The 72089-nt window shown below is 38.1% G+C and overlaps 1 protein-coding gene across 2 annotated transcripts; it reads left to right on the top strand.

Annotated features, from left to right (window-relative positions):
• The first annotated feature begins 26994 nt into the window (after nucleotides 1-26994).
• Nucleotides 26995-51031, top strand: CLDN18 (claudin 18). 2 transcript variants are annotated; one of them, XM_063306122.1, is made up of 5 exons: nucleotides 26995-27282; nucleotides 44142-44306; nucleotides 46748-46859; nucleotides 48454-48564; nucleotides 50220-51031. In XM_063306122.1, exons 1-5 carry the CDS (start codon nucleotides 27063-27065, stop codon nucleotides 50359-50361), a joined length of 750 nt encoding a protein of 249 aa, XP_063162192.1. In that variant the 5' UTR covers nucleotides 26995-27062; the 3' UTR covers nucleotides 50362-51031. The 2 variants fall into 2 exon arrangements, with proteins under 2 accessions (XP_063162192.1, XP_063162191.1); XM_063306121.1 differs by lacking the exon at nucleotides 26995-27282 and adding an exon at nucleotides 39881-40140.
• Nucleotides 51032-72089: the final 21058 nt, after the last annotated feature.

Genomic DNA, 72089 nt, shown 5'->3' with positions numbered 1-72089 from the left:
AAAAGGGAACTGAAAGCAAGCATGTGCATGGGTGGGTCAAGAAAGGAGTCAAGCCAAGAAGACAGCAGAGATGCAGGAAAGAGAAACCAGAGAAACCACCCCAGCACCTCAGCAGCTGTCTTCAGAAAACTTCAATTCTTGGAGTTGCAAGAGCTCTGAGAGGGGAGGACAACAGTCTAACCAGAATCTGTAAGCCCAAGCAAGCCCACTGTGTGCAGCAGCCCAGATACAGAGCTCCAGAAACCAGCTCCAGTAACAGAGGACTGTGAATGCTGGGGTTGGGGGTGAGACCCATGTGCAAGTCTATAGAGGAGTGAAAAGGGTTTTCACATGCAAATGGACTGAGATTGGCTACAAGAGCTGAAGACCTGGGGAGAAAGGAAAGATTTAAAGAGCTAAGAAATAGTTAAGATAGGAAAACATAGTGCTATGGAACATAGACATAGAGATAGAAATTTTCCCTAAACTACTTTTCTTCAGACCCTCCAAGCCCTTTCCAGCCTCCAGAGCCTTTTCTGATGATACCCCCAATTGTGTACACATAACTATGTGTGATTGCAAAAAAAACAAAAAACCTCATCCCCTAAAATGGGATCATTCTACATACCTGTGCAATACATTAAGGATAGTAAAAAGATCCCTACCAAGCAATAAATATCAGAATCAATAATCCTCTCCACCCTTGAAAGGAATGGCATGCATTTTTTGATCTATGGGGACCCAAGTGTTTTCCAAAGTGTTCCATGGCAAGGTCTGCTCAGATGTCACCTAGGCATCTCTAGAGTCATCAGATACCCGGCTGGTATAGTGAGCTGGCCAAAGGAGGACATGGAGGCTGCCAATGTGAAAGCCTGGAAGCTCCTCACAATGTATGGAAGTTTCCACCCCAAGTCTAACAACCAGAGACTGTACCCCAGAGCAGGTGGGGTCTGGTGAGTGTCAAAGCCACTGTCCTGGATGAAACCCAGAGCATCCAGGACTGCATCAGTAAGATGACACCTAAAGATGAGCTGCTGAGAGAATGCCTGAGGCAGCAGCAGACATGGAAGGAAGATCAAGCAGAAGAAGTGCCATGGCAAGACAAGACCCTGTGTGGGATGTACCATCAACAAATAGCTGAGATGGCTGACATTGGGAAATCGTACCAGTGCTTGGAAAGGGCTGGACTGAAAGACAGCACTAATCATAGCAGCACAAGAACAGGCACTAAGCACCAGATCCATTGAAGCAGTCGTCTACCACACTAGACAGGACCCAAGGTGTAGACTGTACAGAGAGGCCTCAGAGAGAGTCCAACACAGGGTATAAGATGCATATATATGTTGGCCACAAAGTGTGGTAAAGTATACAAGCCCAAAGCTCAATCCAATAAGACTCTGGACATGAGAAAACCTGTCTCCTTTTTATTTGGTACCAAGTGAAATGGGATTCCTCTCCCAAAAGAGGAACCCTGAACTTCTCAAAAACCAAGCATTTTATACTTTTTCAAGAAGGAGTGGTTACAAGCAAAAAACAATAATTGGATAATTTTTGCTGCAGTGGTCTCAGGTATCTCTCAGGTATGCATACATTTGTGTTTTTACCTAATATAGTTATATTTTCTACTTCCTAAGAATTTTCCCCTCCTTAAGGTGGGGAATTTCATCACAGGGGGTGTGATTTTTACCATGCTAAATACCTGTTCGGTTACTCTAGGGAAAGATGTCTCTTATATGTGCATGCTTACATTCTTTCCCAAAACTTACTGGCTCTGTTTCATTTCAGCCTTGTTATCTTTTCTCAGTACTATGCTCTATTCAGCATTATCTTAAACTGTCATACATAAATCAGCATTCCTGTACCACTGTACCATCTTCTTTGGCAGACATCAAACAGGCTTCACAATTGCAACACTGGCTTTTCCAATCACCTTCATATAGGGATATATGGAAATACCTAAGGCAGGTGCTGTTCTAATTCACATGAAGATAAAAGAGGGAGGAAGGGAACCACATTCAGTGTCATGTTCACTGTTTCAATGTGCACTGTACATCGTAACGTTTCACATGCCATGGTGCTGACGCGCGTTTCTGTTTGGGAGGGAGCTGCTGTGAAATCTTGTGCCAAGCTCTGTATCTATGTTCATTTCAATGGAATGTGTTTGGGTTATGTGCTTTGTTCAAGGACTTTTCCCGTGGACCATCAGAAGCCGTTAGGAGCACCTGGGATTGTGAGTTTGGGAAGATTCTATGAGGGGAGGCATCTCATTTGTACCGAAGGTTTTTAGTTTGCATTTGGTGCGCTTTTTTCATTCTCAGCTTTCTTTGTGATCCTGCATACTATTCTTTAATAAATCAGATATCTTTGTGATCCTGCTCATGAGTCTGATGGTGTTCTAGAATAGGCAATCATTACATTCAGACTTGCAAGATTCTACAACTACAACCATTCTAATAAAAATAGTTTTAGGCCTACGTGGGATCTGTTTTTTGATCTGGTCTACCTTGTAGGGTGGACATCGATCTGGAAGTGTAGTTTTGGTCCTTCAGGGATGATGGTTGTTTTATGGATGTTGTTTTTATGGAATTCTTGTTCTCTTAACTGTGTGAATCTGACCAGAGATGTTTGGAGCTGGGCAGCCTATAAGTTTAATAAATAAATAAAAAGGAAAAAGGAGGTATTTATTTTAAGTGCCTCCCCATTGACCTTCTCTGCTAAAAATCTCTTGTCAAACTCCTGTTTGCTCTCCTTGTACAGTGATACTGGTTTCTTTTAGTTGGTCTTTTCAGAATACCATTTATTATTCATTTCTTAAACATTTTTTATTTCTAAGCCATCCACTTTGGAAGAAAAAAATCAAGATACACAATTGTAATATAGCATTCACCAATTTGGTACTGCCTAGTTTTGCTGAACTATAACTCCCACATTCATGAGCTATGGATGATTTAATACATGGTTCTGCTCATCTGAAGGGCAACAACTTGGGAAGAGAATTTTAAAAGAATAAGCAGACTCTAATATAAATTACTCAAAAACATACTTTTCAGGACCAAAAATGGTTCAGAATTCAATTACCAATCGGCTTTCACACTTCTAGTCAGAGTTTCATTAATAGGTAAAGATTTCCAGAACATGTAAATAATGTAAATGTAATATAAATAAGCAACTGCCACACACAAGTGAGTGTAAGGAATGGAAGGCCAGATTATTGTTACCTAGAAAGATACATGAAACAAGGTGATGGACTTTAGCCCAAAGAAGCTAAGTTCAGGAATCAACCTTAACAGCTCAAAGACTACCAGCTGTTGATAACGGCTACCATTTAAAAGCTGTAATATTTAATTCTAGGCTTATCATGTCAAGTCTTTAGGAAGCTTCAGCCAAGTTTGTGCCTGCCTTGGGGCGTCTGACATTTTCTAAATATTCAGATACAAGTCTCAGCTAAAAACAGGCCCCGCCCACATTAATATATATTTTACATAGAAAAGGTGTGCATGTAGAAATATATTTTTGAAAGAAAATCAATATAGGTAAGTGTACTTAGACATCACATTCATTGTTAAAAATGTGCTTGGATATAATCTTTTTGCGTATTTTTTTTTCAGAAATGGTAGATTACTTTGCATTATAGTGGATAAATCCATGTGATAGCAATTTGTCTACTCTTATTATGCAGTGACTCTTTCATATATACAACTCATTACTAGTTTCTGTGAACTTACTTTGACTTTTACACAAAGAAATGCTCGAGCAGAATACTACAGTCATATATACAATGGGATCTTGTTCATCTCATACCCTCTGCCAAAGTCATTCAAACCTTTAAGTGCTAGAATATTTTCCCTTTTAAACCTGGATAATTTCATTCACATGAACTTTGCTGCCTAACTTTTCTCCTACCCAAGATCTAACCAAGATTTTCTGGCTTGCATTTGCTGGTTATGTATGAACAGCAATAATACATTTCTGCAGATTGGCCTATGAGGGCAAATCATTCCATTATATTTCCTAAGACCAGTACGGTTTGTCTGTGCAGCTTTCAGCTTTGTATTGAGGTCCATGTTGTCCTCATTTTTCACATGACAAGAGATTAAAGATAATACTCGTACTAATAATATAAAAATGCTCTTCTGGGAATGGCTTGCTAGGTAGTATTGTACCGTGTAAAGACTTTGTCAAATAGCTAAGGTAATTTACACTCATTAGGAGGAGAATATAGTAGATTAAAGGTAGCAAGGGTGAATAGGCACCCATTTTTGTAAAACTTCCTTCACCTTTTATTCACCTGCTAAGCCATTATTTTATGATAAAAAAGGAGAAAGAGAGAGATGTGTGAACTTCAAGAAAGAACAAGTAAGGAGCTATTTTCTCTCAAGAGAAATAGAGTGTGTAGATTAAAGCTGGAAAGACAGCTCTCATTTAAATCAACCCTTTCTTCAAAGCATATTTATTCACAGATTAATTAGAGTTGCAAATGAAAATTACCTGGTTGGTGGGAACAATATTGAGGGCCTTTAAAATGTAGGAGTGAAGATTAAAAGGAAGCTCATTCACCCCTTCTTTATCATTCAAACAGCAGATCAAAAGCACCAGTGTCAAATTAACTATCTGGGTGGTATTGCTCTTCCCATACTTATCTGGTTATTTATCTGAAGCTTGTGTTGTTATGTAGAGGCCACAAAGGTATTATACATAAGACATGTTAAGATTCTAAATTATGACAGAATGAAAAGCAATGTGACTTTTCTGCACATTTCAAAAAAATACAGGAGCTTAAACCATGTACAAACTGGGAGCAGGGCCGCAACTAAGGTCTGTGTCACCCGGGGCAAACATGGATTCCGAGCCCATTTTAGCACCCCCCTAGCATTCAATCTGGCGCCCCCCCCCAACGCAGCGCCCAGGGCACATGCCCCGCTTGCCCCCCCCCCCAGTTGTGGCCCTGACTGGATGTTCCCCCTCCTAAAATGTCACCTTTCTGCTGAATCAGGCCCTCTCCTCCCAAATGTGGGTACTGAATGCAGAGGCTTGAAAGGGAGATTTAAAGCATGTTCATTTGAGCTTGCTTCAAATGCTGTTTATGTCAAGATTTCAAAGAGTAGGAATGCTAATGTTAGAATAGAGATAAAACACTATTTCCAACCTTTTTAAAGTGGACATCATCATGTGGTACGCTCCTAGATGGCATATCCAGAATTCCAATATTACCTTTATATGGTTGAAATCTCCAGAGAGGGCCAACTCTCATAATATTTTGGTGTTTGCACTTGAGATTCTGCAAGACTTGGGCAAGAATGTCAAAATCAAGATTTGGTGAACTGCTGAGGTTTATATACAGACACACATGTATATGTGTGTGTGTATATATACACATACATATACATGTGTGTACACACACACACACACACACACACACACACTATACCAGGATTTTCTTGCAGCAGTAGTCCTATGGATTTAGCATAATCTTTGGACCAAATTCTTAAATAGCATAGGTAGTACAATTAACAGAAATGACAGATGAAATCCCATGATGATCTCACCTTTCCAGGTAACACAGGTGAAAAGAACAATTTTAGCACTGCCTGGATGAAATAAGTTTGTAATATTACACCTGATAATAAAGACAACATTTTTTGGTAACAGTTCTTGACAAATGAATGAATAACTTTATTGATTAGTCAAATGACCATATCAGAAAACAGTTCCTGATTAGTACGTGGCATTCATCTGAAAATGGCACAAACAAATGGAGTCTGTCATCACTTCGGTTATTGTTGTTGAGGTCTTTGCAGAACCAGTCCACATACCTGATTTCAGCCCCACTAGTTAGACCAGACAGCCTCATGTGGCGCAGAGTGGTAGGCAGCAGTATTGCAACCAAAACTCTCCTCACGACCTGAGTTTGATCCTAGCAGAAGCTGGATTCTCGGGTAGCCAGCTCAGGTTGACTCAATCTTCCATCCTTCCGAGGTCAGTAAAATGAGTACCCAGCTTGCTGGGGAAGGTGATGACTGGGGAAGGCAATGGCAAACCACCCTGCTATAGTCCGCCAAGAAAACGTTGCAAAAGCGGTGTCCCCCCAAAGGGTCAGACATGACTCGGTGCTTGCACAGGGGACCTTTCACATCACAGTTAGACCAGACCAGGAAATTAACTTCACAGGAAGGTTAAAATTACTTTTATTGAGACTGGCTATAATAACAGAATCTTGCAAGTCTGATTATTACCTTTTGACTAGGCAATGTTTTTGCATATTTCCATCAAGGCCGTCTTCCTTACTCTAAGAACCATAGTACAAAGCCTTTTCAGTAGTAGGGGGTAATACCAAAGTTCCATGTCAAATGGAAATCAGAGTAAAAGGGAGAAAGAGAAGGACAGGAAACCAAATTTCTCCCATCCCAAATTGGAGAAGATTCATGAACATTAAAAGTGATGCAAAGTATGTTTAATGGACACTCCCAATGTTTTTCTCTTCTGCACCACAGTTGATTGCAGTGATATTACAATGTCATTAAAATTCACTTGGCCCATAAACTAATGCTGTGGAAAATGCTGATATTTATAGCAGTTCCTATGAGAGACATATTTCAGCACAAAAGTGAGCTCTAATGCATGAACTTTATTTAGGTAAAACAACATCTGAAGTGTGGGGGGAGCAGAGGAGGAGAAATGGTAGCAATTGCAGATAGGTTTATTTCTTTCAACTAATGAGTATATGGATGCTAAATTTAAAAGACATTTTAAATAAATCTATTGGTCTTTGACAAAATCAATCCAAACCCCATAAACCAAGAAGTCACCCACTTGATATTAATGAGACTGAATTTGCATTGTCCCTTACACTAGACAAACCATTAATTTCATGTTTATGCTTTCTCTGAAGCCTGAATGCCTATAGATAGATGGCCACATCAACTCTCCTGCTGCTACATTAATATTTTGCTATAAATGATAAATTTGACCATTTTCTACAACACCCCTTCTTTCTTTAAGAAAGCTGAGAAAATGGATGCAATAATTCTTAAGCCCTTGAAAGATTTTTTAAAAAAAATAATGCTCTGTAGTCATCAATTATTAAAATCATCATAGTTTTAAACACAAGAAACATTTGATAGCATCTAGGAATTTGCTGATTAAAGTTGCAAAATAATAATACATAAAACAAAATTGAATGTTTTGCGGATGCTTTCAGTCATTCTGCATGGAAATTAGCAACTAAACAGATTTATGTTGCCGTATTTTGCCCTAGGTTAGATTCATATTTTTTTTCCAAAGATGTTTGCACACATTATATATTGTTTTAACTGTAGGTAGTCATGTAATTGGTGAAATGGCTTATCCAGAGTAGGTTATGCGTATGCATACTGGTGCCCCTCTAAGAGAAGTAATTTACTCTGGAAATATCTTATCAGCTTTATGAGCAAAGTATCTTCCCAGTGAACTTTGGAACTGGCACATTAGATGAACTATAAATAAAGAGATGGGTGGATGTATGAATGTATGATAAACATTAGTTCTGTACAATCTTCACTGCAAATCTACTGGGGGAATAAATGGGTCAATATGCAACCATTGTGTCAAGCAGAAGTGTGGCTCTTAGGAACTGCTCTATAATGGGTCAAAGATCATAAGTGCAATATTATAATTGAAATCAATTAACCATTTATTGATATCTATTGCCTAAAATAATATCATGTAGAAAAAATATAATCATATTGGAGAAAGATATAGCAACATGAGTAAGTAGAAAATGTTAGAAGTGGTTAAAAAAAGTATAAGACAGCAATCAATAAAACAATCTGAAAAGTTTAAGAATGGCTTTTGAATTGTCTTGAGAAAACAGCAATAAAAAATAAGTAAGAATCCTACATTTGCAACCATTGTCTCAAATTTCCATGTTAGATGATGTCACCATAACAACCAACATTTACAGTATATCTATCAATCCAATGTAGTTGGCCATAGTTTCTTTAAACTCCATCAGTGTTGGAGAAAAGGAAGGAAGGCAGGCAGGCAGGAAACAGAACACTGGAAAGTAGGGGAGTGGGGAGGGAGGGAAGGAGATCTAAAACTATATGGAGGGGGGAAAAGGTAAGTTTAGTTTCCCTCAAAAAGTTATGGGACCGTGTCATTATTTATGTCAGTTTGATCAAGAACTACATAGGAAGACATCTATTATTCCAATTTATATAACCCAGAGTCTTGCTAGGGGAAATCACAGTGTTCCTTTCATTACCCTATCATTGCTTCATAAACAAATTCAGTATCTGCATCTATCAGAAATAGCCTTGATATTTCATACTTGACAGTGTTACCTACTTCTGATTCCCATCCCCCTGCCCCCAATCTTCATCTTTGGCCCAGATCCCAAGGTCATGCACTGGCAGTCATTATGATTTAGCAAACATTTCAATCAGTCAGCACACAGGTAGATTCTTCCATAGTGACCCATCATGGCTGCTGGAGACCTCATACAATCCAACTGTTCCTTGGGCCTAGCAGAAGCAGGTCAATTGTCAGGCCCAGCCCAAGAACGATGAGACAGTGCACTCAAGCTCCAGTTTTGTATTTGCTCTTACTGTACAGACAGAATCTTGTCGGACTAAAGCTACTCTAACTGATCTAAGGGGAAATAACCTGGGAGAAAAAAAAATCTTCAGAGGCTTATAAATTAGGTTTTGTTGCTGTATTATTATTTTTTTTAAGAATGTGAATGATTTATTTTTTTGGCTAGGAAAAGACATTTTTGTGTTACATATTTACCAATGACCTGTGCAAGGACAGCACAACCCATGTTGCAGCTATATCCTCAGCCTGGGAAGTAACCCAACTGCCTTGGTGTCATGTTCCCCATTGCAAGGCATATGTGCATCACAACGGGGAACATGCACATTAGGAAAGAGGAAGGGATAAGCATAATCCCTTAATCACTCACATATCCCTCAAGCACCCATATCCATAAAGGAATCACCAACATAATAGAAACGCCCCTCAGACCGGACTTGGCACCCATCGAAAGATCGGGGGAACGCCTTCCCATTACCCCAGGGGACGCACCTGCACCGGATGAAGGCGGAGAAACAAAGGAGAATGCCGGAGATTGCTGGAATCGCCCATCAGCAGACGCATCACAGTCCCAAGCACCCATCCGGTCCTGGCTCGAGGGTCAACGGGGGGTGGAGTAGGACAAGGTCTGCCACCGGGGTATAAACAGGACACCCTGCCAACACATAAGGATTCCTGTCTTTTTCATTGCATGCATAGTAAAGGTAAAGGTTTCCCTTGATGTAAAGTCCAGTCGTGTCCGACTCTAGGGGGCGGTGCTCATCTCCGTTTCTAAGCCGTAGAGCCGGCGTTTGTCCGTAGACACTTCCGTGGTCATGTGGCCAGCATGACTCACGGAACGCCGTTACCTCCCCACCGAAGCAGTACCAATTAATCTACTCACATTTGCATGTTTTCGAACTGCTTGGTGTGCAGGAGCTGGGACTAGCAACGGGAGCTCACCCCGCCACGCGGTTTCGAACCGCTGACCTTCCGATCAGCAGCTCAGCGGTTTAACCCGCAGTGCCACCGCGTCTGTTCCAATAAAGCCGGAAATCCTTAGACCCTCTAAGTGAGTCCGTGTCTTTCTTGGAGCAAGGCTGCCCTTGACACTTGGGTACTCACAAGACCCCTGCTTTAACTTCTTCTCATAATTACAGTATTTAAATCAAACTTGGATTAGGCACTCCTTCAATCAGAGAAGTGTCTACAGGAGTAGGGCACATCCTATTCCAAATCATAAGATTTCTATAAAATTAAAATACATCACCATTCACGCAAGATAGAAAAAGCAGAATATTCTTCTAGTTACCTAGGCATGTGAACACTGCAACAAAGGAGGGACATTGGTCTGCATAACAGCTACAGGAGTTCATAACTTAATGATGTTGGAAATTGTTCACAGGGCCTTTCTTTAGCAGCACCATCTTCTTACCATGACCTCTGGTGCCTGCTCTTTTTCACTCCTTGCTTTAACTTCTTGAGACCCTCTTTTTCTCACTCACTATGTCACCAGTGATGGTGTGACAGAACAGTTCAAAGAGGACCCAACATGGTGGCAACCAAGGCTGTAGTTTGTTTGAATCTATTCATTCACATAAAACCGCTGTATTTAAAAAAAAATGAGAGAGAACTGTCAGGGAACAAAAGTAACTAAAAAACAGAGAAATGTTAACTTCAATGGCTTATGTATACAGCAGACAATGAGCAGCTTGTTCTTCAACAATGGTTCTGAAAAGCAGGTGTCATAGCAGCTGTGCAAGGTTAAATCACAGGAACCATTATGTGCAAAATGAGTATTTATCCTGAGTCTGCTTTAGCTCTTAAGGATGTGCTTTCTTTTGTGCCTGTGTTTGCTGGAAGGCCTCCATCAGTACAATAGAGAAATCGCTCATTCACACTTTCTCCCAACCTCCATTCCACCATCCAAATCCACCGTTATGGATATAATACAGACCTCTGGCATACAAGGTCCTTGTTGCTCTATACTTCTGAAACAAAAGCTATTGTGTTGTGCTCTGAAAGCCTCCCTGCCACAGAATAAAGCAGCCCAGCATTGTGAATCCAGAGAATGTATTTGTGAGCTACTCTCTAAAGTTGAAACATTCAAGAGAATAATAAGAACATACGTGTGCACACAACAGAATGATTCCAATTAAAATGTCCCTTTGTGTTTTTGTTTTTTGTAAGCATGCGTATCAGAAGATTTCTTCCAAATGCTTGTTTAAAAAGGCAAGTGACCTGTCCTTGCTTTCAGGCTGAGAGAGGAGTGTAAAAAAGAAATAGAGGAAGCATAGCTTGAAAGAAAGAATGGGGAAAAATAGGAATAGAAAAAAGTAAAGATCTCCTTTGTAATAAAACACAGGCAAAGGAGTTTACCTTTGTTCCTTTCCTTTTTATTTTTTGGGCAGAATTTTCTATTATATGTTTTGGAGCTCAACACAGTGGTCATAAAAAGCATGAACCTCTTTTAGAAAAGCCCACTTTTTCTGTAGCTTTTGACTGGAGGTGAAACCCTTCTATCTCAAGAGACTGGAAAAATGTTGAAATGGTGCACCAGTAAAGTTATTTTAAAAAAAAGCTCTCTGGAAAAGTAGGTAGCTCAGGGAAATAATAATAATAATAATAATAATAATAATGGACATTACAATACCTGGAGCAGCAGAGAAGAGAAAGAACTGGAGAAAATCACAAAATATAATTATGTACAAATAGAAGTAGAACAACTGTGGCAAAAGAAAGCAATGATAGTGTCAATAGTAATAGGCACTTTGGGTGCAATTCCAAAACATCTGGAGCACCACTTGAACACCATCGGCATTGACAAAATCACCAGCAGTCAATTGCAAAAGGCAGCTTTACTCGGAGCAGCTTACATCCTGCGACGATACCTTTAATATTATTAAACAACAACTGCCTATCCCAGGTCCTTGGGAAGGACTTGATCGATGGACAAAAGTGCCAAATCCAGTCTAAACATCTGGCTGACTGTGTGACCAATCATAATCTGATCAGTTGCATGGAAAAGATAACAAATGAAGATTGGAGGACAGCTGGAAAAATATATTCAATAATAAAAGACAAAGGAGCCATACCTGAAAATTATAGACCAAAGACTTGTTTTCCTACCATGTTCCAAATTCAGTGTATATTTATCACAAGGAAAATTCTCTCTACCCGTTGATCAAAAAAGAAATTGCAGAAATTCATGAGGAACTAAAGATTAATTACTTAATAAAACAATCCTAAAAAATTTAAAACAAAGAAAAGTAAATTCATATATTGCTTGGATTGATTATAAGAAAGCATTTGACTCTCTTCCCCATAGCTGGATCATGAAAAATATGGAAATTTTTGATATCAGTCAAATATCCACGATTCTGTAGAAACAATATTGAAAGCATGGAAGACAAAGTTAATGCTTAATGATGATGAATTAAATGAAGTCAAAATAAAAAAGGGGATCTTTCAGTGTGATTCACTATCACCATTACTCAGTTTGGTGATGATGCCATTGACAAGGATGCTTAATAAGGCAAAACTTGGATACATACATATTTTCAAAGCAAGATCAAAAACTCTTTCTCTTTTTTACATGGATGATCTAACGTTATATGCCAGATCAAAAGCTGAACGAGAATCATTGGTAAATGTTTTTCAGCTACAGTACTGATATTGCAGTGCAATTTGGAATTGGTAAATGTGCAATTGTTGAAGTAAAGAAAAGGAAAATCACTAACTCGCAAGAAGGTTCATAATAAAGTAAAAGTCTAGCACCTGAGCAAGTTTATAAATATTAGAAAACTTGGAAACATCATATTTTTGCACAGTCAAATAAAGAGAAAAATAAGCCTACGATATTGCAAGCAATTAAGGAAAATCCTAAACTCTTGCCTGAATTGTAGAAATACAATCAGATCTATCAACTCATGGACAGTGCCAATAAGTTGATATACTGCAGGGCTAGTCAGCTGGACTCAGCTGGACCTTGATAACCTTGACTGGCAAACTAGAAAACTGATGACTGTGAATAATGCCATATATCCTCATAGTGATATCAACACAGTACGTCTTCCAAGGCAGACTATTGGGCCAGAACTTTTACAGGTAAAACAGACTGTAAAAGAAGAAAAACAAGAGTTTAATCAAGACAAGTAAAGACACTTTATTGAAAGAATCTGAGAAAGATGGGCTATTTGCAGAAATTGCATCTAAAAATTACTATAGAAAACAACAGCTTCAAATGAGATTAGAAAATTGAAAAACCAAAGCACTTCATCAGGATTTTGGAAAGATACTGAGGGAAAATCTGACAACACCAGAAAATGGCAGGGGCTTAAGAACAGTACCTTAAACATGGAAATGGAGCAAGAACAAGCAACTTAAACAAATGTCATCAAAAATAGAAAAGAGGAATGTGGATGGTAAATGCTGATTTTGCTGAGATGAGGAGATAAGGGCATAAGGACCATATGATAATTGGATGCAGCAAAATCACATAGACTAATTTACAAAAAAAGAGGCATGATTTGAGTTGGGAAGATAGTACACTAGTATTTATATAAAATATATGGATCCCAAATCAATTAAGTATTACTAGAAACAGATAAGGTCATTGAAAATGTCAGCAAAAAGGTTACAGGATTTTAAAATGCAGACTGACTGATGCCTGAAATGTAACACACCAGACATTACTGACATTGAAAATAACTGTTTTGCTTATTGATGTAGCCATTTCAAGGGAGAGTAATGTTGAAGACAAGGAATTGGAAAATATTACAAAAGATTGAGATTTGAAATAGAGCTCACAAAAATTGGGAAGAAGTCAACAGTGACACCAATTATTACTGAGGCACTAGGTGCAAAACCACAAGGACTTAGACTTTGGATCACCTAAGTTTGGAAGAACTTATGACAGCCCAACTACAGAACACTGAGAAACTTACAGGGAAAGATATGAACAGATGAAAGAAAGAAAGAAAGAAAGAAAGAAAGAAAGAAAGAAAGAAAGAAAGAAAGAAAGAAAGAAAGAAAGCAGCAATCAGATTTTAACATTCCACCTGTTCGCTTCCCTAAGTTACCTCCATTACAAAATACTTCCCTTGTTCTTTCTGCTAGATTCTCAGTATGTGAGTATTCCATATTCTGTTCTGAGTACAGGCAGTGGAAAAGGGAACAAATGTGGATCAAATGGCAAGGTCAGTTCAGGCAGAAGAAGACAGAATTATCACAGACATTACCAAAATGAACCCAGCATTTCCAGGGACAAAAAAAATGAAGTGGCCAGGAGAAGAGTAACCTAGAGACACTAGCAAAGTGGTTTATCTAAGTCTAGATATTTTCCTAACATTGGTCTGCTGTGTATGGAGAACACTTATACTTCATTTGCCCTAGTAAAATCCCAGGTTTGTTGGTTTGTGTCTGGTTTACAAAGTTTATATGGCTACCATCTTACATAACTTTGGGCTCTGGGTGGCTAACTGCAATCCACAAGAAAACAATATAATAAAACCTCTAATAAACAAAGAACACAGAATAATCATAAAACAATAGCAGTCTCACAACAAAACCAGCTTTATTGGGATCATTGAACTTTTTGGTCCTGGGAGAAAAACTGGGTCTTCACAGCCATCCAAAAGGCCAAGATCCTCCTGGAGCTCAGGAGGGAGATTGTTCCATTGGACAAGCATCGTGACAGAGAAGGGACATCTCCTAGGTCTCACAAGATGACATTGTTTAATAGAGGAGACTTGGGGTGTGACCAGGAAATAAACTCCAGAGAAGACTACAACTACTTTTATTGGGGTCGGCTATAATATCAGAATCTTGCAAATCTGACTGTGCTGTACCTCCTCCACCTTCTTACAGTTTATCTCATTTCTTTGGAATTAAAAAGTGCTTCACTCTCATTGTTTACATAATGGTTCCTGCATATTAAGGCTGTCTTCCTCACTCTCTGCTAGGGTTACCAGATATCTAAACAGGCAAAGTAGAACACGGACAATTGGAAAGGAGGACAAATGGGAGGAAAAAGACACACTAACTAACTTCTTGGTATCCACAACAACAATCATAGCGAAGAACTGCAAAAAAAAAAAAAGAAAGAAAGAAAGAAAGAAGAAAAAGAAAAAGAAAAAAAAGTACTTAGTATACCTATCTTGGTGCTGTGAATCTCTGGCCTTGGATGAAAACCTGCCCTGGTCATTCTTGGTGAAATGTTAATGGAATTATATCTTCATTGTGAAACACATGCTAGTACTCTACTTCAGGTACTTTCTAATATAGAAGATTTTATTGTGAAATATTGCTTATTGCTCCATACCAGAGCTTTTCTGATATATGTAGAATACAGTCTATTTTCAAAATCATGCTGTTCCAAGCAAAACATAAAGCTACATTTAGGATTTCATATTCTGCAAAAGTCAAGGGTTCTATAAAGCCATCAAGAAAAGAAAGCATGGATGCCTTTTGTGAACATATGCCAGGCTATAGATGGATTTATGATGGGGTGCATGATATAAAGGTACCGCAGAGCATAGAACAAACAAGATAGTCCAAATAATTTAGAATAAATAATATTTAGCTCCCCCTTACTGTTGGCTGGAAGGTTTGGCTTGTTTAGAAGACTATTCCTGTAGGAAAAGAATTCTGCTTCAGCCCCATTGCTGGAGGACAGCTGTGTTGATCTGTGGGAGCAACAATTCAGGAGTCTCAGAACACCTTTTCCAACTAAATTTGTTATAATAATAATAATAATTTAAAAGGCATAAATTTTCATGAGCTACAACTCACTTCATCAGATGGCCATCCTATACATTTGATGAAGTGAACTGCAGCTCACAAAAGCTTATAATACTTTAAAAGGAATAGATCTTATGTTCACACATTTCTCAAAATTGTTCTTATTTCCTTTATTATTGTGCAAAAACATTTCCTTATGTATTCTTCCATTTATTGATTTTTTTTCTAACGTTTTATAATTAATCTTCAAGCAATTGTTAATACATCCAACTAGCTTTTGATTTCTATTATTTTTAAAATGATGTATTCTTAAACTATCTCAAGGAAATCATATTTGGCTTAAACTAATATCTATACTCAGGAACTTTATGACAATAACGATGTTGTTAGGAAATTGAAAATAAGAACCCTTTAGATTAAATTAAATTAGCAGCCATGTAATTTGATTAATTAAATAATAAACCAACAAACAAAGGTCCACTAAGCCTGGCATTTTGTTTTCTGTGGTCACCAACTGCATGTTTTTCAGGAAGGAGTGAGTAAGTATGCAAGTGACCTTTTTCTTCACTGTTGCCCCCACCCCCCTTGTAAGTAACATTATTTTAAAATTTTTCAACTGCTATGGAGCACAATGAGAGAGGTGGCAACTTTATAGCAACCCTAGAGAGGTTGGGATGAGATTCCTGGCCCACTTTCCCAAATGTTTGGGCGTTTTGTAGATGTTTTTATATGATGTGTATCTGTTATAGATTTTCTCTGTCCCTTGTAAATCATTTCTAACTTGAAGTTTCTAAGAGAAAAGTGGGAAGTGTAAAATTGCTTTACAGTTTTTGTCATGTACAAAACTTGTAAGGAAGTCCACATATTTTACGAACTTAAAGTAGAGAATCTCACTCAGGAATGAGATATGAAACATTGGATTATCTGTATTGGAAGACTTGAAGATATATAGGAAGAATATAACAACATAAGATTACTTTTGCTGCATCAATTCAAAGGGCAATGTTGCTCAGGATCCTGTTTCCACAATGACCAACCAGGTATCTAAGCTCACATACATGATATGAACGCAGTAGCATCATCCACTCATATTCCCTGCAAAAGGTATCACGTTCCACAATTTAATTATACCATGTGTTTATTTGTTCTGTTTTGAATCTCCTACATTCAGATTTACTGGATAACTCCAAATAAAAAAAAACAATAGTTGAAAACATATCATCAAGCACCTGAACAGTGCTTTACAAAGACTAATATGTATCTAAGCACCACCAACTTCTGCAACGCTTCACTTCTTATTCATCTATCACCTGTCAAGTGCCATTGTCATAGAGAAATGTCTTTCACCTCTTTATATTGCAAACAGCCAGTTAAAAAAACAAAACATTTAAGTTATGCTGCCTGAACAACTTTTAGCTTTACCCATCCTTTCTCCATGATTGAGATGAAGTGGTATCAACCCATCACTGAGTCAGCAGAAAACTATATTGACATGACATTTTCTGTCTCCATTGCTTGGCTGTCTTCTGCCTCTAATGTCCCCTGACTTTCCTGCAAGGGAAAATAACATACCTTACATACCTTTATACCTGTGGATGGTGTTGGAAGAAGGGAAAAAATGCTATTTTAACATTGGTACATGCATGGGCTGGGGATGAGATGAAGGCAGTGTCATGTGGGCATAGCAGAAAGAAATACAACTTAAGTAAATACAGTTTATAAACTAGAAGGTCAGGCAAGCTGATTGTTCAGCTTTGAAGACTGTAGATGTAGGTTGGTTACTACATTAAACAGATGAAGTGAAACATAAGATAGATGTGTTTGTCCAAGCCATTCTAAAGTATCCATGGTCAACATTTATAGATGGATGGAGTCTGACCCTGCCATAGCATGGGAAAAACACTAAGAGGAAGAAGGAGTCTGTTTTCTTTGGTTAAGGAAACCGTATGGCCATAACATGAATTCAGAGGAATGGCTAAAGGAACAAATATTTGTAGCTCAGGGTTGAACTGTGGAGTCACAGAATGGCTAAAGGATCAGAAGTTGGAAGTACAGAAAACAGCCAAATAAGGCTGTGTATATCATGACCTGGGGATGAGATGGAGATGGAATTTAATTCAGGGTGTCATGCCATTACAGTACAGTGGCATTGTAGAATAAAATACATGAAGGCATTTAGTTTTGATTTGAGACAATTCTGATATAAGATAAAATTTATATCACTAGTATAATAATATTAGGTGTAAGTCTAGATATCCTAGTTATATATTTTCTTTTTGGAAATTCTGAGTGTATATGAAGTTTTACTGTCTACCTCTATGCTTGCTTTAAACTAAGATAAAATCTCACACTCCTTCCTTCCCTTCTACCCTATTGGCCAATTACGCTGGATGGGTAGCTATCGCCAATTAAAATGCTATGTCGTAAAAACAGATGTAGTGGGGTGGGAAAAATATTTTAAGGGGCAGTAATGATTATGTGAATTTATGTAAATGAGTGGATAGATAGCTGTTTTGTACATTTTCCTTAATCAGAGCATTGCTGTTATTCTCATATTGCATTCTCTGGATAAATATACTTCATTTGGCTATATTGCATTGCCTGTTGAGTTGGATTTTCCCTTATGAATTTATTTAGTCATTTAGGCCTACAGTATTAATTCTCTTCTCTTCCTGAGTTGTGTATCAATAAACCATTTCATTTGTCTATAGTCCTTCCTTGTTCAAACATCTATCCCACTGGTAATATCCCTGCCTTCCTGGGGATTAGCAAGCTTTATTATCTCCATCAGCCGGCCAAATCAAAGGCACAGTTGCAAAACTAAGGAAGTGGCTGACCCCGCCAATGAAAACCTGGCACTGATAATGGAAGATCCTGATCAAAGCTTAATTGTTTAATACTTTCAGGAGTGAGGCATTATATTCTACTGCCACAAGCTGAGAACAAATTATCCAAAATTATCAAGGCCAACATATTTTTAAAAAAAATATTCCTGCTTTCATTTCCTTTCCCTTTCTGTGGTACTTCCTGAAATTGGTCATCTTATTCCACTGCATGACAAGATCAACCAGCAATGTCCTATTTCTCTACTGCTCAGCATACAGTAAGACAAAATGGATAGGCTGAGTACCAATTTATATGCCTAAGGCAGCCCCCCCCCCCCAAAGTAAATACAAAAACAATGAAATGAGTAGAAACCGTATGTGTCAATGCCTGGGCATCAGGTAATAGTCTGAGAGGAGAGAAAAAATTAACAGAAGCAGCAGCAAAGGATAATTTCTTTTTTGTGAGAACATAGTTAACAAAGTAGGTTAATGGGTAGAATCTTGAATGTCGCTATTCAGATTTAGATAATATACCATTTTCCAATAAACAAAGTGACCCATTCAGTTGGTTATGTTCCTTTTTCAATGGTGCTGTGGCAGCTTGGTTTCAGATGAGGGTACTGAGATTTTCTATCAATTAACTCCCCTGCCCTCAAACGTACTACCATAATGCATGCGGTTTCCAAACAAGAGGACCCCAACATGCCATTGAACTTGGAACATAGGATAGGCTGATACTCTTATGTTCTTTCTTTGAGCTTTTTTTCCTTGCTACGCTAGAGATTATTATTATCACAGCCCTCTAGATCAGTGTTTCTCAAACCTGACAACTTTAAGATGTGTGGATTTCAACTTCCAGAATTCCCTAGCCAGCATGGGTGGGGAATTCTGGAAGTTGGAGTCCATACATCTTAAAGTTGCCAAGTTTGAAAAGCATTGCTCTAGACAGAATGTTGAAGAAAATATTTCCAAATCAGGAAAAGGTTCAATGTCTTGACTAAAAGTACCCCCTCCCTGGAAGAAAGGGCAGGAAAAATTCAGGGAAAAAAAAAAAAGACTAAAGGGGAATATAATTAAGTTTGTGCTGCCATCTAGTGGTCAGCATGTAAACGTTTTTCTCAAATCAAAGATGCTAAAACAGGATTAACTCAGCAATAAATAAGAGTATAATTTTGAATGGCCATGGTGGCAGAGAGGTCATTCTAGACAAAGCATTTAAGGTCTTATGAAGGACTTTTTTACATGAGCATAATTTTTGGTGGCTAGAGCCTTGTGTAATTTTGAGAAGGGATCCAGTGAATGCAGCTGGGTTACTCATGTGCTTAAGGCTGGGTTTTAAATGGAAGTCTCTATTTTGGCTTGCTATTTAATTGTGTTAATATTATTTTAGGAAATTCAGCACATTTTCTTGTCTCAAAGAACCATATTGCTGTTCTTGGTAGCACAATAAAATACTGTAATGTTGCAGGGCCTAACAAAAACAGGGAGGGAATACAGATAAATAGGAACACAGGTTTTTTATCCTATTGCCTTATTTCCATTGCAAAACACACATTTCTGTTCTTTCCACTTACCCACCCTATTTATGTCACCATTTCATGTTGTACAACTATACAAGCCAGCAAGACAATTTGTTGAACTGACCACAAGCTGTTTCTTGCTTGAAACTCACGTCACTCTCGTGATTATAGAGCAGAGGAACCAAAGCAATTTTAGTACATTGGCAAATTCTTAACATCTAGGAAAGTTTGTCATTTGTAATCACAACTACTTGGTTTCCTGGTGACTTTAGTTGTGTCAAAATAGTGAATGGAAATCAAAGCTTGAAATGAAACAAATGAAAAGGCAACTTCAATACAGAAAGGCACTTTCCCAAAGCCATTGGTCTCATCACTCAAATCAATAGCAGCTTTGCACAACCACAGCAAAGTCCTGTTATGCTCCATCCTCTCTCTTTTGAACTTGGTTAGCATTCCTTCCAACTAGCTAGTGTGAGTATGCAAAAAACAAGCCAGCCAGCGGCACCAGGAAAGCAAACTCCAATCAACTGCTGCTCATTGGAGTCATTGGGGTGGACAGCTCCAGGACTTTTCTACAAAGTAGCAGGGAAATTCCCAGGAGCTTAGAGAAAGGATGTGATTGGAGTTCCCACTAATGGAAATCCACCAATCCCTACATTTCCAGAGGAAAACTATCTGCAGCACTGGAATGGGAACTGAGCTGATAATTAATTGGCTTGGGTTCCTAAGTCCCAAAGGCACATAAGGTGTGTCGTGGAAAATTCAGAAGTACAGAGCACAACACTGAGGAGAAGGAATCATATCAATTGCAACAATCATTGTGTGCCTGCTTTGCAAGAAAGAGGGACCCCAAACAATGGGAAATCAGAGATTGTTACAGATGTTAAGGGCTACAAGGCAGGAAATCTTAGGGATATGATTGGCCTGCTAGTTTTGGGGAAGCTAGGCAGGTCCTTGGCTCTGTACTTGAAGTTACTTCTATTGTTAGGCAAAACTTCCAGGAGGAGCAGAAAAGCTGGGGAAGTCCACTGTTAAGGAGACAGAATGTTGGTAATCAGGCTGATTGAAGATGAAAGGTTGAGGTTTTTCACCCTGTTACTATGTTGCTATTCCTTTATCAGGACTTGGGCTGTATTGTAAGCTGGTGGTGAGGCTTCTGTTCTTTGCTTTAGATGGGATTTACAAGGGCTTTGTCTAGGGGCAGGGAGGGGCAGTTTGGATCTGATAGGATTGACAGAGGAGGAACTGGTTTGACCCTGCTCATGTCTAAAAGACCGAGGAAAAGGGTGCAGCCTCCATTTTATTTGCTACATTTATTTTTTCCACCACAGGGACATTCCTAATTCGGATACACAGAGCCTTCACGTGCAGATGGGATCTCAGAAAGTTTCTTAACATAGATTTTGAAAAAGCCAACAAAGCTATCAAACTCTGGTGGCTCAAAACCCTTGACTCAAAGAAGGCACATGCTTTACAAAACCTGAATTATTTTCTGGCTCAGTTAAACATTTGATCTAGGGTAGAATTTATCACTTGGACACCCAGCCACACATTCCCCTACACTTGCCAAGGTCTCTTTTGGAATGCAGAAAGCATTTGCAGGCAAGGACAATGGCATCTTTAAATCTTTGTCTATCCATGACAACTTTTCTTAAACAGAAACACAAAAGTGTTAAAACCTGCAAGGACCTTGGAGGCTTCCAGGCTTCCATGGATGCTAGCCACGTTGACCACCCCAATTTGATTTCTGGGCTGCATTGCTCAGGGCACATGGAAGTGCTGCTGCCACAGGATTGTAATGCTTTGTTTATTAGTGCATAGTTTGCATCTAACTATTTATTTAAGGCATTGAGGGAATCCAACAAAAGGACACAAATATGATAAAGGGATTAGAGGACATGACTCAGAACATGAGATTAGGAGATCTTGTCATATGAAGTCTCAGAGGACAGACAGCAAAAGTTTTGTATAGCAAAGCATCCCATATGGCAACCTGTGAAAGAAATTAGTTGTAGAGTAATCAAGCAAACATTTAAAGCAGTATAAGAATGAATAATGGCCTGATAATGCAAAAGGAGGCCATGAGCAGAAAGAAATAAATATTTTGATATTGTCAGTTTGGTGTTTGTGTGTGTGTGTTTGTGTCTCTTTGGTGTGTTAATCTGAGAGCAGAGAACCATTAGGCCTAATACATTCTATGAGATTATGTTCCACTGAATGGCCAAAAGAGGCGATGGGACATAATTTATTCCGTACTGTAAGTAGAATCCTGGAGTAAGATTTTCTTGGTCAGGAGACAGTCTCATAACCAGCTTTGCCTCAGTTCTATCAGTTCAGTCACTTCAAACTACCATAGCTGTTTTGAATATGACTTTCAGCTGGCATGTAACAGATCTTTACAATCTTTAGGTCCTTGGAAAAATATGTTATTATACTAGTATCATGATCAATGCTGGCTATTTAAATTTTTCTTCTGTATCCTTAATTATTTCTTCCCATGTACAGGATTTTCCAGTTTTGACTTGACTCTTTTGTCAGTCATCCTATTTATATCAGCCTATGTTTTTCCAAATAGGAAATATCCTATTGTTTTGTCCATTTTTCACAATCTGACAGTTGGATGGGATAATAAAGTTGTAATGACCAATTTTATTATCTATTTTGCAACACTCATATGTAATCATTCAGTTTATTAAAAAGATGTGATGAAAATACTAACAATTATATTGGTGGTACCAGGCTCGCAACTAGGGTCTGTGTTACCCGGGGCAAACATGGATTTTGCACCCATTTTGGAGCCCCCCCAGCGCTCATTTTGATGCCCCCCAGTGCTCATTTTGGCACCCGGGGCACATGCCCCGCTTGCCCCCCCGCCCAGTTGCGGCCCTGGGTGGTACCACAGACCACATGTCTTGCAAGTTAAGAAATCTGAATTCAGGATTTGGTACTCTTCAGCTAAAGAAGATTAGATAGCATATAATCGGGGCGGGGGGGGGGGGGACTTTATTTGAGACCTACAGAATAGCTACCAATCAGAAGAGAATGAAGTGATGAGCATATAATCTGACCTGGTATGAGGCTGTTTTTCTGTAAATGATACCCCATTCCCCATCTACAGTAAATAAGGATACATTATTCATTCACCTTGGTACCAAGTAGCTGGTATATGAGCAATTGCTGCAGTCACATTTAGCAGAAAGAAGCAATATAGAATCACCCAGTTTGCCTCTGGGATTTGTATCTTTAAAGGTCTGCTGTGCTGCAAATACTACGAGTGCAAGTTAATCCCCATCAGTCTGCTCTACTTCAACGGAAGCTGAGAGATATGGACAGAAGCTCTGTGAGCCTCCCATTTGACTGTTAATGGTTGGAGAAGAATCTAGGACTCGACTCTTTTGCAAAGTGGCCTTTTTTTAGAGAGAGAAAAAGAGAGAAGTTTAATTGAAGCCTGTAGTGTTGCATAAATAGAAGATCTAAGTTTTAATTGAAAAATAATTATAACCACTTAATCATTTTAAATGAGGACCGTAATTGCAGTCAGTTCATAATAGCCAAATACAGACACTTAGATTCCTGCAATAAAGCAGGGATGGTACAGCTTGATTTGCTAATAGCACTTCCACTTCTCTTTCCTTTTGTCTCAAAGATTAATTTAGGCAAGGGCTATTAGTGCTGTTAATTGGTTCTGCAATTTAGACCTTGTGCCTGTGAATGAGTGACTGATGCTGTTCTATCACACAATAATGTGAACACTCTGTCAAAGTGTTCCTCCTTGTCCGGTTGGCTATTACTCCTCCAGAAACTCCCTGGTCCCCACACTTTATCCAAGGTGGATCAGAAAGAATGCAGTTCCTTCAGGCTGGGCAATTCCCTCAGCTTTAGAAGGCCACCAAGATCTCTTTGACGTTGCAGCTGATTTGTGGATAAAATCACAGAAATGTATCCTTGCCACTAAAGACATATCATCAGCACAGATAGAAACCTCTGTTTTGATAAGAAAAAGGAGAGATTACAAAGGCTATGATGAATAAATAACAGCAACAACAACAACAAAAATCAAGTAAATGAAATAAATACTATACCAAAAGAAATCCCTTGAGAGAGTTGGTTTAATCAATGCAGCATGTTGGGACTGAACTTAATGACTGAAAAATTCTGGACTTTATTTTATGGGACTGTGGTGGCAATCCAGATTCCAATAGTCCCTGTTTTGCAGTCCCTGGAAAGACCCCTAAGATTGTGATGCTGACTTTCAGTGGGAAATGGCTGCTTTTAAATAGTATGAGCGTTTACTTTTTTAAAACTAAAAATAGATAACTACTAAAACAAATGCAATAAGCTCCGGTAGGCACAACACATCTGTTTTACTTTTAAAAAGGTAACAAATCTGTCAAAAAAACCCCATAATTAAAATCTGGCCCCATTCTCTCTGGTGATATTAACATATCACTGTCATATCCTCTGTGGTTTATAGATGCCAAAACAACAGCATCTGTCTGATTACTTTTGTGCTTGGTTTTAATGGGGTTTAATCAACTGAGTGAAATGTAAGGGTTCTATCAGGTGAAGGAGTCTTTTAGTCAACTGCCCTCTGGAAGTTGTTTCTTCCGCTCTTTCCCTCAACCTTCTCTTTCAGTGGCAAGTAGTGACCCAGGCCCAGGATATCTTTGTTCGAGAAATCTCTGGGCTACACTATCATTGATATATGAGCCATACTGAGCATTCAGTAAAGCCTGAAAACCTTAAATAAATTATAAAATAGCATAAGTAAGTACTGACATGCTGTTGTGCTTTTTTGCTCTTTGATTAATCCTGTGCAACTATATTTTTTCCTCTGTGTATGCATTATGCACTGTTTTTCTCTTGTCATTTTTTTTCAACAATCATTCCCTTATATGCATTTTGTTTCCTCATCCACCATCCATCCACCCCTTCAGGATTTCACCAAATGCTATTTTTCATGCTTTCCACTAATGTAATGGTACACACTTCTGTGGCACTTTGTAAATAATTATTTTTTACTCTCTTTTTTACTCTTTTTTACTCTTTACTCTTCAAGACCAGCAGAGCTTCTGATATATACCTTGGCCACTGTCACCCAGCACTGTGGTGGGAACACAATGTTCTAAAGCAGCAGAGGAGCAGGGATGCCATTTTTGTTCTCCAGAAGATGTATGCTGTGTCCACAAGGCAGTCAAAGTCTCTGGTCTTTTCTGCACAGCAGCCTTAAGTTGCTGGGTCTCCATGTGTAAAATGGCTGAGAAAGAAAGCTTAAGAAATCCCTTTCTGGATTTCAACCCAGTTCCCTGCTTTGACCACAATGTTGGCCTGGTCTTTCATTTGGACCGTTAGTATCATGGCCCCTGGTGGATTTCCTTTTTTATTTACTCTTCTTGCAAAAGAAGGAAGGAAGGAAGGAAGGAAGGAAGGAAGGAAGGAAGGAAGGAAGGAAGGAAGGAAGGAAGGAAGGACGGACCAGTTTTATCACTTTTCCTATCTTACTTTTTCTTAGCTGGAAGGGGAAGGTACAAAAATTCATCAATTTCACCTGGTTAAAGAAAATAAAATAGCTACAGGTCCATTGCTTCACTGTTCTGCTGTTCCATCAATAAAGGAAGGAAGGAAGGAAGGAAGGAAGGAAGGAAGGAAGGAAGGAAGGAAGGAAGGAAAGCAAATTCTTTTTGTTTTTCATCAAGGAGCTTGTAGGAGAAAAAGTACCTTTTGCAGGTGAACTTGTAAAAAATGAAATGAAATGAAATGAAATGTAACAGTGGATGGAATCGACATACAGTAAGGCTTGAGCTGGCAGAAAGCAGGGAACATTACCAGCAGCAGTAGAGTGAGTGTGGGAAGAGGGTAATGTTGAGTGTTCCTGTTCTCAAGAAATCATCAGTGGCCAATAATCATATGGGGGCAAGCTGCTGGAGCACACCATGTCTCCACCACTATCTCTGCTATAAGTAACCAGAATTCACAGTATGGGGTTCTCAGGTGGGATGACCCTCTCAAAAACTTGTATGTATCCTGGCCAGTCTGGGATAGTTGGTAAGTATGCATGTGTATACACAAATGTTATAACTTTTGTTCAAGGAATAGAGGAACAAAATAGATGGAAGGAAAACTTTCATTATGTTTTTGCCTTAAGATTCTTAAGAAAGAATCTTAAATTACTTAGTTGGTTACCTAGGCTTGTTTGTTACTTAGGCCTAGATCAAAGACATGTGGTTTGCTTCTTCCAAGATCCTTGGATGGGACTGTGTCTTTCAGAGACTACTGCTGCATTTCAGTGTGACAGGAGAGCAAAAATATAAATACACAGAAAGCGATCAAGTTATTTATAGTAATTTGCATTCGATTACTATTAAATTAAGTTTAGTTTTTATTCTTGACCTGACAACTTGTCATGACTGCCTATGAGGAAATATAACCCTTAACCCCTCCAAAAGTTAAAGTCCCCCCCCACCCCCGGATCATAAAATGCCAACATTTACCACTGTGGTCATCAGCTAATACAACAGGTGTATTTTGGATGAAGTAATTTTCAGTATCAATGAAAGCAGGATGGAATTCAGTCACTGGCTGATTAATGTTGTAGTAACATCTTAATCAAAGCCCTGCATCAGAGGGAGGGTGGCTGGACATGAGAAACATGGCTTTTCTTGGCAGCAAATATTTTCCCTAGCTCCTTCCTACTCAGTTCTAGCTGAAAATGTTCTGATCCCTTGCTTTTTTGGATGCTATTTAAAACAGGACAAATATAACTTAAAAAAAAAAAAAAAGAATAATTGCCCTTTTTAATTCTGATTAAGGCTTAATCAAAATGATGTATGCCATATTACTTTTTAGCAATGCATATTTAAAATGAAGGTAATTTTGTTATTTATTTTATAAATCTACTTTTCACCATCTTGAGTATTTCAGTAGAAAACATTTTCAGTATTGACACCCTACTGGAGCATGGAGGATATGGCTAAAATCAAAGTCTGTATAGTGTCCTTTGTGACATCGCCTGAATGCTAGTCACTAGCATCAGCAGTAAACTACATTCAAACCAAAACGAGAGTAGTAGCTGCCTTTGTTTTTATGCTAAATAATTCTATTTTAACAGTACAACCAACTTTTCTTTCTAGAATGGTGCCTGCAAATCTCAACTAATGCCAACCCTTAGAATTAGTCATGAAAACTACCCTCAGAAAGTAAATAGAGAGCAAGGCATTGGCAGGAAGGGTAACAAATGGCCCTTGGTACCGATCGAGGCAAATAATCTAACTGAAGCAGATAAAGGGAACAGGGCGAGTCCATGTGGCACAGGGCAGACTTCCCATCCCATTAATGACGTGTGCAGCCACCTGTCAGTAAAAGCGCCTTTCTGTTTGACAAGTAGGCAGAGGAGATCCCAGGCCTGCTATTGTGCCTTGCAAGCCCATTTTCAAAGGAAGCCACTAGCATGTCTGTGACCATGTGCCAGTCCTTGGGCTTTATGGTATGCCTGGTAGGGGTTGCTGGAATTACTGTATCTGCTTGCATGAACCAGTGGAGCACACAGGATCTTATGAACAGTCCTGTCACATCCGTCAATACTTACCAGGGACTATGGCGTACCTGTGCTGTGGAGAGCTCAGGTTTTACAGAGTGCCGCCCATATCTGACCATCCTTGGACTGCCAGGTAGGAAATGCCGCTCAGTGTAGTTCCAAAGAGCTTCAGGAATGAAATGACAATGCGACAATGCTATTGCGTTGGATCCTACCAAGGCTCTCTCTTCTTCCCTATTTAGTCTGCTCTTGGGGCTGTGCCCTCAGAGGTCTGCATTGCCAAGCAGATCCACCTGGGCTAGTTATGCTGATTCTTTTCTTTACATTTAATAGCATCTGCTTTAAATTTCGAACAAATCAGTTATAATTAAAAAAAGAATATATTTTTTTTTCTGGTGCGTTAATTTGGGGCCAAAAAGTTGAATATATGAATGCAGAATTCACCAAGTAGTAACAGAAGCTAACATTTTTGCTATATTATTGTTCCCCAAAGTGAAAACAAAGTGGAGACATGAAAAATTAAAGATTTATAACCCTACTTCTCTTACACTAGCATTACTTAAAGTCTGTCATTAATGTTGGTTTATGTCTGTTATTTTATTGATTGGAGTCACTTTATAGGTATTCTCAGTTTTGTCCTTGAAGACCAGATCATGAAAGAACTTTTCTATGTACCTTATTCTCCTGTCTTTTAGTGAATAATTGGAAAACAGTCTGTAACTTAATGTCAAATAATAATAATAATAATATCTTCACTAAGGAGACTTGTTTCTGGAGATACTTTTTGTATTCTCCCAGACATACAAAACATACAATTTCTTTTTTTTTCTGAATGAAGTTTCTATATTTGTGCTTCCTAAATCAGTTGTATTATTTAAAGCTATATAATTATATAAACCCTGATAAACAAAGTTTCTATTACCTTCAAAAAGCAGTTGTGGTGGGGCCCAAGCAGGATGAGGCAGAAATATATCTTCTCTATGGAGAGAAGTTCCGGATCAGAGCACCACATTTGCTGCAATGAGTGCTGGGACACTGGAGGAAATCAAGGGAGATAGAAGCTAAATTGGGATCACTCCCAAGGGCATATGGAGGAACTGATTGGGGGTGCCTAACATTGTTCAGGATAAAGATCGTCCTTAGGTTTCTTCCCTAGGACAGATTTAAATTTAAAACTGATAGCTGTATTCTATTCATATAGTTCCACAAAATGTGGACTGTTGTCTTGGAAAGAGAAGAAGTGGGAAATGTGATATTTTAATGAAAGAAGTATCGCAGGCACAGTAAATGGCTAGATAACTTGTTAGAAACAGAAGCAAGTGAGAGCAATGAAACCCTATTTTTATTTAATTAATTAAAACACACACAAAGCAAGATAAGACAGCCCAGACTAAAACAACCATATTAATAAAAACAATAAACATATGCTAAACAAGATAGAGGCTCCACAGGCCTGGGAACACAGCCAGGTCTTAAGGGCCTTCTGGAACCCCAGGAGAGTGGCGCCTTCTGTATCTCTGGGGGGATGCTGCTCCAGAGGGCAGGGGCAGGCTTCTATGACATTTACTTGAGGGGACTTGGAGCACACCCACTGTGCCCAAATGTACTGGGTGGGCAGAAATGAGATAGTGCTTGACTATCTGTCCCCAATTTCATAATAAAAAATAAATGGCAACCTGGATAATTAGCTTAGACTAATGAAATGCACAGTGCACAGCCAGGCTTAGAGATTGAAAGAACACAGTTGTATGTGTATTACAGGTATAGATATGATATAGATGTAGTTGTCATTGTAGACACACACACACACATCTGTACAATATTTTTACACTGACATTTCTCTTCTCCAGTCTCCCATGATATTAGGTAGTTTGCAAAACCTGCATTAAAACAATTATAATGAGATCTCAGAATAACAGTGAAATAAAACCAAGAGATAAATAAGCTATAACCTGCTGATCTAAAATGCTGTAATTATTTTGAATCCTCAACTTATGATCAGAAAGCAACATCAGTTTGGTCCAAGTTGTTAGCCACAGCTTGATGATGTGCCAGTCAACTTGCCATAAGCCAAAAAGACTGGGATGGTGGCAGCAATGGGTAAGTGGTTGAAGCACAAAACAGGCCACGGTAATGTAGGAAGTGAGTGTGTGATTTCACCTTTGTGGGTAGATCTGAGCACGTCAGAGCATCTCAGCCACATACGTCTTCTTTGTAAAATCAAGGCGACTCAGAGTTCTATTGGAAAACCAGATGAAATCTCTCTTCTTAGCCACCTTATATCTTCCTGAACAAATGTCCCTGAGTGATTTTTTGGGGGGTGGCGGCTGCAGAATGACAATGTTTTAATGCAGGGTTCCTCAACCTTGGCAACTCTAAGCTGTGCGGACTTCAACTCCCAGAATTCTCCAACCAGAGCTGAAGTCTGCACGGCTTAGAGTTGCCAAGGTTGAGGAACCCTGTTTTAATGTATAGGTGATGTGATTATCTGTTCATTTGTTGGCTGAAGGGAAATCCATTTTTAGTACCCAATGTTTAACATTCAAAATAACAAAACAAAGGCAGCTGTGAGGTAAAATATGAAATGTTGTACTGTACCTCATTTCCCCAGGCTCTTAAAGTAAGAAAGAACCACTTGGGAACAAAGCATATATTGAGAGATATAGGAGACAAAGCTATCACAGATTCCTTGGCCAAGGTAACATCAGTCCCCAAGCCAGGAGTGTTTTCTGCAAGATTCAGCACCGTGTACATCTTTTTAATTAACTTGTCATCCTAAAGTCTTTACACACAAAATCAATTAGCATGTAAATTCCTCACCCATGGAAATGGGGAAACCTTTTGAATATTTTTTCTGTGTGCTATGCGTGTGTTTGTGTTTCCATACATATTTGTCTTCATGTTTATTTCTACTTCATAAGCATAACTCTTAGGATAAAGGGAGTGTGTCTGTCTGTGTATCTATGCATGTACATTATGCTTATACTTGAATTTGTCTATTTGAGGGACATTCTAATTTTTGAAGGGATGAAGAAACAGAAATTCTTTCCTCTTGTATCATTGTGTGTATTTCTAATCTCTTGAGTATAGACACAAAATAATAGTCTTTCCAATGGTGTAGCTCCATTTTTAGTGAAAGGAATAAAGTGGGGTTTGGGCTATGATAAAAATGTCTTTTCCACCAACTAGAACAAATAATGGAGAACGAAAGCAAATAAGTATAAATAATCAAATTATAACAATGGTCACTGCTGTAGCACTATAAAATCCACAGTTCAGAGGAATAAGCTTACCTTAACTGAGTCCCACCCACTTCTGTACAGTATTAGAGCTACTTCACTCACTTGGACATAGTTAATGGGTCTGCCAGTATTTCTATTATGAAGCCCTATTTATTATTCTGACAATGGCAATTTATATTATGAACAATAGTGTCATAGTGAATAAAAACAGTAAGGCTGGAGTAGAGTAGCCAGGCAACCTAAATGCATTTGCTTTCTGTATTATCTTTCTATACAACCTCCCTCCCACTCTACAGTTCCTATTTTCAAACAAAAACATCTTTGATTTTTTTTTAAACACTGTACTTTTCTAAATTATTAGTAGTTTACTAAAAAAAAAAAAAGATATGCTAGTGAGGAATATATTTGAAAAGGGAAAAATGTCCCTTTTTAGCATCACATTCCTCAAGCTGTTTATACTACAGTAGAATATTCAGTAGTCACACCTGTGCCCGGAGGATTATACCCCAAACCAATACATGCTTAGCTAAGCAGGAATTAATTTACCCCAAACAATCAAGTTTGCTAGTACTTGTTCCCTCTCTTTCCACATCCCATGTCCTCCCCCAGCCCAGGTAGTAGAATTTGCCATTAACTAGTTATTCAGAATCCATCTACTTTAAAGTAAATCTCACAGATGTCTTACATCCTGATCAATAAGTATAGAAATCTGCAGGAATTTCAGTAGGCTATTTCAAATCAAAGAAGAGTCACGGGACTGTAATTGTTGCCCCTACTGTCAGAGTCTTCCACCTTGCTCTGCCAAATACCAGAGTGCTACTTGTATTTACTTGCATGAACATACAATTTTGCTTAGGGGACCTTGTTTTATCAGGGGGAATGTTTGCTTTTAGGCTGACCACAAATGGAAGCAAAGAGATATAACATTTTTTTTGCAGCACTGATATAGTATCCCTTGAAATGCTCCCTCCAGTCTGAAGATATATTGACTCTTGAAAATGGCACTTGATGGAGCTCCATGAATTTATCCAGTCCCCCTTCCAAACCATCAAATTAGTGCTGTGATCCTAATTTATTGTAATCAGTCCCACAGGTTAAGAATGGGCTGTGTGAAGAAGTGCTTCCTTTTCCCTTTTTTGAACAGGCTCCCAGTCAGCTTTATTGAATGACTTTAGCCCTAGTGTTTTGGAAGAGGGTGAAAAAAAAATTCTCCCTATCCACTTTCTCCATGCCATAGACCATGTCCTTCTCCATTGTCTTTTTTTTTTTTTACAAACTAAAGAATCCCAAATGCTTTAGTTTTTTCATAACAAAAATATATAATCTCCCATTTATTTTGGTTCTCTGAATTTCTTTCCAGGTGTCTTATATCCTTTTTCTAGGGTAGTGACCACAACTGTATGCACTATTCCAGAAGTTAATGTACTATAGATTTATATAATAGCATAACTAAGTTAGCTGTTTTGTTTTCGGTCCCATTCCCAATGATTCCTAGTGGAATCTGTTGCACATTGGTATTCACATAATACTTCTTTTCACCACAAAAAGAAAAATGTTGTTAGCCTTAGTTGGGTCCACACCTTACACAACATCCCCTGCTCATGTTAAGGGCAAAATACCAATCAATTTTGGCATAATTTGGCTAGTCTTCCACAAGTGCAATCAAACCCAGTTTTACTCCACGCATGTTCATGATATTTATGCAAGCTAGGATCTTTTATTTAGAGTCTACCTTGCAAATCAACATACTGTTGTCTGCATCCCACCAACTAGGACATACTTGCAGTGCATGCAGTGTACCGACACAGAATAAATTATTTGAAATGAAGAGGAAGACTGAGAAAGTCATGGTTGGATGGAGCTGATGAGATTCTCAAAAGAAGAGAGAAGTTTAAGAACAAAAAGCAATATTTGAAGCAGTGTACAGATGTAGTAGAAATAAAAATGGTTTGCAAGGGTAGAAAGACATGGAGAGTTATATTAAATGGTGTTGCTGTAAACTTAAGAGTTGGTTAATATTCCTTTTCTCTTATCTCTTGCCTTTAATTTATTTTGATTCTACTTCTTATTCTTTTTATGTTACATGTAATATTGAAGGCACCTAATTGGAAAATGATGCAGTGAATAGATTAAAATTAGGACTATAAAGTAGTAAGAAGTACTATAAAAATGATGAGTAAGAAGACAAAATTCAACATATAAATCCCAATGGATTTAAAGAAAGCAGAACACTTCTATAAAACAATGGATGAATGGTGCCATAAATGAATTGTGACACATATTCACAAACCTGAAACCTGCTGCTAAACTTCCTCGGTGAGGATTTTGCTTTGAGTCTATAAGGTTTTTTGTTAAGGTAATGATATAACACAGCTTTAAATAAAATTAATTACAACATTTAGTTCATCATGGATCTTTCCATGACTTCTTCCATGAAGTTCAAGACTGACTGAACCAACACTATTAAAAACTATTTCATTTGCCTTTCAGTATTTAAACTGTACTTTTCCTTCCAAATGAAGCCCAAAGTATGGCAGTTGTCAAGGACCTATTATCTGACATACAGTGTTATCAAAACAAAAAGCAATGTAAACAACAAAAGGATAAATAATCTATCAATAAAGCTGGCATTAGTGTTACCAATCATATCAAAATTAACATAATATTGTTTAATACAACTATCCTTCCCCTATGGACTTACCTACCCATTTTGCAGCATTCTCAGGATTCTTGATCAACCATTTTTATGGATCAGATATTATATTTGCCTATACTTCTGCAACATCATCTTTGATTCCAGATTATAGATGTCACAAAATTATTTCCAGATTTCTTTCCTTATCTTTCTTGGTATTCCATGTATTTTTTTTAACCATTGTTGATCCTCACAGGCACCCTTCCCCAATATTCTTCCTTATAGTTAGGTTCTTATAAATATTGGTATGGTATCATTTTGTGGTGAGAAAATGGTCACAATGATGATCATTAATTTAAAGAGTCAGATTCCCGATGGCAATACTTGGTTATGGTCTAGTGTAATTAAGAGGAAAAAAAACTATTAAGTTCATGAAAGATGTCTAAAATTGTAGTTGCTGTATTTGTCACTCATTTGAAACATCATGGCAATTCAAATTAAAAATAATTCATGCTGCTTTTACTGTGTGTGTGTGTGTGTGTGTGTGTATACAGTATGTATAGCAGAAATGTTCAAAGACAGTATTGAACTTCAGCTTTTATAATCCTTCACCACTGGTTGTACTTGCTAGGAATAGAGGGAGTTGAAAATGGAGACTATTTGCAGGACCACACACTCTCCATCCTTGACAGAGGTTATTAACAGAATGCAAACTGGTCACTCTATAAGTATAGCAAATCATTCCAGATTGTGGAATCCTTCAATATCACCGGTCCCATTCTTACACTGTTTTTGCTGTGTTTTATGGAATATTCAATGTCCAATGTGGATACATGAGGGACCAATGCAAATTAATACTGGTCCCCAGTGTGGGGCAGATGGGCAGTAGTAAAAAATTGATAAATAAATAAATAATAATACTCCTATACATGTAGAGTGTGATGATTAGATCTGCTCTCAGAATTAACTTCTACGTGGATCCTGACAATTTAGCCTTAAAGACCTAACCTAAGTGGTCTTCAAATTTAAGGAATTATTTCATATTTTTCTTTTTAAAAAATCAGATTATCTCAGGGGTTGTAATTATTCATGTTTCACTCTTCAGGAGGGTGGGGAAGACTTATTTTTTTCAGGTTTGAACTGGCTGGATGTCACCCTGTGGGAGTATGCTGTATTTGTTAAAAATAAAGTCAACATGAGTTAACAGGTAATTTCCTAGGAGCAGCGATGATAACATTCAAATGTCCCAGTGGGTGCAGTGATTAGTATCAAAGACATGTTTGTCTGAGGAATGGGCTGATAAAAAAGGTGTGTGTTGCTGAAACTGGGATTAGGGTGTGGTTTTCTGACAAAGGACGTGCTGTATGAATTTGAATGTACAGCACAGTAATTGTTGACGGATACAGAAGGGTGACTTCATAATGGGACTCTTCCCCCATCATTCTTCCTATAATTTGTTACTTGGAACTCAGGATGAAGAGTAGCTTGTAACTTAATTCTCATTGTCTTCTAATAAGAGTTTTAATAGATACTGTGATTTAACTATATGGAATGCCTACCTGACTTAGGAAACAACTTTGTATCAAATCTGACCATTGAGACCATGAAATATAATTGTCTCAGCATAAGGATATCAACAGTTAGATATCAACTGAGCATCACTTTACTGCACATCTTCCTCCTGATATCCCTTTATAAGGCTGGAGGATACATAGGCTGCCTGCAGCTCTTCCACAGCTTCTTTCCAAGTTTCCAAGTCCATTTCCAAGTCCATTTAAGCCCAGTCTGCACTGTGGATAATACTATTTACAGTTTTTCACCAAATTTTAATAACAGACTGTATTAAGTAAACATTAAAAGATAAGATGAATCTGTTCCACCTTCAAATGGAAAGGACAAATTGTTTCTGTGGCTGCTTCCTTCCAACAAGCCACACCGAGAGTCTACTGCTTGGCAGAAGACATTAGAACAGGAGGATTGTCTACTGAAAAATATTTGTAGTTTACACAAAAAAGTTTTGACCATACCTCCTTGGGATGGCAGTGCTAGTCACCCACCCATTGTTACTGGTGTTAGCATGATTTATTACATTATTTTAGAGCTATGTGCTTCTCCATAACTGAATTCCACATTGATTAGTTTTCCTATGGTCTTATTTATCAACATCAACATAATTTGGTTTTTTATAAGCTTTTAGACTGCCTTTCTTGTAATTTATGTTATTTTGTAACAAATAGCAATTCACAGAGAGCATCCACAGATTAAATTTGTTTTCTGATAATATGTTTTTTGATTGGCTATGCTGACTGGCTGCCATTTTGTGAGTGTACCTAAATTCCAAATAGCCCTAAAAATGTGCCTATCTTTAGCTTGTGGGTACATTAAATATGTCTGTATTGGTTCCCCTCCTAGAAGTTATTTAATCTTTTTACCAAGACTAATTGATTCTCACATGCTGTAACATTTTGAAGCTTCAGTGGTAAAATACCATTTTTGAGATTATATGAGGTGCTATAAAAGTATTTCTTGTTGAGAGATATACATGCCCACAAACTTGGAAAAAATGCAGAAGATCTGCAAGGCACAGAAGCTTAGTTCTGCCCATCACCAGAACTTCATGCTGGATTTCCTTCTAGGTCATTGCTGAAGTACTAGCAGCTTCTTAGATCAGAGGACTGATGAGCTGAAATCCAGGGTGCCCTTTAATTCACCTCAAAGCAGCTTGGCATATTTATGTCACTCTGAAGAGCTACTCACTAAAGAGAAGAATTAGGGTTCATGTCCTAACTCCCACAGTCTTTATGTCTTTCTGAAGAAGAGGTTTTTTTAAAAAAGTTATTCTTCCACATATGATGTGTTTGTACATTGATCTATGGCTTCATACACCTATATTTATGGAACTGTGGATGAATGCTACAGTCATGCATATCTTCCATTCCTCCAATTACATGAGGCAGGAAGGAACATGTGAGCGAAGTCATTCTCCATTGCTCTATAAACCACAGTTTATGAACATGTGGTCTGAATACAGTCATAATATGCTCAGTTAAGGCTGAGCTACTATGGCAATTCTCTGATGATACATTACATTTCTTCAGCCTGGATCATGAAGACCCATTTCAAGGCAACATTTTGCCATGGAGGCTCATTGGATGACTTTGGATCAGTCACTGTTTGTCAGCCCAAGTTACTTACAGGGTTATTGTGGGGAAAAATTGGAAGAGGGAGTGCTTTGTATGGAATCAAACACATCTGGAAGACAGCTAGTTTGGGGAATATTGGGGTAAGATACTGTCCCACTTGAATCAATCAATTAATCAACAGGTACCATTGTTTCTGGACAGCCAGTTTGGTATAGTGGTTAAGGCAGCAAGGTAGAAACTGGGAGATTGAGAGTTATAAAACCAACTGGGTGACCTTGGGATAGTTACTCTCACTCAGCCCTAGGAAGAAGGCAACGGCAAACCAATTCCAAAAAACCTTGCCAAGAAAACTGCAGCGGCCTGTCCAGGCAGTTGCCAGGAGTCAATGCTAAATCAAAGGTGCTCCCTCCTGAATTGTTTCAATTATTAATTTTTAGTGATGCATAAAGTTAGTGCAGCTCCTATCTTATGTACTTGTCTTGATAATTTAATTTTATTTATTTTTGAATGGTTACAACATTACACTTTGGAATGAAAACCATTTCAAAGCAATTGTAACCATGTACACAATATTAGGATGGAAAATGAATAAAAAATAGCAGGGAACATTGAAAATATATTGAGTTTGGTAAAAGTGCTGAAATCTAGCATATAATTGGAGATTATTTTGTAAATTCAGTGGTGAAGTTAATTATTGTTTAAGAGAATGCCTTGAAAGATAAACAAACTAGATCTTCTTTAAAAGCAATTACTTAATGAGGCATCCCTTTGCTTTAAAATTGCCCTATCAGGCTGACTAGCCAAGTTTCTTTCATGGGGAAGAAATGTTAGTAGGGTTTTGGATGCTGGTTTCAAAATGTGAATAAACCAGTATGGGAGAAAATAATCTTTAAAGTAATTTATTTAAAATTAATCCCAGCATTTTAAAGAGTCATGCAACTAATACAAGGAAGGTCAATCACATGAGTCTATCACTTAGAGCTCACTAATATCTGTTGCGTGCATTTTGCATCAAGTTAAAATTAGTGACTAAATCATGGTTCATTCTGAATGTTATGAGTATATTGATAACTGAGATAAGGCAAACTCTGTACAGACAGGGCTACAGTTAGAGAACTAATCATAGCTGGTAGAAAGTACTTTTGACTATTTTTCTGGGTGAAAAATAGAGACAGCCTTATAATGCTTTAGGATGCCTTTCAGCCACCCCCAGTCTGCAACATGAGCTTACTGAATGAGATCAATTGCAGAAATTATGGGATTAGGGCTGGAGCTGCATTGTGTCTTTTGTGGGCCCTAGGCACTTTTGCCTTCATGGGCCCCTCCCTCCATAAAAATAATAGTGTTAAAATTATATTTCATATGATTTTCAACATTTTCTTGGTGGCATTTAATATATGACTGAGCTTTTAATTTGAATTGTATGTATATGTATTAGTATTTATGTATTTGTATTCTGTTTATTGTGTATATTCTCAAGGCCGAAAGACAAGGCATGAAATTAAATAGCTTCTACTTCATTTTTATTCTTTCTGATTTAAACAAATTAAAACATTTTCATGGGCCCTAGACACTGTGCCTATTATGCCTAATAGAGACATCAGTCCTGGTTGGGATACTCCTACAAACAAATGTCTTAACTGTTCAGCTCGTCTATGTAAGAACAGCTGCTCACACATTAATGTTTATTTTCAGAATGTGCATATGAAATATTGGAGATGTGATGCCAGGGTGAAGAATAAAAGCATGGCTATAGTCCTCTTTTGACATGGTTGTGCCCAATGGGTGGGAAATTTGTGAATAAGCTCAGGGGAACTCCTAAACTGTACAATTGGCTGGTTACAGAGATGACTCTCCTCATTTGAGATAAGTTGTAAACTCCAGCATAGCTAGTTACCCTACAAACAATACCTCTATCTTACTTGGATTATTTTTATTGGGGTTGTTTGTTTGTTTTTCATGTTTTTATCATTTTGTGAGCTGCCCAGGGCTGTGGTTCATAATATAGACTACATAATTCTTATACATACATAAATAATTTTTTTCCTTTTCTCAAGGCCACCTCAAAGTAGTTATACCACTCTGCTTTCAGAATAATTCCCAAGATCCTAGATCACCTAATTTCTTTAATGTGGATTACAGGCTATTTTACCAGGGGTTCTAAAACTCTGGCTGTGATTTGTATAGTTATGCAAGACTTGCATCTTTTGTTTGTAAACCCTATACTTGCCTTATGCAGCGCTGGTATTGCTTTAAGACAAGTTGTCTTAATTTTTTTAGTAATTGTGCACCAGTGTGATTCAGAAATCTATAGGTTAAATTAGGGATGAGTGAAATTCTCTGTTTTGGTTTCTCTCAATTCTCATTTCATATGTTTGATTTGTTCCATTCTTGTATTAATTTGAGGGCTTTTAAAATATATTAAAATGAGTGTTTTTATGCATGTTTTTCCAAACATAAATATTTATTCTGCAAATATATCTTTTGTACATAGGAAAGTAAATTTTATTTATGTCTATAGAACAAAGTTTCATTTAATATGAAGTACAACACTTATCCATGAAACTGTAATATCAAGTGTCAAATCCATGACTAATGGTTTTTTGGCATGAAAATAATCCATCATAGCCTATTTAAATCAAAACTTTCCTTTCAGTCATTAAGATTTTGCCTATTAATGACCATTTATTAAAATGCTTTACATTTCAGTAACATATATTACAATAACTCTGAAACTTTTTGTTCTGTACCCTTCCAAAATCCTTCAAATAGGAAAGACTTAAAAACAAACATAGCATGCAGACCAAAAGTTCTTTTTCACTTTCATGAACACACTACCAGATTAGTGTAACATTACAAAAGAAATGCACAATGCTAGAGATTGATTAAGGGGGGGGGGCGGGTAGGAGAGCAACCTGCTGGAAAAATTTACTCATTGTTCATTCAGTGCAGTGATTAATAGACAGAACTGTGTCATAGTTCTATAGATAGTCCAAAATTATTATTAATTTTGATCCTTTTAATCTAGAAAACACTCTCTAAATTACAAAACCCCAGAAAATTACTACTTTAAATCCTGTGATTCTGTCTTTAATTCTAAATGGTAATAGATGCATTAAACAGCAAACGTACCCTTCAAGAGTCTCCCCAAACATCAAACTGCATAGTGTTAAACAGGAAGTGCTACCTATTTAGAACATTGTGAATATTTTAAAACGCAGCACCATACTTGGCGCAACTACAGTAATAACAACATAGAAATAATGTTACGTTACAGTGCTTTGCAAAAGTAAAATAAAATAAGGCAAAACAAGACTAGGTTTTGATCACATTATTGAGAAAGATCATTATGGGGAAAATGAACGTAAGCCTATTGTTCTTTTCTCTTTTTTTCATAATAGGCTAATTCATGGTATGTCAGGCTCATGGTGTATGCAAAGCTAAATAAGATAATTCAGTATGTGTATATATAATGATTCTACAGTACAGTTTATCAGATAAAGTTGCCTGTCAGTTGATCTAGATGGACTATTGGACCAACTAGCAAGAAAAGTTCTAGTTTCTAGTCTAGTGCCACCAGGTTGAAGCACTCAACAGTTTCACCAGGACTGAAACTGCTTTATCTTGTAAAAACAGGTTGAGCAAACAAAACTTATTAATGGAAACCATTTGATAAGAGCTGCCACAAATTGCTGGTACAGTGACGGGGACTTTGGTGTTACCTTAAGCTTTCCTAGCAGAAGGAGATATCATGTCTACCACAATTTGCCAAGTGATGGGCTTTTGTGTCTCAGCCCTCGGGTTTGCTGGCTGCATTGTGGCCACAGCGATGGATCCATGGAGTACCCAGGATTTATACAATAACCCAGTGACATCGCTATTCCTGTATCAGGGGCTTTGGAGGACTTGTGTGAGTCAGAGTTCGGGTCTAACTGAGTGTCGGCCTTACTATACAATCCTTGGGCTTCCAGGTATGGCCAAAGCTACCCCAGAGATACAATGAAAACAAAAGCTTTTTGTAGACTGGCAAATACAATATTTTAAAAGGGTTGTTAATATAAATGGATATTGTATTGACTACAATGAGTAGATATATGTACTTATATGTGTATTGTTGTCATTAAAAAACTGGGGCATAGAAAATACTAATGTTTAAACTTAGTATTACAAAGAAAGAAATCAAAATTGGTGTAAAGTTGTTAGCTTTCTTCCTTGCACTGGTTTTTATTTGTTATATTAAGACTAATTTAATATATACTTCTTCATTGTCTACTTATATGAATATAATCCATCCACTTTCTTCTCCACAGGACATTCTATGAAAAGTAGATTGCTGGCCTTAAAATATTAGAGAATAAAATAATGTCGTTTTAATTTCATATCACTTCTGAAAGTTCAGAACTTTCCGTGATATTACTGTTGTGCCTAACTCATGAGGGTATGTAGTTGACAGAAGTTAGATGTAGACACATACCTGTTACAAAAAAAGAACTTGATCTAATATTTGAGTAGTACAAATACACTACAAATTATAAAACAACTCTGAGATTGATCAACTTTTAGAAAAAGTTCAGTGAAACACATCTAATATGCTAATAAGTTTGGTTTCGTTTGGCATGGTTTTTCTATGGGCGCATATCTCTTTGTTCTTTTATTTTATTGTTCTGGCATTTTATAGTGCAAAGTACCCACAGTGGATGGGATGTATAAATGTATGTATCTATAAATAAATAAATAAATAAATTTAATTAGTTATATATCTCATGTTAAGAATTCAAATTTGAGATTTAAATTACAAATCTAATTTACAGTAAAATTTCTAGTAGTCATATTTAAGTGCTAACATAAAATCAGTGTGGTTTGGTCTTAGCTTATCATGATATACTTTGTTTCATATTACTAAGAGGTTTTTTTTTTGCTGGATGTATTTGTTTTATCATCAGAAAGTTAATGTGTGCATGGAATCATTGGACAGGAGTAAGAGGAATAAACTAGTTCTGAGCTAGCCAGATTCTATTAAATATCTTAATATTAGTGATTTACTAACAAATTTTGCATACGTACCTGATGAAGTTCTTCATCATTTTGGTACGAAATATATTTGTAAATTATAATAATCAAACAATTACATAATCTAGTAGGTACAAAATATAGTACATTTCTTATCTAATTCCATTTAAAAAGTAACAACTTTATTCAGTGTCATACAATAACCATTAAAAGGAAATAAATTTTGTATTAGGCATTGAGAAGTTAGAAGTTATCTGTAGCAAATGAAAGATATATTTTTCTTCAGTGTCTTGGTAGAAAGGACAATTAAATCAGTAATGAAGAAGATCTTTCATCTGGTCATGCTGGGAAGAGCAGAAATAATATGGGATCTTAATAAATATGCCTTCTAGAATTACTAGAGTCATCATCTCAACACTTCCAAGATATGGAAATCTCTCTCTGACCTTTTATTAATTTTAAACATTGAATTATTACTGGAGCAATAGGAAAGAAGTAAGTCACCCCAAATTGAATTAAAATCTGTCCCTAACAAGCAATTTGCCCAATATAATTTTGAAAAAAATAGCATATAAACATGCAGCTCATCTAGTGATTAACAAAGTATGCCTGTAAACTCGTGTTTTTCAGTTCTTATCTAGATATTTTTTTCTGAATTTACAGTCCTGTGTCATACATGTCTTTACAGAAGTAGGATCCAATACTTGTTAAGGGATTTTCCACCAATTAAGTATGTACTGGATTCTACTCTAGCACAACAGTCCTAAATTGGGTTAGAAAAGAGTAGCAAAACAGTGGATCTCTTGCTTCTCTCCCAGTGTATGGAAGCAATAGGTCAGAACATGTTTTTTATCTGGCAGATACTGTATGTTTGCTTCTTTCGTATCAGTAGTAATGGCGCAAGGGCTGAAGTTGATGAGGTGTGAACCCCTGTTTTTCATGCCAGAGAGAGAATGAATTTATAAATAAGGGACTAATGGCTGAGACTTCCAAGGTCAGGAAAAGAGCAGCCAAATACCTGTTAACCTGAAAATGTGGGAGGAAGATGTACCGGATTTATATCTGCCACAGGTTTCCTAGATGCAGAACATTTTCATCTGAGAACTACACTGGTTACTAATTGGCTTCCAGGTAGAATTCAAGGTGTTGTTTTTCACATTTACGGCACTTCATGGTTCCAGCCCTGAATACCTGCAGGACTGCCTTCTCCAAATAACTTCTGCTTACCTGATAACATTGAGTAGAATGGGGTCTGTCCATGTCCCCTTGCTCGGGGATTGCTATTTGCAGGGGCCACAGAAGCATGACTTTCCCTCCTTCGGAACATCAAGATCTGGTTGTTCCAATAGGTTTTTGGGTTGAATTGGTGTATGGTTTAGCAATGAAAGGAGTACAAACCTATAAAATGTAGGATAGGGTTGATGCCAAATTCTACTCAAAGGAGAATTCCTAGTTGATTTGAGGGTACTGGACAGGAAGTTTCTTTTCTCTGCCATTCAATTGTGTCTGATTCTTGGCGACTGCCTTGACTAGTCCCTGCAGTTTTCTTGATTTCAGAAGATTTCAGAAGTGGTTTGCCATTGCCTCCTTCCTTGGGCTGAGAGAGAGAGACTGGCCCAAGGTCACCCAGCTGGCTTTGTGGCCAAGGCAGGACTAGAACTCATGGCTTCCCGGTTTCTAGCCTGATGCCTTAACCACTCCACCAAACTGGCTCTTGGACAGGAAATACGTGGCGACATATTCCACTAAAATCTAGTGTTTCCAAAAGGCTTTGGTGGGTTTATCTTCCTCCTCTGCTTCGTTGTAAACACATTTGTTTATGAGGTGAATTATTGGGCACTGTGTTCATTGGATATAATTATGATACATGTAATAAGGATACTGTAGCTTGAACACTATGATATAGTAAATGAAGCCTATATGAAAAATATGGTCTCAAATCCTGGTAAAACCACAATTCCCAGCTGCATTTTGCTCACAGATACGTTGTACCTTACTTGTAGACAGCATCCATAATACTTTGTATTTAAGAAATCATTATAAATGCTCACTAATAGAATCTTTATAGATTGTAACAAATTTCTTCTTACAGAACATGTTCCTGCTTTGAAATCTTTGATACTTTTCAGTACTGAATTATTAAAATAAATATAACATTATATTAATGATTATTTAATGACCAAATAATATATTTCTTTGGAGGAGAGAAGCATTGGAAGCCTGATATGGATATAAAGATCAGAATTTGGTTATGCCAGCTTTCTACAGGTTGGAAAAGAACAGTAACAAAAACCAAGGGACATTTCAGGGGCTAGGCGCAATATGCAAACACAGAAGATAAGAGATATGCACACAGGCTTACAATCTAACTGTTGTTCTACCAGGAAGAATGGGTACCCGTGGAAAGAGGCTATGAATGTGGATTTTTTTAAAAGGGACTTCAAGCAATTGCTTCATAATCCAACAGCCATTTCCTTCTTTCCTATGAATATCCTACACTAGCCTTGCCTAAGGTTCAGTCTAGTCCAGCATCCTACTGCTGACTATCAGCTAGACACTGCCAGATACTTCCAGGAAAGCAACAAGCAGACACTCCTAGGAAACCCACTGCCCGATAGTTCAAGGCAGCAGAGATTCTGCTTGTGGCATACCAGCAACTGGCATTCATTGAGAAAATGCCTCTGAAGATTATAATGGTGAATAGTTTTCCTGTATCTACTCTCTTCTTTAAAATCCCTCCACACTAATGACCATGACCATATCTTGTGTTAGCAAACTGATCATTCAGCTCTCTCTCCAGTAATTCCTACTGATCCCAAGTCTAAGGTGAAAAAAAAATGTGGCTGAGAACCAGATTACTTCATTTTTATGTACATAGTTGTGAACAACGTTTTTACATATTGATTCACTTGGGGCTCTTCTCCATCTTTCACTTTCCTATTCTTTTCTTCTTTTTTTACAGCGATGCTCCAGGCTGTAAGAGCACTGATGATTGTGGGCATTGTACTGGGTGTTTTTGGTCTTCTGGTGGCTACTTTTTCCCTGAAATGCTTACGGATGGGCAACATGGAAGACTCTTCAAAGGCAAGCATGACTTTGGCTGCCGGAGTCATGTGCATTGTGGCTGGTGAGTTAGGGTTTATAGTGGGCCCCAAGATGCCATCTGTTCTTAAAGGGAGGATTAAAATTAAGAGATGGAGAACATTTTAAAAAGTTACAAGTCTCACGGACTGCTAGTTGGCTAGATTTCCCCACTTCTCAATCACTAAAAATTGCATTAGGTTCTGATAATCTTAGCAGGCTACCTTTCTTATATCCATTCCAAACAGGCTTTTACAGCCTTAGTAATGATGCTTTGATAGGTCTTACGAGGGCCAATATAATAAGATCACATCTGAGCCACTTTCTGATATTTGAGGCTGAAAAGAATTGTGATAAAGGGGATTTTATGTTGAAAAGGTCACTACATGCACCATCCTCCCCATTCAACTTCAAAAATTAACCAAGCTACCACCATTTCAGACTCCATCCACTGCTAGCCCACTACCCTGTGTAGATTTCAGGGCAGGGGGATGGAAAGGATTGTTGTCTGCCTATTTCATACAATGTCACTTATCTTGCTTATAATGATTTATTCCATTCTGTACCCATTGATCAAGCAATCAATTTAATGTGGATTAACTTTTAATGCTGTTTTAACAGCATTTGTTGAGAATATAACTGACAAATTATTTCTGCATGGCATGGTGTTGTCATGAAGCAGAGCTCCCCTGGATGTTCTAAGTGCAATATAGTATCATAGAATGGAAGGGTTGGAAGGGACCTTGAAAATCATCTAGTTCAATCCCCTGCTGAGTACAGGAATCTACTATAACAGCATCCAAACAGATGGTCATTCAGACTCTGTTTAAATGCCTGTGTTGAAGATGAGTCTATCATCTCTGAAGGCAGTCTGTTCCACTATAGAAGAGCTCTTCTTCTTAGGAAATAAGATGTCCTGATGTCCAGCCAAAACTGACTTCCTTTTTCATGTAAGTTCACTGTTTCCAGTTTTTTTCTTCTGGAATAACTCTGAACAATTCCGCCCATCTTGTGCATGATAGCCCTTCAGCACTCGAAGATAGATATAATGTCTCCTTGAATTCTTCTTATATGCTATCCTCTGGACACACTCCAGTTGTCAATGTCCTTCCTAAAATATGGTGCCCAGTACTGGATGATTATTTATTTATTTATTTATCACATTTGTCACTGCCCATCTCCTCCGACCGGAGGGACTCTGGGCGGTTTACAATACAGAATAAATATACAATAAAATTCTAATAAAATCTCATTAAGACTAAAACTAAAACAATTTCTTAACTGCTCCAGCTCATAAAATCCAGATGGCTATGATCTCTTCAATCATTACGTAGGAGGGGCACTTTAAGGCACTAGCCAACCCCAAGTATGTTGATTCTCCTCCCTGCCCCAAGCCCGGTGGCAGAGCCAGGTCTTTAACTTCCTCCGGAAGGCTAGGAGTGATGGGGCTAATCTCACCTCCGGGGGCAGGATGTTCCAAAGGGCGGGCGCTACTGCTGAGAAGGCCCGCCTCCTGGACCCCACCAGATGGAATTCTCTTATCGACAAGGTCCACAGCATGCCGTCTCTGCATGATCGGGTGGGATGGGCTGATGATACGGGGAAGAGGCGGTCCCTCAGGTAACCCGGTCCCATGCCATGTAGGGCTTTAAAGGTGATAACCAATGCCTTGAATTGGACCCGGAAGCAAACTGGTATCCAATGCAGCTCACATAGCAAAGGTGTTATGTGCGCCCTTCTAGGGGCGCCAAAAATAGCCCACGTGGCTGCATTCTGGACCAGCTGAAGCTTCCGGGTACTCTTCAAGGGTAGCCCCATGTAAAGTGCATTGCAGTAGTCTATATGGGAGATAACAAAGGCATGAGTGACTGTCCGAAGGGCTTCCTGATTATATTATAGGTCCAGTCTGACCATCACAGAATAGAGAGGAACAATAACTTAATGCTTGGTTTCTGGAAAAACTCAGGTAATGCTACTGATGTCATTCAAAGACACCTGCATTTGCTCATATATAGTACTTCAATGTACAGTGTACAATTAGACATCAAGCAAACTGGGCACCTTTTCATTCACTCACATTGTTGAATGATACAAGATGTTCTTTGCTGAATCAGATGTACAGCATGTCTATATTTCAGTATCCTATTCAGCAATAGATAAGCAAAGGTCCATAGGACTCCCATAAAAAGAACATGAAGATAATAGGTCACTGTTCCTTCCCAGCAGCAGATAATCAGGTTTGTGGGTAGACTAGTAGCCATGGATACTCTTAAACTTCATGAGCATTACAGTGAAGTAAAAGCAAAATTGTGTGAGCACATTTCCTGACAAATATAGCTTATATCTAACCCAATGGAGTTAAAAAACAGTTGCATGGTCATAATATTGCCCTATTTATGATTGCATAGTAAGTTAAAAAAAAAATCAGTTTTGACAAACTACAATCTCATTGTGTCTGAGACTAAGAATCTCTATTCTGTCTGATAGGCCTCTGTGCTATCTGCGGAGTTTCTGTTTTTGCCAACATGCTTGTCACAGACTACTGGATGTCAACAGCTAATATGTACCAGCCAGGAATGATGGAGTCACTCCAAGTAAGGTAATTTCAGACCACAATATTTAGAAGGAGAATGTTACCACTGGTTTCCTAATATCATCACTGAAACAGTAAGCTCGTTTTAATAATCTTTTCTCTCTCCATGTAATGGGCTATGAGAATAACCTTGAGGAACAGGAGGAAGAGCCACAACCAAGACAACAGTCAGATAAAATAAATCTGAGTCCAAAGCAGAAATGTAATTTGAGAAAACATCTCAGATTTGACCAGGCTTTACCTTCCCTAGTTTTCTTATAGATAAAGGCAAGGAGGGGGGAGGCACTTTCAGACTTGCAAGATTCTGCTACTGTAACCCTATAATAAAAGTAATATTCATATTCATAATTTTCATTTCCTAGTCTGGTCTACCTAGAAGGGCTGACACTCCCCAGAGAATTTTGGAGATTATAGTTCTGCAGGAGGATCTCTCAACATGGATCTCACAACAAGACTAATCTAGAGATTATTATGAAACAGAATCCAACAATTCTTTGATTCAGGATAATTAAACCAGTATAAATATAATTTACTTTGTAGATTGTATATTTAGTTTTCTAAATGTGACAGTTCTTTCAGAACGTCAGGAGGGTGTTTTCTGCCACCTTTTCTGAACATCTTAGCAAATCCTTTCACAAACTTCAAGTGTTATTGAAATAATCAAGGTTACCAATGTAACAAAGCAACTTGTATCTACAAGGATATAGAAAAAGAGAATATAAACAAAATTAAACTCACCAATTGTTTATACCAGAGTGGTAATTGTTAATAAACTGATGTAGCTCTATTGAATTCAGAGTAAGGATTGTTTCTAAGTTAGGAAGAAGTGTTCTATTTTTTAAGTATATATATATTTTAGATATAGCTTTACAAACTCTTAAACATACTGGGTTTGTTGCAAAATATATTTGTTTAGTTCATGGATATGTAACTTTTTTGTGGCCAAAGGCTTTAATTAGTGGGCTGGAAGTCACAGTCCAACAAATTGATAGGGCAAGGATAAAGAAGGGTATGAGTTTATGTCAAAACATAGATGTGTAATCCATATCCCTCCTCTCTCCCCCCAATATAGACCCCAACTCTGCTTGCTTTTTGATAATTGCTTTCCCCCCAGGTATTTGGATCCAGTTGAGTGCAGTCCCTTTTGGTCATCATTTTTTATTTTATATATTAGGTTGTTTTTTAAAATGTTTTTAATGTTTAATTTCCTGTTTATTATTTGTTTTTCTTATATGCTACCCAGAGTCAGTGTTTGAGTTGGGCAGCCCTATAAATCTATTATATTTCATATTATATTATATTATTAATAAAATTTATTAAAATTAAATAAATTGAATCCCATTATATATATGTGTGTGTGTGTATTATAATCTGGTAGCAGTTTGGAGGGAGATTCAGGGAGTCCCATCCAAGTTAATCAGGGGCTGCATACAATCCTGGGTGTTGAGGCGGTGCATTTTTGCTTCAGTCATATTGTAACCAGTGGGGCAAATTAGGTATCACAGGTTCAAGCCCATCTGATTTCAGTGCAATTAATCCAGGGTTAATTTAGCCTGACCCAGTTTCTTCAGAAAATCAATCTTTTCTCTTCATTTTGCAGATACACGTTTGGTGCTGCTCTCTTTGTAGGATGGGTTGCTGGAGGCCTGTCCTTTGTGGGAGGCATCATGATGTGCATTGCTTGCAGAGGACTGGTACCCGAAGAGACCCAGTGAGTGCCTGTTCTTACAACTGAACAATGTTTTATGAGGAAAGACTCTAGAAGATCCTTTTCTTCCAATGCCCAGTTTTTCTACCTTTTAAAAAAATTATGAGCCACCTCTATAGAAAGAGGAGGAAAAATAAATCTCAGCAATAACAGTGACCAAAGAACATTTAAAGTCAGAAGCAGGAGATAATCAAGACAGGACTGAAATTATGGTTCTGGAAACAATATGGCATATACATTTGTTAATGCATTAGCTTTTTGCATAATATTACCCTCTTCCTTCTAGTTGACTGATTTAGTAAATATCCAGTAAAGACCGAATTGTCCAACTACTGATGTTTTACATTAAAAGGTGCACCATTATGTAGCACTGTAGTAGTAGTTATGTACCATAATAGTACTAATAGAAATACCTGTAATTCAGACTCCTGGAAAGCTACTCTTAGGGTGGGAAATAGAATACTGTAGATTATTAATACATATTCAAATATAATTCAGGCAGATAACCTATTCTATTCCTGAATTATCAGATGGACAATGAGTTTGTAGAAATGCAGTTTTGGACATGCACATTTCTTCCCATAATATTATCACAGTAAGACCAGCTCTTTAGTGATGAAGCTTGACTTTATGTGGCTAACCCATCCATTCCCTGTGAAGCTGGCAAAACTCCACAGAGACAGTCCCTTTCCCTTTCCCAGCTGATCATCTATCATCTTGGTGGTATGGAACATTTTGTTATTTTAACTGGCTTTATTCGCTTTCCTGTAATGCTTGGGGCAGTATTATGTTAGGCAAATGCGGCAATGTGAGAAAATCGAAGTAGTGGGTAGCTTCCTGGCACTGCCATTGTTGCCCAAGCCTATGATCAAGGGTGGGACAAACTGTGACATTATTGTGTTTGGAGTCTCTCAGTTGGCTGGAGATGATTGTTTGGCTAGTTCTAAAAGGGTACATAATACTTTTTTTTTTTTTGCTGTTCAATCATGTCCGATTCTCAGCAACTGCAGTCCCTGCAGTTTTCTTGGCAAAATTTCAGAAGTGGTTTGCCATTTGCCTCCTTCCTAGGGCTGAGAGAGAGGGACTGGCCCAAGGTCACCCAGCTGGCTTTCATGCCCAAGGCAGGACTAGAGCTCACAGTCTCCTGGTTCCTAGCCCGTTGCCTTAACCACTAGACCATACTGGCTCTCTCCACACAATACATACTTAGTATCAATTCATTGTGAGTGTGTAACGATATATGGGAAAGACTGTGGGAGACTGGGCAAAGAGACGCTGCCAAGGGAACGGTCAGATAAGAAACAGAATAGCCTGCAGCTGGATAGTGGGTGGGGCAAGAGGCTCAGAAGTGACCCTCCCTAATTTCTTGGGCTGTAAAGGAGACGGAGAGAAATATACTTTCAGACCTGCAAGATTCTGTCAAGGTAGCTTTACAGTAAAGTAGAATTAGCTCATCTGGTTGTGATTCCTACCTGGTTCACTCCGTGATGCCGACAGAGGGCCATTAATGTTATATTAGTTATGGAGACACTGGATATTTATAAAGTGTAGAGAACTATACTGCAGTCATTCTATGAAAAGGACAGTGCAGATAACTCCAGCATATCCTGTTACCTTCCACTTCCACTAAATGACACCTTGATTTACTTCTCTTTCAGTTACAAGGCAGTCTCCTACAAGTCTGCTGGATATAAATCTGGAACTGCTTATGAAACCAAGAAGACTCCAGTAATGGATAATAATACTGTCAAAAGTGATGAAGGAAGACGTTCCTACCCTTCAAAATATGACTATGTATAGAAACTGTCCTGTTATGATATATAGTTCCACACTCTACTTATAAAACTTCAACTGCAGTCCAAACCAAGAGCAAAGTGCTAATGGCGCTTATCTAGCTTTCAATTATTCCTGGGTTTGCCCTTATGATGCTGGAAATCTCTTCTCCAGTTGTTTATAAATGTTCACTTTGTATGACTGTAAATAGATCCTGATGTCATAGTAAGCTTGAAATGAACTGAATTTTTCCCCCTGCAAATAATTGCTTCTTGTTCAAAGGAAAATTGAAGACATTCCTTAGCCAATTTACTATATTTTAAATAGATGTAATTATATAGTAAAAACTGGAACATCATTGCAGTGTACAATGTTGAATCCATTTCAGATTCATGCTGGCTAGGGAATTCTGGGAGTTGAAGTCTATACATCTTAAATTTGCCAAGTTTGAAAAACACTGCTTTACAGTATTGGGCATATCTTGTTAATCTATTCCAGAGGTTTCCCTAAATCACTCAGAATTCAAATCCAAGTGAAAAAAACTATTTTAGTTTAATTTTTAAAAATAATATGTAAACATTAGAATTAATTAGGATGAACATGAATTAGGCTTAATTGCTAAAACAAATACACTTGCTCTCAGAGGAAATTAAGTCCTACTCCACTTTCTTCTTATTTCATTATATTCATCCACTCTTAAAAAAAAAACCGACTGACATAATAGAAATATGTCAATTCTAGTTTGCTTATAGTAAATACTTCCTTTGCTTTTGAATACACTTTCAGCCACGGTGCATCTTGTATCATGGAACAGACTATCTTGTCATTCTTACACTTCAGTCTTGAATACTCTGCTGACAAACTAAATTTGCAACATTAGAATCATATCATGTTTTCTTGAGAGTGCACTAAAGCAACCTTGGTCTGTGCCATTTTGGGCCTTTATTTTCTTGTTTAGGATGCTGTAGATGGAGAACAGCAAACTCAGATCTCTTAGGTCATTTCTTGTCTCCTGCTAGAGTTGTATCATGTTTTGGGTGTGTGTGCGTTATTTTTTTTTTGCTGAATTTCTCTTTTGAACTGAATTGCAAATGTTTGTAATAAGCAGAAAAACTTCAAAGAAATCTAGAGACTTGTTGTCATGATTATGTTTTCCAGTGCACAGATTTGGAGGCATTTTTTATAGAATATACTTTGTGAGTATGTTTCCTCTAATATACACTTTAACATTGTTTTAAATCACTTAATTTTAAAAATGGATTAAGTGTGCATATGGGTTCCTCTGTATTTTCTGAGGATTCACAATCTATAGAATCATTCAAAAATTCTGATAGGCCATATTTCTCACTCATTTCTAATGAATACCAACTGTCTTTCAATAGTTAGCAGTTCCTAGTATAACAGAATAACAATGCATGTCAAGTATAAAGACAAAATAATACATTAGGCATAAATCCACTGAATTCAGTGGGTTCTTTAATATAATTCTCTTGACAGATATTACCTTAATAGTTATTAATTTGACAAATGGTAATGCTACTGTTTTGCTGTCCAATTCCTGTTAAAGAAAACTTTATTATTGCCTGCGTTTCAAAAGACTGACTGCTACCTGTTGTGTTTAAAGTTAATACTTTTGTCTGAAAATTGTATAGCTCAATAATTTTCATAATAAGAAACAGGCTTTACATTATCTCCCATAAGATATTAGAAATTTGAGTGTCCAACATCTATTCCATTATACTGAATTTTGAAGGAATGATGTGATAGATGTCTATGTGACTCCATAGAACTTACATTACATTCAAGGTTGTCAAAGGAGAACAAGGCATGTGAACCCTTGACGCCATCAGGAAGGAAGAACAGTACTGCTAACTTCTCTGTTGAAACTTTGGGTTGCAGGAACAAAACATTTTCCATAACCCATGGATTATCCAACACAACTCATATTACGATATAAAAACATATGTATACTTTCTGAACTACTCTTTTAGCATCCATTAATAAATGTAACATCCTTTCTTCTTCCTGCATAGCTAGGGTAACTACTATTTTAGTTTCACTTTCCCTTAATCTTAGCTTATGGTATCAAATAAAGCAGAAATCATGGTTTGTCATGAATTGTCTAATTAATTTCAAAGTGATCCAACTTCATGAGTTATAAAATTGAGTTAATTAGCTTATTTTGTTTTAAACCATGATATCTGATCTTTATAAAAGAATAAAGACAAATAAGGAAAATAATAGAATGTTCTTGCTGAGTCTACCTTCTAACCAACCAGGGAGTCCAGCTCGCACTCATTCCAGCTCATGCATTTAGCCTAATGTAATGGTTTAGCATTATATAATTTTGTGTGAATCTATGCTGGCAGTCATTTAATGTTCTTTAGAGGGATGACCTATGCTGACAGGATCTGATATTATATTATTCGTCCATCTCATATTGACTAATTTCCACTAAATTAGAATCTGATTGTATATGAGTCCCTCTTTTGGGGGAGATGGGCAGTGACAAAATTTGATAAATAAATAAATATGTCTTTTTTGCATGTTCAAAATATTGAATGTTTGCTTATTAAATTACTTTAAGAGTTTATATTAGTGTTTCTTCTTTCTGGGACACAACCAGCACATTTTGTGATTTTTTGTTTTTGTTTTTTATGGTAGTGATTATTGTTATAATCGATGCATTTTCTGCTCCAGTAGAAAGGAAAGAAAATGGGGTTTTCTTCTTCATGTCTTTCATTGAAATTACTGTAAAGCTCTTTATACAGTGCAGACAATGGCATTCCAAATATTGGCATACTTGATAGTATCAATCAAAAATCTGAGGATTCTTGATCCCACAAGAAAATAAATATGTTGATAATAGTAGAAATGTGGTTTTCTAAGCCTCTATTTTCCCATTGTTTATCTGAAAGGGCTGAAGCAGTTACAAGTGGAACAATGGGAATGCTTCTGCTGCGTCTTGATATACAGTAATAACCCTTTAAAATATAGTACTAATTCTTGGCTGTTTTATTCCCCATTTCGGGAGCTCTAAATTGTAGCCTACTGAGAATCTTATTGAGCACTCAGCACTCTATGCACATTCCTTCCACTGCCACTAGAACCTTACAAAAGAGATAGCATACTTAAAGTTTTGTCTGCAATCCTACAGAATCACCACTGCACCATGTAAGATTATTTCAGAGCCACTAACTAGCTGCCAATAATGATCTCAATTCTGAGAAATCTGTCAATTTCTCCTCCTTTAGGTTGACTGAAAGGCTTTCCAACAGTTAAGTGGAACCTCCAGCTTGTCTAGTCTTTTTTTTTTTTTGGTTCCTTTGAGTCTGTGTCAACTGCCTGGACTAGTTCCTGCAGTTTTCTTGGCAAGATTTTTGGAAATGTTTTGCCCTTGCTTTCTTTCTCAGGTTGAGAGAGAGTGACTGACCCAAAGTAGCCCAGCTGGTTTTGTACTTAAGATGGGACTAGAACTCACAGTCTCCTGGATTCCAGGCTGGTGCCTTAACCACTATACCAAATTGGTTCTCTTGCCTAGTCTGCCAACCCTGGTATAACAAGTACAACAGAAGAATGATATTTTCACAGCTGGATGATTGGAAGAATTGCACAGATATGTACAGAACATGTTCAGAAACAGAGACTTAGAGCACATACTACACTAAGCCATTTTTGTTTAACTATGGTTTGTTAACCAACTGACAATTGTCTTGGATTCACATGTCACAGCAGTCCATAAATAACTGCTTACAAAGCACAATGGCTGTCTTCACAGAGCAAAATTCAAATAAATCATACTGTGGTGATGGGTGAATCCAGCAGAAAGTATAGTTTCACAAAATACTGAATAGATAATAGGAAGTTTGTGTCATTGCACCCAACAAAGCAGCCATGGAAGGCAAACGTTTAATAAAGGAAAGTGTTTCTTAATGCTGTAGTCCCTCTGCTTTCCCAAGGGCAGGCTGAGAAACAGCTACTTAGCAAGATTTCTACAATGAGCTCTATAATTACACAGAAATCTGGACAAAGCAAGGACAGAAGATTTTTCTACTATATCCAAGATCTGCCACAAAGGAATCCATTTCCATTTCAGAATCCTTCCTGGCATTTGCCATAGAACCTTAAAATGCACTTAAAGACAGATTCCCTACCAACTGCTCTTGGGCACAGAGTGCCTGCAGACAACTCTCTTGATACCCACTAGCCCCATCTAACTTTGGAAAGATTATTTTAATATGAAGAAAGAGTAGCTAGCATGCTATAAAGCAAACCACCAATCCCTAACATAATCTTTATTTCCAGAAATGCATCTGGTATAACATCGCATGAAACTTGCAGGTAGTTTAGTTAATATAAATGGATGATTCTTGTCATATTGTATTATAGTACTAGGAAGTATGTCCCACAGCCAAGAGAAATGACAAAGCTGAGTTGCAATGGAAGGATGGTAATGTTAGATGGTCTGGTAGCTAGCAAGTTCCTTATCTGATAAATAACTCTTTCATGACTGTCAATCATGGAAACCATCCACAACATGCTCTACTAGCCAAAAACAATTGGGTTCTCTCTTATTTTAGGGTGGTTGTTGTACCATTCTTGAATAAAACAACACTATTTTGATGTTATATGTTTTATCTTCATTGTATCTGTCTCAACTTTTGTATGTAGCACTACAGCAAAAAGTAATTTTAGGACTGGGCTAGAGAGAAACAATTCAGATTGTGACTGATCTGCAAGAAAATGTAATGTATCAGGTTTTTTTCAACAGGGATGGCAGACTATCCAAGCATTTATAGATTATAGAGTGATTTAAACAAGTAGCTGTCATGACTTTGACCTAGAGAAGCAAAGAATTGCAAATTCTTTGTAGTTACAAATTTAACTATAAAATAAAGGCTATTCTATAATTTACACAATTAAAAGCTTCTCTCTCCCTTTCTGCAGCAACTAGGTTATTGCTCTTCTGTAGCTGAGAGAAGATGAATGAGACTTTGAATTAATAGTCTTAAGATTTATGACATGGTTCTGGCCCAAACGTTATTTGAGCTAAGCTCTCTTGGTGAGATATTCCAGCTGAACAAACTTGATATCATTTCTGTTTTCCTTTATTTTTCTGCATTTTTATCAGTTTATTCTATTTCCAGAGGTATATGCTGGTGCCATTTGATTACTTCTTAATTGATATCATCATTTAAATTTTCTATAAGGGTTTTATTGGTAGACCTGGCCTTATATTTAAACAGAACTGTCAACAGGGAAAACAAAATGTATGAAAAAATAGTGTGAAAGAGTCAGATTCACAGACTGTCTACAAATCATGACAGTGTAATTAGCCTTGAATACCATCCTATGCCAATTTAAAGCAGGAGAAACTGGCTCATAGTTTTCAGTTGGGCCGGCCTAAAGCTACAGTAGTGATTTAGCAGCAGCCATTTTGAACATCTTTAGATCCTTAAGTTTCTCTATAGTGTTGGAACTTTACAAGATAAGACAATCCTCTCGAACACCAAAATTCAAAAGCATCAATACTCTTTTTATTCTGCTTCTTCAAAGTCCAATTTTTGCTTCCCTAGAGTGTCACAGGGAATATCATTCCACTATTCTGATCTTATAGGTATAGATACATTCCCACCTTTTCAACATCTACATGATGCCACTGGGTGAGGTCATACGCCAGTTTGCAGTTTGGTATTATCAGTATGCTGATGATACTCACTTCAGCAAAGGATCGTTACCTTGTCGTGGTGCTGGAGCTTGAGCACCTCAATGATGCCATGAGCTAAACCGTGAAGGGCCACCCAAGACGGGAAGGTCATGACAGAGAGGTCAGACTAAATGCGATCCCTGGGGAAAGTAATGGCAACCCACCCCAGTATTCTTGCTGTGAAAACTAAATGGATCAGTACAACCAGAGATATGTCGGTATTGTTAATGTTTTCTACTACAGATTAAGGTTACTATGGCAACTAATCATTTTGGCCGGGTGAAGAGGTTGAATTCAACTGTCTCCTTTTCAAATGTTAATTTTTGCACCTGCGGGGAACAACTTGCCTGGACTTCTTTTAGTTCCTGTTTCCCTTCTGTGTAGGCATGTAGAGAGTTTTTAGCAGCTCTCACTGGGAGCCTGAAAGAATGCAGAAGCTTCTAAATATGTTTTGCTTTCTGTAAATAAAATTATTTTTATAGAAATGCCTGGTGTGTGACTTTTCTGATCTCTCCTGGGCCAAAGGCTTTCCTAGCAATCTGCCAACAGGTTATGGGCCCAGTAAACAGCCCAGTAAGCCCAGTAAAACCCAGAGAGAATAGAGAGATCAGCTCCACACCTCATGCACAATTTAAAGGCAAGTAGCAAAGACCTGTGAAGATTTTCTTTGGAGCCGCCTGAAGATTTTCCAGCAACTGCCAGTCTATAGGACCAAGAAGCCAGCTGAGGTGACTTGCAAAAGAAGGAAGAAGCCATGGCTACCTCCCAGCCCTCAGCAATGCCTCTGGAGCGCCTATCAGAGACCAACTATTTGAATTGGGCCCTGAAGATGGAGATGTATCTTCGCAGAGAGAATCTTTGGCTGCCAACTGGTGAGCAAACCCCCCAAAATCCCAGTGCTGAATGGCTTAGACAGGATGAGAGGGCTAGAGCCACCATTATCCTGGGAGTTGAGGACAATCAGCTAGTCTACGTGCGAGGTATGCAGTCTGCAAAGCAACTTTGGGACGCTTTGAGAGACTTGTATGTAAAGGCAACAACAGGGAGTAAAGTTACCCTGACAAAAAAGCTGTACAAAGCCTACCTTGCAGAAGGAGATAGCCTTCCTGAGCACCTGCATTATATTCAGCAGCTGTTTGTTGAGTTGCAGGAGAGAGGAATGGAATTTACACCTTTCACAAAATCCTATATCCTCCTGTCCTCACTAAATGAAACGTGGGACATGCTGATTTGTACCCTGGAGGCTATGCCTGAAGCAGACCTCACCCCATCGTATGTTACACAGCGTTTACTCGCTGAATGGGAGAAGAGAGAGGAAAGATCCCCCCCTCCCCATCTCTTCTGGAAAGCTGCAATACTAGAAAACAAGGGAAAAGAAGGGAAAGGAAGCTGAGGCCACAGTGCTAGGCAGCCAGTGATGCTTCACCTGTGGTTCAGCTGGACATTTGCAGAAAGACTGTGCCTTGAGACCCAAGACTAGAAAGACAGAGAAGAAGAACACAAGGGCAACACAGAAGAAGGCTCTTCAGACAACCCAAATTGCACAGGTTGCTGAGAAGGGTAATTCTGATGTATGGGTGTTAGATTCTGGGGCCAGTTGTCATTTATGTAATTGTAAAAGCTCTTTTGTGTCACTGTCTAAAACTGAAAGACAAAGTGTATCTTTGGCTGATGGGTCCGTGACCAAAATTATGGGACAAGGTGACTTGTATTTATCCTGCTTGGGAGAAACTGTGAAAGGTGTGTTGTATGTGCCAAATCTACAGTCAAACCTTTTATCTGTGGCACAATTGGCTGCAACAGGGTATGTCATAACATTTAAGAAAAATGGTTGTGAGATATGTAAAAATGGGAAATTGTATGCTACTGGTATGTTAAAAGACTCCTTGTACATTGTGCAAAATGCAAGGAGGCCAAGCTGCACGGCTGCAGTTGGCAACACACCATATCATGACCAATGTGTACACCTGATGCACAGGAGATTTGGTCATGCTAATTTCAAGTATGTAGCACAAATGCCACAGCTGTGTGCTGACCTAAAGATAAAACCCTGTGATAAACACTTAGATTGTGTAGTTTGCAAAGAATGCAAAACACTAAAAGCTCCTGTGAGTAAGCACAGTGACAGAGTTACAACTAGACCTTTGGAAATTGTACACTCTGACATTATTGATCCTTTTGCTCCAAGTCTTGGACAAGCAAGGTATGCAATGACCATCACTGATGATTTCTCAAGATACACATTTATCTACATCTTAAAATATAAAGATGAGGCATTTGAGAAATTTAAAGGTTTTGTGACATGGGCAAATGGAAAATTCCCTAGGCCTGTACCTGCACTCCAACATGATAGAGGAGGAGAGTACCTTTCTCACAAATTCAAAAGGTTCCTAGTGGAAAAGGGGATAGAACAAATTCTTTCTAACCCTTACACCCCTCAGCAAAATGGTGTTGCTGAAAGAAAGGGCAGAACCTTGCAAAATGCAATGGAATGCATGCTTAAAGATTCACATTTATCTTTTAAGTATTGGACAGAATCAATATCTACTGCCTGTCATGTACAAAACAGATTGTATAACTCTGTGATTCAGGACACTCCATTCCATTTGTTTTATGGTGTGAAACCAAAGGTAAACCATCTTAGAGTGTTTGGTAGCACTGCTTGGGTTCATATTCCAAAACAACAGAGAAGGAAAGGAGGCCCCACAACAAAGAAAGCCATCTTTGTTGGCTATGAACAAAGCCAAAGGAGCTACAGGTACATAATGGGAGAGAAATTGATAATTAGCAAAAGAGCTTCTTTTGCTGAACAAAACTGGGGGAGATTAAACTCTAGCTCTCCAGTTGATCTGACCACCACAAGAGAACAGCAAGGACTTGCTGATGGTGATCTTTTGCCTGATGAGGACATTAAACCAGAAAAGCAAACTGAAGATCTGTCTGATGAGACAGATGCTTCTCAGGAAAGTGATAGGAGTCAAACTTTAAGCCCTGTATTACCTCGCAGATCTCAGAGGAGTAATAAAGGCATTCCTCCATCACGTTTTCAGGCTGAAACAGTAAAGGCTTTTCACATATTCACAGAACCTGAGTCTTTAGAACAAGTGAATGCTTTACCACCTGAGATTGCACAAAATTGGCATTCTGCCATGCAACAGGAGTTAGCATCCTTGAAAGAAAATAAAACATGGAAACTGGTAAATCTACCTCCCAATGAACGCTGTCTAGGTTGCAGGTGGGTTTTTCAAACTGAAAAGGGATGCTGATGGCAAAATCCAAAAATATAAAGCAAGGTTAGTTGCAAAAGAGTTCAAAGGAAAGATTTAGACTTTGACATGACTTTTGCACCAGTTACTAAAGGTGAATCAATTAGATTACTGTTAAAAATTGCTGCACTCAAAGGAATGTCAGTTCACCACTATGACATTCAAACTGCATTTCTCTATGGTGATTTAGACTACAAATTATACATGCAGCAACCCCCTGGCTATGAAAAAGGGGAGAATCTAGTCTGTGAACTGTAGAAGTCAATCTATGGGTTAAAACAAGCTGCTAGATCCTGGAACCAAAAATTAGATAAAAACTGCAGAATTTTGGTTTTGAAAAAGGAAAAGCAGATCCATGTGTATATATGAAGAAAGACAAACAAGGCTGTATGTATCTGCATTTATGTTGATGATTTGCTGCTGTTCACATCAACAGAAAAACAAAGGCTTGATTTTGAAGCCTGCATGAAAAGCCATTTCACGTTAAAAAGCCTTGGAATTATAACAACCTAGGTTTAGAAATACACAGGAAGAAGGATGGTAGCTTTCTGTTAAACCAAAGGGGAGATAATGTTAAAATAATGTGAATGGAAAGACCAAAGAAAATTGGTTTGCATCTTATTCTGTAGTATAAAAAGGGGAGTGTTAATGTTTTCTACTACAGACTAAGGTTACTATGGCAACTAATCATTTTGGCCGGGTGAAGAGGTTGAATTCAACTGTCCCCTTTTCAAATGTTAATTTTTGCACCTGGGGGGAACAACTTGCCTGGACTTGTTTTAGTTTCTGTTTCCCTTCTGTGTAGGCATGTAGAGAGTTTTTAGCAGCTCTCACTGAGAGCCTGAAATAATGCAGAAGCTTTTAAATATGTTTTGCTTTCTGTAAATAAAATTACTTTTATAGAAATGCCTGGTGTGTGACTTTTCTGATCTCTCCTGGGCCAAAGGCTTTCCTAGCAATCTGCCAACAGGTATACCATCGAAAGATGAGACCCCCAGGTCGGAAGATGGTCAAAATGCTACTGGGGAGGAACAGAGGATGAGTTCAACTAGCTCCAGACGTAATGACGCAGCTAGCTCAAAGCCGAAAGGACGGCTAGCGGCCGACGGTGCCGGTGGTGAACGGCGAATCCAATGTTCTAAGGATCAACACACCATTGGAACCTGGAATCTAAGTTCTATGAGCCAGGGCAAATTGGATGTGGTTATTGGTGAGATGTCAAGATTAAAGATAGACATTTTGGGCGTCAGTGAACTGAAATGGACTGGAATGGGCCACTTCACATCAAATGACCACCAGATCTACTACTGTGGACAAGAGGGCCACAGAAGAAATGGAGTAGCCTTCATAATTCATAGTAAAGTGGCTAAAGCAGTGCTTGGATACAATACAAAAAACGATAGAATGATCTCAATTCAAATTCAGGGCAAGCCATCTAACATCACAGTGATCCAAATATACGCCCCAACCACAGATGCTGAAGAAGCTGAAGTAGAGCAGTTCTATGAGGATCTGCAGCACCTACTGGACAACACGCCTAAAAGAGACATTATTTTCATCACAGGAGACTGGAATGCTAAGGTGGGCAGTCAAATGACACCTGGAATTACAGGTAAGCATGGCCTGGGAGAACAAAATGAAGCAGGACATAGGCTGATAGAATTTTGCCAAGACAACTCACTCTGCATAACAAACACTCTTTTCCAACAACCTAAGAGATGGCTTTATACACGGACTTCACCAGATGGACAACACCGAAATCAGATTGACTACATCCTTTGCAGCCAAAGGTGGCGGACATCTATACAGTCTGTAAAAACAAGACCTGGAGCTGACTGTAGTTCAGATCACGAACTTCTTCTTGCACAATTTAGGATCAGACTCAAGAGATTAGGGAAGACCCACAGATCAGCTAGATATGAGCTCACTAATATTCCTAAGGAATATGCAGTGGAGGTGAAGAATTGATTTAAGGGACTGGACTTAGTAGATAGGGTCCCGGAAGACCTCTGGACAGAAGTTCACAACATTGTTCAGGAGGCGGCAACAAAATACATCCCAAAGGAAGAGAAAACCAAGAAGGCAAAATGGCTGTCTGCTGAGACACTAGAAGTAGCCCAAGAAAGAAGGAAAGCAAAAGGCAACAGTGATAGGGGGAGATATGCCCAATTAAATGCAAAATTCCAGAGGTTAGCCAGAAGAGATAAGGAATTATTTTTAAACAAGCAATGCGCGGAAGTGGAAGAAGACAATAGAATAGGAAGGACAAGAGACCTCTTCCAGAAAATTAGAAACAGTGGAGGTAAATTCCAGGCAAAAATGGGTATGATCAAAAACAAAGATTGCAAGGACCTAACAGAAGAAGAGATCAAGAAAAGGTGGCAAGAATATACAGAAGACCTGTATAGGAAGGATAACAATATCGGGGATAGCTTTGACAGTGTGGTCAGTGAGCTAGAGCCAGACATCCTGAAGAGTGACGTTGAATAGGCTTTAAGAAGCATTGCTAATAACAAGGCAGCAGGAGACGACAGCATCCCAGCTGAACTGTTCAAAATCTTGCAAGATGATGCTGTCAAGGTAATGCATGCTATATGCCAGCAAATTTGAAAAACACAAGAATGGCCATCAGACTGGAAAAAATAAACTTACATCCCCATACCAAAAAAGGGAAACACTAAAGAATGTTCAAACTATTGAACAGTGGCACTCATTTCACATGCCAGTAAGGTAATGCTCAAGATCCTGCAAGGTAGACTTCAGCAATTCATGGAGCGAGAATTGGCAGATGTACAAGCTGGGTTTAGAAAAGGCAGAGGAACTAGGGACCAAATTGCCAATATCCGCTGGATAATGGGAAAGGCCAGGGAGTTTCAGAAAAATATCTATTTCTGTTTTATTGACTATTCTAAAGCCTTTGACTGTGTGGAACATAACAAATTGTGGCAAGTTCTTAGTGGTATGGGGATACCAAGTCATCTTGTCTGCCTCCTGAAGAATCTGTATAACGACCAAGTAGCAACAGTAAGAACAGACCACGGAACAATGGACTTATGGCTGCGAGAGCTGGACCATAAGGAAGGCTGAGCGAAGGAAGATCGATGCTTTTGAACTGTGGTGTTGGAGGAAAATTCTGAGAGTGCCTTGGACTGCAAGAAGATCAAACCAGTCCATCCTCCAGGAAATAAAGCCAGACTGCTCACTTGAGGGAATATTAAAGGCAAAACTGAAATACTTTGGCCACATAATGAGAAGACAGGACAGCCTGGAGAAGATGCTGATCCTAGGGAGAGTGGAGGGCAAAAGGAAGAGGGGCCGACCAAGGGCAAGGTGGATGGATGATATTCTAGAGGTGATGGACTCGTCTCTGGGGGAGCTGGGGGTGTTGACGACCGACAGGAAGCTCTGGTGTGGGCTGGTCCATGAAGTCACGAAGAGTCAGAAGCGACTAAATGAATAAACAACAAGATGATACCCAATTATATATTTTGACTCCAGGCCAAGGGATGCTCTCAAATTCTGCCCCAGTGCCTGGAGGCTGTGTGGGTTTGAATGGGGAGAAACCAAGTCAATCCTACCAAGACCGAGTGGCTGTGGACTTTTAGACCCCCATATCCAGGGATATTCCTTCTTTGTCCTTGGATGGGGTAATATTTTCCCTTTCAAGGTTGGTGTGCAATTTGGGGGTCTTCCTGGACTCACATCTCCTGCTTGAAGAGCAGATGGCAGCTGTGGCCAGGAAGGCCTTTCTACGACTTCATCTGATGTACCAGTTGTGCCCTTTCCTTGATCAGAGGTCCTTCAGACAGTCACTCATGCCTTAATCACCTCATGGCTTGACTACTGCAACACACTTCATATGGGGCTGCCCTTGAAGACAACCTAGAAGTTTCAATGGTCCAGAATGCAGCAGTGCAGGCAGTGATGGGCATGCCTTGGTATGCCCATGTAACACCTTTGCTTTGCAAGTTGCATTGGTTGCCAGTTTGCTTCCTTTGATTAAATTAACACCATCTATCAGATTCCTAGAAGTGTGCTCTCTCTATAGCAGTGCCTGCTTCTGAAATGAGGTTGCCCCCAAGATCTGGATGGCCCCACTCTGCTCTTGTTTAGAAGAGCCATGAAGACCTGGCTTTTTACCCAGGCCTTTGATGAGGGACAATTAGACCCCTTGCCTCATTCCATTGAGTCTGACATTCTTGCCACATTTATCTTTTTTTCTTTCCTTTTATTAATTTTATTGTAATTTATTTGTTTTGATTGTTGTGAGCTCCCAAGAACAGCCCACCCCATCCCATGATAAGGCAGCCCAACAGGACATCAGGATTTCAGTCATTATTCCTTTCAACAATAAGTACTCCTTGTGGAGTCTGTTTTCTGATCTGGCCTACCTTGAAGGGCTGACAAACACACATTTTTCAGCATGAAGATGACCAGATTGTACATAGCTATTAAAAATGAGATTGCCAGGTGCTAAACTAATTCAGCACCAAAAATATGGTAGAATAAGCAGTGGCTGAAAACTAGACCTTTAGGAACTAAGCATTTGAAACTCTTTATCTAGAAGAAATCTGTTGATTTTGTTTTTCCCATATTTGAATTTTGAAAAGTCCTCCCATTTATGAAGACATTTGTGACTTTGTTCATACTAATGTGTATGTGTGTGTAAGAGAAAGACAGAGAGAGTATTAATCAGGAAGAACAGATACTGAGAACGTAATATAACAAGATCTACTTTAGCCAGTTTTTTTTTCCTTCCAAGCATTTTTCCTGCAAGTGCAAGGTCTGCTTTTTTTTTTTTTCAGATCAACCAAATGTTGATTCATTGGTTGCAACAAGAATTAACTGATTGGCTTGTCGCCTGAGGCTGACATTGTGGGCTGGGAGAGTGACTGGCCCAAACTCACCCAGCCGGCTTTCATGCCTAAGGTGGGACTAGAACTCTCAGTCTCCTGGTTTCTAGCCTGGAGCCTTAACCACTAAATCAGACTGGCTCTATCAAGCCAGTTCTAAGTGGATAATGAAATACATACTTATCTAAGGTGGAAGGAGAGCTATTATTACAGCCAAGACATCTTTTCTCCAAAATCAGATCATGACCTTCTTTAACATAATTACTTATGGGTGATGCAGTACACATTTATGAGTGATATAATTACATCCTGGGTGCCTTTGTTGAAAAGTGAAGCCACATCAGAACAAAGCCACATCAAAACAGGATTTTAAGGAAGTTTGAACATTTGAGCTCCAAAGGACAATAGAACATTATACTGTTACAGTTGTTTTAGTGACATTTTTGCCTTGCTTTAATAGTCATTTACCAAAAAGTGATGAAAATCAAGAATGGGAATTCTTTCCATTGGTTAGTATTGCTGCTTGAAAGACACCTCTTCTTCTGAAATGTCAGGCAGGTATTACTCTCCTACTAAACACCAGTGCTGCCATCTTTCTTTTCTATTAGCAGTCACTAAAATAAAAACTGAACATAAATATCCAGGCTAAATTGAAAGTAACTGATTTCTCAAACATGAGATATACATGTTGCTTTGTAAAATGTTCTTTGATATTATCTGTTGTTCTCTCAGCTGATTCTGTTTGTTCTCAGTGACACAATCATTAGTTAACTTTAACTGTGTGTTTAGTAGAGTGACATCATTCCACTTAGTACTTGATTTGTGATTACCTTATACGTGAGTAATGTCCAGGGACATCCATACTCAACATATTTGGTTACATTTAGTTACCATGGGTTTGGTTTCACTGTGATAATCTGATTGCCTTGGGTAAACCAATTTTCTTAATCCAGGAAGAAATATAGCAAGGAAGAAGCAGTGATTCAGAGAAAAGATAGACTTGAATAAGATTTTTAAAAATATTTATCTCCATATCCCTCTTTCCTTGAAATTCTTGCATCAATCAAAGCATCAGTTGGAACTTTCACAGCTATCCTATCTATTTCAATTTTCCTTTGAGAGCCTACCATTTGAGAATGCATTATCATTAGGCAAAGTGAAGCCTCTTCTTCAACTAGGACATCCTAGAATGTGATATGAAAGTCAGTGTTGTGCATGTTATTTGATCTACCTTGTATTTCTAAATTATCGCTCTGCCCTAAGTACACTGTAAAATGTTGCTTCATTGCCAGTATTTAAGGAAGTTTCTTCTGCCAGCCTGGTCAGCTTCTCTACATATAATGGAAGTGACTGTCATCTTGTTTTTTGTCCTGACAGCCAAAAGTCTTGGGTCAATTCATATAGTAAGAAAAAAAAATAATTTAGATATTGTAAAACTCTGAAGTTAAATACTAAGCACCTCAAAACACAAGAGTGCATTAAATCATATGAAGCCCTATTTTGCATCCTTAATGCAAATATAACTTGTTTTCTCTCCCAAGACTTAGAGAATACTGCTTGAGCCAGCAATGAACATGTAGAGTCATTCTGCCTTTTTCTACAATACTTTGGGAATACAGTTTCCTGCTTGGAATTCTGTATGGCTTCATTTCTTTTAGCATCCTCTTCCTCTCTGTTCTGTTTGGAAAGAGAATCAGCATGCCAGCGTTGTTTTGACTTACTGCATTCATGGATATGGGAGGTCTGCCAATTTACACCATACAAAGATCAGACCCAAAGATTCCAGAGAACGGTTTTCTGAATTTTGTTTTGGAACGTTGTTGAATAAAGAATGTGTTTCAGTCACACCATATATTAACATCCTTAATTTGCATAAAATGCATTTTCACATTGGGCACAGACCTACCCTAATCCCAGTGGCATGTACTGGTAATAGGATTTCATTGTCTTGTGGTTGTTTTCAAGTCTCATCTTTGCAAAAAGGAAAAAAAATCAGTTTGGATTAAGCTTTTGTTCCTTTCTATTTCCCTTGTGGGGAAGCTAAATTTTCTGTTTTCTCATGTTTTCTCATGTCATTACAAACAAATCTTTGTGTCAAAGAATTATCAGGGCACCTGTTTCTCAATTTAAAGTTGATTAAAAAATAAGTTTCCTCCCTTTAATGTGAACTTTAAAAAAACATTGTCTGCAATGGATTTACACATTTATAGTGCTCTTTAATTCTGTAATCTCTTTGCTTTCCTTCCTTTTCTCTGATGTATTATGAACATGCAATACACTAAGAACATGAAATAATTTTAATGTATAAAAAAAGCTGTAGTATTGAGTTTTCAATCACAAACAGTACTCGGTTCAGTTCAGAAGGCATCAGAAATAGAATGGTGAAGTTATTAAATACACAAAAATAATCATAATAGTTGCCTTTAGTTGAAGTTAAACACAACCAAATTTAAGTTTCTTCTTGATCTTGTCCCTTTTTGTGAATTTAAAGGCCAACTATTACTAAAAGAGGTTGCATCCCTAATGTTAATCCTTGGGAGAAGAGCAATGACAAATCTCGATAAAATAGTTAAGAGCAGAGACATCACACTGACAACAAAGGTCCGCATAGTTAAAGCAATGGTGTTCCCCGTAATAACATATGGCTGCGAGAGCTGGACCGTAAGGAAGGCTGAGCGAAGGAAGATCGATGCTTTTGAACTGTGGTGTTGGAGGAAAATTCTGAGAGTGCCTTGGACTGCAAGAAGATCAAACCAGTCCATCCTCCAGGAAATAAAGCCAGACTGCTCACTTGAGGGAATGGTATTAAAGGCCAAACTGAAATACTTTGGCCACATAATGAGAAGACAGGACACCCTGGAGAAGATGCTGATGCTAGGGAGAGTGGAAGGCAAAAGGAAGAGGGGCCGACCAAGGGCAAGGTGGATGGATGATATTCTAGAGGTGAAGGACTCGTCCCTGGGGGAGCTGGGGGTGTTGACCGACAGGAAGCTCTGGCGTGGGCTGGTCCATGAAGTCACGAAGAGTCGGAAGCAACTAAACGAATAAACAACAACAACATCCCTAATGTAAAAGAGAGATGCTTAATGGGAGTCTATTGATGCTATAATGCAGATAACGCCCATTTGTCAGAGTGAACTATGAAGGCACACTCTGCCCTTGGTAGGGCAAAGGAGATTGGAATGTTCTAATGGTCTGTTTATGTAAGGTGTTATTTTCACATACTTTCAGTGCTGTTCCATTGCCTCATTAACCTATAATTTTGAATATTTTTAACATAACAAATACTGAGATGTACATCATTTCACAATAGATATTGGTGTTAAAATGTGCATTTTGACCAAATTATGCATTTCAATATGATTTCCCTCCAGTAAAATTATTTTTTTCTCTCGAAGTACACACTGAAGTACATAATGTGGCACTTAGCCTTGGACAGTTGTATTCTCATCCACACATTAGTCCTGGAAAGAGGAGGGGGGATGACTCAAGTACCCATAATTAAAAACCTGCAGACAAGATACAGACTGAATCTTGGAAAGCTCATTGCTGAGAAGAAGACTTAGGGAGTTACAAGGGCATGCAATTAATTATGCTTGCCTGAAAGCCTAGTAGTTTTGATCAGTTATAAATGTGCATCTTCAAATAAAAAGGCTACATCCCCACCCCCTTCATCTTCAAGCCTCTCTTCTCACAAAGAAACTGAAACAGTTTTTGTGCCTGGAACTTCCTACCAGTCAAGAAGGTTTGAGTGGACTCTCATGTTGCCGACGAGCACACAATTGAAGAGATTTCACATGGCATTACTGGCCTTAGTGCTGTTCAGCATTTGATGAGCTGAATGAAGAATCACCTCAGCACACCACATGCTGAATAGCACGCTGGGTAGATGCTTCCTCTCTGTGGCCCTTCTCTAATAATGCAAAGGAAAATCAGGAGGGAAGGATACTGGCAAGGGTTAGAGGTGGTGTCAGGAGATAACATTGCCTGGAAGATCTATTTGCAAAATTGTACAGGGACAAGAGGTTCAGTTATTTCACCATGACTTTTGATCTTTACTTGTTTCTGTACAAATTGTATATGCAATCTGACAGACTGAAAATCCCAGGCTGGCTTGTTGCTTCTTAATCTGAAAAGGCAGGCAGTACAAGTATGAAACATCTTTGGGTTGCCAGAATTTTCTCTACATTCTTGATGCCTGCTTTAGAAAATGTTTCTATATGGCTTCAGTATCATACAGTTTAAATGAATGAATAAATGAAAGCTTATATGCATGGGGATAATAACCTCCAATATTTTCTCCTCAAAGGTGGCACTTCGTTTTACTTTTTCAGCCTTCAAGGGACATAGAAGGCATGGCCAGCCACACAGTGATATCAAGGGGGTAAATCTGAATGTTTAAAATCCTATTTTAATAATGGTTGGTAGTTCGTTGCAAACATTTTCTTTATCTCCTCCATTTAAAACCCATAAAAAATTCTACCCTATAGTAATTTATCATTGCATTTTGGCAGCACACTCTTGGAGGGACTAGAGGCTACATAATTGGAGCTGGGTCCTCCAGGTTGCCTACGTATTTCATATTGAGGAAGACTGAACTTGGGAGCTGAAGCAAGCCATTCCAGAGATGACCAATGCTGATTCAGTATTCTGGATTTATCTTGTTACATACCAATAAATGTATCTGGGTTATTTATGTGCATTCATCACTATGTTGCATCTAACTATGAAACTCAGAAAGATTGACATGCATTGAGTTGCTTCTTTGTCAAAACATATCTTGTTCATCAGTTGTAAGAGAGATAGCCAGTGATAATATCTGGCTTCTTGCTCTAATCAACTGTAGTGTAGCACAATTTCTTTAACATCTGTTATGTATTGTTTTCTGGTTTGGAAATTAGTGTTCAGAGGTGTCACGCTTATTTGTTTTGATCTGAAGGGATGGATATTGCAACCCTTAGTGGCATTTAATTAATGCAGTGCCACATTCCCTGGGAAATCTGTATATGATAGAATGGTTTAAAGATGCGAAGGCAGCATTATTATTATTATTATTATTAAGATTTAAATTTAATATAGCCACCCACCCTCCAATTATGAATTTGAGAGATTCGTAATTTTTGAATCAGAGTCTCATTCATGCTTCCAAAGTGGGGACGTTATTCAACAACAGTAACAGCTATTCATCTATTTGTGAAATTTATAAAGCTAGTGTGGAATAATCTTATAAACTACTAAGCATTCTTGTAACGATTTTCAGATCAAGGTCATGCTTGCCTTTGATGGCATGCAAAAAGCAAGCAGGGCTAAAACACACAAAAAATAAATTTAAATAATTAGAATTACTTAGAATTACATATACAGTTCTTATGATTATTATACTATATTATACAATTTTCCCCTTATGTCAAATCTAGAATTACAATTCAACAGTAATTGTTGAATTGTAGCCATATCTAAGGCTTTCAGGGATTGTATGCCAGGTGAGTGATGCATCAAACCAAAACATAGGCTGCATAGGTTTGTAGAAGAATGATGGCTTTGCCATTATATTATGAAAAATTGGTATCTTGTATCTTGTAATAAAAGTGGAGTATAGTTTTTGCATCTTTAATAATTGGCTCTAGAATATTAGCTAAGCTACAAATTTAAGAACATTCCCAACTTGTTAAAACTATATGTTAGCAGTATCCTGGCAGGACACAGGATTTGTGTGAAATCCTATTGTATCTGTCAGCCAAGAGGATGAACAGTGTTGGATAAAACACATTCCTGCTCTTCCTTAACTTTCCTTCCAACCCATAAATCTATTCCTGTTGCAAAAGAAAGTTCTGCTTGTTTTACGCTGGATAGAACTTCTAGGAACCAAGGTATCTGTATTAAAGTGGTAGGTTCTATAGTAAAAGGAGCACGTTCTTAAATGCTGGTCAGCTGTTGTTTTATGGTAATTGTATAAAGGACTATTGTTATAAGCAAAGTTACAGTATTGTCTAATTTAACTAGGAATTCTGAAAATTGTAATCCATTACATTTTCAGAATTCCTAGCTGGGTCAAAAGGAAATGTGAAAGTGAAAATAAAGTGGGCACAGAGATTATTTGTTTTCAGATTGTTATAAAACAGAAATGTGGAGGATTACAGGAAAATGCATTCTATTCTTCTTCCCTCTCCCTGGTTTCCTTGTAATGACAGGGAAAGTCTGCCTTAAAAGGACAACCACATGCAGCAGAACCAAGTAGAGGCATGTGAATCAGCCAATATTTATAATACAAAATGGCAAGATTTGATTCAACTTTATTTAAAGGCAACAAGATTCAATTTAATCTGATTCAATACTCTATTCAATAAAATATTCAACCAGGTATAATGGAGAGGATTCAAAATATGTGCAGCTTTTTTTTTTATAGAATGGGATGGTAGATCATTTAGATGACATCCCAAAAGGTTTCAACATTACAAGTTCATGAGTTTTACCACAATAATTTTTAAAATATCCCCAATATTTTTTTTTAATTCCTTTGTAAAGACAGGGATGGACAACAGCACATCGGCTTCCAAACTGTACAGCAAAAAGCCTACATAGATATTGAACAATTTCAGCATTTTTCCTTGTCTCATTTAAAAATAAAAACTTTCCAAAACAATTTACAAATGTAAAATTCATATTCTTACTATAAAATGAAGAATTCACCTTCATCTGATCACATGGGGTCTTAAAGTCAACCCGGTCATGCAGAGAGGGCATGCTACGGACCCCGTCTGCAACAGAATTCCATCTGGCGGGGTCCAGGAGGCGGGCCTTCTCTGCAGCAGCTCCAGCCCTTTGAAACATCCTTCCCCTGGAAGTGAGGTTGGCCTCCTCTCTTCTGGACTTCAGGAAATGGCTGAAGACCTGGTTTTGTCACCATGCCTGGAGTGGGGAGAGGAAGAGCCACTCTTGGGGCTGGTTGGTTCCCTAGTCCTGCCAGGACTGGTTCCGGTCCCCTTTGGGTAGAATTAGATCTGCCATCACTTGGATTTTATTATATTTTATATGTAAATTTATTGATGATATTCTGGTTTTATTGTATGTTATACTGTTTTATTGTGAACTGCCCAGGGTCCCCCGAGTGGGGGAGATGGGTGGTAATAAAAATATGACAAATAAAATAAAGTTGCTGAAGTTGAGAAACACTGATGTAATCTGTCATTCCCAGAAGAAGTGACTTGTCCTGAGCAAGTCACCCCATAAAATTCACATTCTTACTATAAAATGAAGAATTCACCTTCATTTGATCACTTACTTTTCTGATGGGCTGGTTGAATTGCTCAGGGCAAGTCACCTCTTCTGAGAATGACACACTACATCAGTGTTTCTCAACCTCAGCAACTTAAGACCCCATGGCTGGCTGGGGAATTCTGGGAGTTGAAGTCCACACATCTTAAAGTTGCTGAGGTTGAGAAACACTGCATTACATGCTGTTGATGCAGCATGTTTTTTTAATGTCTGAGAACTGAGAGTTTTAATTCATTATTAGATTTATATCCCATCTTTATTTTGTAAAACTGAAAACAGTGTACATAATGTTCCTGTCTCTTATTTTCCCTACATCAACAACCCTGTGAGGTGAGTTGGGCTGACTGAGAGTGACTGGTCCAAAATCACCCAGCTGGCTTCAAGCCTAAGGTAGGACTAGAACTCACAGTTTCCTGGTTTCTAGGCCAGCACCTTAACCAGCACCTTAACCACTACACCAAACTGGCTCTAACTATGACATGTGTAAAAATACATATGATATATAAGGAAATGTTGTTATACTCTATACAATAGTCTAACAGGAAACATACTATTTAAGATCCACTCACACAATGAAGAAAACTCACAAGACAAATAGAGAGAGATAAGTAGCAGAAAAAAAGACTGGATTTTTTTTTTTTTAAGTGGGACAGA

This window comes from Candoia aspera, chromosome 6 (assembly GCF_035149785.1).
Source record: "Candoia aspera isolate rCanAsp1 chromosome 6, rCanAsp1.hap2, whole genome shotgun sequence".
NCBI classification, from domain to species: Eukaryota; Metazoa; Chordata; class Lepidosauria; order Squamata; family Boidae; genus Candoia; species Candoia aspera.
This window is presented reverse-complemented; position numbering and strand designations above follow the sequence as displayed.

Excerpts from the sequence above, each read along its gene's own strand:
- CLDN18 (XM_063306122.1), top strand. The coding sequence starts at position 27,063 with ATGTCTGTGACCATGTGCCAGTCCTTGGGCTTTATGGTATGCCTGGTA. Across the intron at positions 27,283-44,141 it reads GACCATCCTTGGACTGCCAG|CGATGCTCCAGGCTGTAAGA; the intron begins GTAGGAAATGCC and ends CTTTTTTTACAG. Across the intron at positions 46,860-48,453 it reads ATGGAGTCACTCCAAGTAAG|ATACACGTTTGGTGCTGCTC; the intron begins GTAATTTCAGAC and ends TTCATTTTGCAG.